The following is a 72089-nucleotide window of genomic DNA, read 5'->3' as shown; positions in this document are numbered from 1 at the left end:
GTTTTGCATTATTGCGTATAGCTTTAGTAATTGGCATGTGGATAGCACGTGGGTGGTTGTTAGTTTTGTTAGTTAGGCTTAGAGGGTAATTCTGGTAGTTAGTTAGTTCCCTCTGTTTCTCTTCCTCATGTGTATATATATACATAGCACTGTAATTCTCTTTCAATTAATACAATACAAAAATTCATCAATTCCAGATTCTTCTTTCTCTGTTTTCCTAATATGGTATCAGAGCAATTTTTGGCTTCCCCAAAAGTTAGGGTTTTCTTCTTTAGAGTCTCGAAGCTTTATCAATGGCCTCCTCTGGTCAAGCTTCTACAAGCATCACCATTGACGAATCGCATCATTTCTTTCTTCATCATGCTGAGATTCCTGGTGTGATATTAGTGCCAGGATTTATATTATATTATAATATAATATACTTTAATAATATGGTGTGGTTTTAAACTTTTATTTTAAAACCATTTTAATGAACTTGTGCCTAGCTTTTCTTTATTTTTTTAAACTGTTGCGTTTTAGACTCTTTTTTTTTTAATATACTCGACTCAATTATCATAGCTTTTAAGTGAAGGAGTTATGGTATGTCTTTGTGTTATAACTCTTTCTCCTCTCTTTTGTGTGTGTTTGTTTCAAAAAAAAAAAAAAAAAAAAAAAAAAAAGAAGATAAATTTGTATATATATATAATTTGGGATTAAAACAAAATATTATTGTTACACTAGATAATTATTTGCTATCATGATGATTGAGAAATTGTTTTAGTAAAAAAAATGTATAAGTATAATTTGGGGTTAAAAAAACCACTTGTTAATACTAGACAATTATTTGCTATCATGTGGCGATGGTGGTGGCGGTGGAAGAGTCAGTGGCGGAGGTAGTGGCAGCGGTAGCAATTGCAGTGGTTATAATTGTTGTTTATTGTAGTAAATATATAATTTTATTGTAGTAGATATATTATTTTATTATGATTTTTATATTATTTTATTGTGTTGAAAATTAAAATAGATCAACTGCTACTAGATGTTTTGTAAAGTGAGTAAGTAAAATAGATAAAGTAACTTTTTGTGATACTAAATAGCTAAATTTTTAGTTCCATTGTTGTGGATGCTCTCAGGCTTGATAACCTCTTTTAATTGCTTCAAGGTAACCGTTGCCTTACTACTTTTATGGCATGTTTGGATAGAAGGGGGAAGGAGGGAGAGTGGAGGAGAGTAGAGTAGAGTTGGCTAAAAATAAGTTAATTTTATGCTAAATTTACTCTACTTTACTCTCCCTCCCTCTCCCTCAATCCAAACGGACTATTAGTTACTTGGCACATCTCAAAGTAATCGCTGGAGGTAGTTGTCCTTCCATGAAAGTATCTTTTATAGGCTTGGGCTTTGGTATGTTACCTTGATAAGGAAGTAGGTGGCTGATTGATGTGTTTGGTTATGAGGGCCACCTAATGAGGAGCATACTACTACAATGACATATTTGATGTTTACTATTTTGAATTGATAAAATTTGTGGTATAAAATATAAGACTATGTGTGTGTGTATATAACGGTAATCTCGAAATGATACATTGAAATAGTTCGATACCGAATATTAGTTCCAACGGACAAATTGGAACAGCCACTGAAACAGTATTTATAACTTTATAAATATAATATAATTTAATATATAGGAAATCTATAAGGTTTGTTACATGTTTTTATTGTTATCATGTTAAAATAACTTTTTGGTATAAACTTAGAGATTCAAAAAATTAAATAAAGTTAATGATTGTTCAAGCATTTGGTTGGTTAAGTAGATACTTAATGTATTATTTATGGGGAAATCATCGAGTAGTTCGGGACTACATGGTCAGCTTGCTGACCTTATAGTCCCAGCCAATAGAAAAGAACGACATCATTAAACATAGCTGAGATCAACTTACTTGCCCCCATCATCTCAACACAACTCCACACTTAACAGCCGTAAGGCCCGCTGTGTTAACCCTCCATGCAAATTCAAATTTTAATTTGAAAATTGGGTAGGTTGGTGAAGGTAAAACTAAAAACTAAAGAAGCTTCTCATTTTCCTCAATCTTTTATCTCTTTCTGTTCATCATCACCACCATTGCAACGTTGGCAACATCTCTGCACTTGCAAGGTACCAACTTTATTTCCCCTTTTAGTGGCACAGAAAGTGTTTGTTGAAATGCTTCATAGAGATCCCTTTTTTCCAAACTTCTTATGGCTTTGTGTTCTGATTATTAGGGGTTGTGGGTTCATGTTAGTGTGGTGCTGACAGACTCATACAAAGTAAGCCTATTCTCCATACCTATTAGTGGTTTATGTTGGGTGCAAGTTGTAATTATGAGTGGATAAGACGAAAATTTTAGTTTGGAAGCAAAAGAGGCATACAGGTAGCTCTGTAGCTCGGTGGAAGACTTTTATAAAGAAGGAATTTGATTTCTAGCATGGCATAAGGATATCACGGCCTGGGTACAGAGTTGCTTTTTTTTCTTTTTTTCTCTTTGTGGTGTACATCATTTTCATTACACAGCACTATTATTTATAGAGGTAGAGAGTTGATGTACACTAAGGGTCCGTTCGGTTAGAGAAGTGAAAAATTGTGGGAGGATAGAAAAGTAGAAGGATGGAAAATATTTAGTTTTGTCTCTTATGTGTTCAGTTGGAGGGATGGAAAAATAGGAAGGTAGAAAACTTTTTTGTTTGGTTGGAGAGAAAAAGGGAATGATGGAAAATGTAATTTATATAAATTGACTATTATGTTCTTGTTACATAATATGTAAGAAATAGACTTATTTGTACTCATTAAATAATATAAATTTACCACATCATATATATATATATATATATATATATATATATATTTTTTTTTTTTTTTTTATTATAATGTAAAAATTAATGTCATACAGAAAAAAAAAAATCAACAAGAAAAAGAAATAGATTAATTAGGATATAATGAGGACAATAGATCAAGTCATGTTAAAAGAGAGAGAGAGAGAGAGAGAAGAAAACGTCATGTTGAAAAAAAAAAAAAAGGGAAGAGAACGGCACGTTGAAAAAAAAAAAAAAAAAAAAAAAGAACCTGGGAGGAAAAAAAGCATAATAAGTTTGAAGGACACTTTTTTCTCCAAATTGAGGGGAAAAAAAAATGGGGGCCCAAAGAAAAAACTTTCTCTCAAGTTTTTTCTCCTTTCTATTCTCTTTCTCCCGTAGAAAAAAAGGTCCCCTGAGCATAAATCTCAAGTCTACCCCCATCACTACTCAATTCATGAGGGGAAAAAAAATCTCTTAGACATTAATAAAGAAAGAATTACTTATTCTTATTTCTCTTTTGAAGTCATCGAGATAAGTTATATACTGTATTAAATAAACAATTAGTTTACAAATTTAAAATGATTGATTTGACGTTTAAAGTTGGGATTAAAAAGAAAAAATGGTTAGGATTGTATTTTGATTGGAGGAATTAATTAAAATGGTCTATAGTAAGGGAAAAAAAAAGATTTGATAAGGGCGCCTAAGAATAGGGTGACGTGGCAGTCAACTTGAGCTCTGTCTCACATACTCCGCGTTCAAACCGCGTCTTTTTTGTCCTAAACTAAATTGAAATTACACAGTGCACAGCACAACACACCTCATATGATATCTCTTCTTCTCTCGTAGAAAAGGAAATTTGTTTTTTTTCGAACCCTGTCATCTGTATGTTTCTCCAATTGAGGTTCTAGATAAGTGTACCTAATCCTCAACACATACATACACTGATACGCATGTGCAGAGGCATGTAGCACATCATACACACACACACATTTATGTAGATGCTTCTGAAAGTCCTTTTTATTTTGACTTGCTCTGCTCTCTTTGTTGCCAAATTTGTTGGCAGAAAGTCTCCCACAGCAGTGAAAGTACTTGAGCAAGTTGCAGTCTTTTTGGCCGTCACAATATTGTTCCTTGCAGTTGCAATTCCCTTGCCACTGCATTTCAAGTACGCCGCTTGTGCAATCTATGCGGTTACAATAATCATTGTTTCCATATGCATAATTCTGTAATTTTTTCGGGGATATTGAATGACCCCTTCAGTACAAATTTTTTTTTTTTTTTTTGAGAAACGAACACAGACAAATATAGACACAAAGAAGAGGGAAAAAGGTACTAACACAAGTCTAAATTTTCTGTCCCATTTTTTCTGCTCCATTTTATACTCCACCAATAAAAACTTGCCACGTGTTTACCTAATTAATTAAATACTATCATTATTGACTTATTAATGCTACCATTATTAAATAATAGTAGTATTTAATTAATTGGGTGAACACGTGGCAAGTTTTTATTGGTAGAGTATAAAGTGAAGTAGGAAAAGCGGGACAGAAGATTTAGAATCGTACTAACACAAAGGCCTTTGTGTCAGTACAATTTGTACGAGGGCAACAATAGTTCATATGTAAATAGCAAGTAAGTTGATTTATGGATTTCACCCAGTTTGTTGTGCTTTTCAAATTGATTTGAAAGAAAAAGATTGGAGGAATGTCTTATAGGTGAGAGTTTGGTCCTCTCGGCACTATTGGCTTTGCTATTAGCGTAGGACTAGGCCACTGCTATATGGACAAAGTTCCCCTGCTAATAATAAGTATTATAACATCAGACAACCCTCATGGTTCTCAACAACATTAAGTCTGATTGCCAGACAAATTGCTACACTTGTAATTGTTACATACCAGCTGAATTCCAGCCATGGCAGTCAAGAAATGTGTTTCAAGGTGCAACAATTATGCGGTACCATAGGTTGACCCAAACAAGAATGTTGAGCTTCTCTGCACCCAAAAAAAAAATCATATGCTTACGACTTTGCAGCATAACAGTAACATATATCAGGTTTCCTTCATAGTTTGCCAAATTCCCATGTGTCTCATAGAGTAATAGCAAATTGGACAGTGTATTGTTGCCAGTGGTCTCGATTCTTAATCTCCTTTTCCAGCCAACTAGTTACCTATGATTGAATTGGATTTAGCTGTTTTTCTAAGTGGTCTTGGCTGCTCTTCATAGTTGCAATGTAATTTAGTTGCCTGATGGGAAACATCTCTGCTTGAATTGAAAATCCATTCTAAGCATAGTACAAGGAATGTGATAGTATAATTTACCAATAAGCATCAACATAGAAGTTGCTTTGGAAACTTAGTACTCCAAAATGGTAAATTTCCCACCTTCATATAGAAATAGTGATTCTAAGCATCCTATTTCTCCATTTATCAGAGAAAGAAAAAGGAAAATTCTAAGTTACAACTCCCATAACAAAATCTTGAGTGGTCTCTAGATTCGCTTTGATGTTACTCATCTTTTGTCTTGTTCTGCAAGTTGTTAAAACCTAACCACTTGTTATCCATTCTATACCCCTGTTCTCTATGATGAGCTAGTTACCAAGGGAAAAAACAAATTTGGAAACATGCTAAGCAAGGTAACATACCATAAAGGCCACGTAGAATTCATATTAAGAGACCAAATATTAACTATTAAAACTCGGGAATAACCATTCACAATGCTAGTTGGCTAAGAGCTCTGTAACTCGATTGACATATCCTAATGTTTTCATTGGAGATATGTAAGGCCTTCTTCAACTATTGAATTATATATAATAATAAAAAATCACAATTTTAATTGCCCACAAAGTATTCCTGTTGACTATTTTTCTCCATAATAGTCAGAGACCCTTTGAAGGAGAATCATTTTTAGGTAAAATCCTCTAACTAGAAATTTACCAAAAAATCATGGTTTCTTAAAACTACGACAGATATAAATCATTTAAAATCATGGGAATTGGGAAGTTTCAAGTTTTACCAAAAGAATATTTAAATTTGGAGTTCCTTTTTATTTCAAACTTTTAATAAGTAGATTTAAGTTTAGAGATCCCTTTGAACGTAGAGATTGTCTAGTCTCATGATTTAAAATTATCCATTTCAGTTCATGTACATTGAGAAATCATAGAAAGTTTTACAGGTAAAATCCTCTAATATTTACCAATGATTTTTCTTTTCCAGCAAAAAATAAAAAGCATACACATATATACATACATGAATTTAATCTTGGCATCTTTATTATTCTAAACAATATCCAACCACATAATAATAATAATAATAATAATAATAATAATAATAATAATAATAATAATAATAATATTATTATTATTATTATTATTATGACAAGGAAGATAACAGTAACAAAGACTTATATCTGATTAATCAAGCACCACTCATAAACTCATGATTCAGCTCTACACAAGCACACAACAAAAACTACGCTAGCTGTTAATCAGATAACAATTAACATATGCAGAAGTATAATAAGTCTTAACTACGGTCGGCCTCTCATTCATTCTTTCCCAAGTTCCTACTACAATACTACTACTACTTTAGATCTTTTTAAGATGCCATGCATTCAAACTTCAAAGTTCAAACCTCAAGGATTGGATGTTTTGTTTGATAGTCAGTCTATATGACTGGAAATGAACAGCTAGTTTAATGAGTCACATCACTGTATCTTTTAATCTAGTAAAATTTTCACCGGAATCGGCTGCCACATCCACTACATAGCTGAAGAATATTATCTGAGACACTGATTTCATAATTTATTAACTTGTATAGTGAATTTTTTTTTTTATCACTATTGATTACAAAGATCTATTACTTTTTGAATTGAGTTAAAAAAATAATCATATCCACGTCATTTCTTCCTTGTAGAAAAACAATCCAACAAAGCTTTTCCATATTAAAAAAAAAACTAAAAAAGCTTTAACACAAATCTTATTCAGCCCAAAGAAAAATACACAAACAACCCACTAGCCTCGGCGTTAATAATTGTGGTTTGGCCAAAAATAATATGTGCGGGTATGACCATAAATTAAATTAACCAAATTGTCTACCAGGAATGGATTTGAGATTAGAAAAAGTTCTCTCTCTCTCTCTCTCCAAATGTTTACCTTTGATCATGCTGCGCGCAAACCACATTATGATGCGTAGGAATTAATTAGTTAAAGTGTCACTATCTAAATAGGTATGATCAAGGATGATTTTTGTATCCTTTTGTCTCCTATAGTCCTATGCTATGTCAAATTTTGTCAAATAATTGTCCATAGAGATTAGAGTGGCTAAATCTTCTCCAAAATAGAAGAAGGAAAGATTGGAGAGGCTCACTCCCATCTCTTATCCCTACTTTGGTGTTTCCTACTTTTATAATATTTCACAACATAGGTTTTTAACATGATAAACTTTACCATAAATCGTACTATGTGCCCGTTTGGTTTTTTTTTTTTTTTCTTTTTAATTTTTTAGTTTTTTTATAATTATTAACTATTGAAGAAAATTGTACCCTAAAATAAAAACTGAAGTTAAAAAAAAAAAAAAAAGAGAGTATATTTTAAAAAGGTGCTGTTTCACCACAAGATGCCATTTGATATGATAATTGATAACATACGTGAGAGTGAAAGGCACAGTGAAAGCATAGAAAATGAGTTTGGATCAGGATGGAGACTACATAATTGATAATATTACATTATTAGTGACCATAATAAGATACTTTTCTTCTGCGTTAATCTCTTTGAACACTGTTTCTGTTTGGCATAGAGAATGTGGTGGGATATATCATATGGGTCCACATTTCCGACCTATGTGTGGCCAAGAAAATATAGAACAAAAAGATTTGAGAACAAAAAAAAGGTTGATTTTCTACACATTCATAAAAATTAAAAAGGAAGTTGATTTTCTACATAAATTACTTTATCAATATATATATATATATATATATATATATATATATATATATATATATATATATATTTAACTTTCTGCATCATGATCAAAAGCCAACAAAATCAATCACTAAAAATATTATCACAAAAATTACCAAATCAAAATATTAAGCACACACAAATTTATGCCTAACTTGAGATTCACACGAAATATTCAAGACACAACAACTCCATGCGTCGTAGCCCTAGAAACTTCTTATTAAACCCACCCCCCATAAAATTATGTTAGGGCGGTGTTAAAAAAGGAACACTGAATAGACCGATCGGAACCAACAAAAAAAAAAGATGGTCAGGTTCATCGATCGTTGCCCATCTCTTCAACCTCTGATTCGCTGGGTCCCTTTCCTTGATCTCTAGGCTTCTTCATCTTTGTGTGCCCCACTCTTCCAAGCATGTAAGATTTGTCTCTTTTTTATTTATTTGTTTTTAAGGTTCTGATTCTCTGATGAAGCAAAGTTGGTATTATTGAATTTGAGTGGTAACAATTCTTTGGCACCAATTTATTTTGACATTCCATTTTAATCAACGCAATGATATGGTGTGATTATTGAAAGTATTGCAGTTTTTTTTTTTTTTTTTTAGAATTGTTAAAATTTTGCTATCATTTATGGGTCATCCTAATAAGTACTTTTAGAGTAATAGTTAATAATTTATTTGAGAAAAATTTTAAAATTTCTCTTATGAGAAATAGAAAAAGTTGTCAAAAAATTTTTTGTTAACCATTGTGCTAATAACATCCGTTACCATTTCCCTTCATTTATATATATATATATATAGTATTTTGATTATCTGATGTAGTTCTCATCAAATAAAAGTTTGCTGCAAAAAAAAGTTTGTATTTTGATTATTGAAATTTCATTGATTTTTTGTTTTATAATTAAATTTTAAAAAAAAAAACTTTTTTCTTTATATAAATTATTATAAATTTTAGTACCTTAATTTTTTTCTCACCGTGCTTACTCTACCATATCTTTTTCTTTTTGTTCCCAGACAGACATCACTCTTCTTTTCACGTTCTTCTCATTATAGACATAGAAGCACAAACCACCATCTCACGACTCCCTAAGTTGAGGCTTGTTGGCCAAGTCTCTTTTTCACAAGCTCGTTACAGAGAGCTTTGAGTTCAAAGTGGGCTCGACTTTGGTGCCAGTTGCACCCAACGAAAATCAGCTTTAGAAGGTACAACAGGTTTTGCCCTTGTCCTTTTTAGACACTCAGATTCCCTCAGGATCATCCTAAACTTTTTAATAATTGTATTTGTTCTGCCAAATTAAATCTCATCTGCAGATGGGTTACTTTTATGGTTTTGTAGTGGACCGTACCTGTGGTTATGTATTCTTCAAAGAATCCAGTTCATGTTTTAATAAACAAAAAAATCCTTGATTATTTCATTCTGATTGATTTATTGATGGAGAGGTTTTGGTAGTAGGGTTTTGGTTGGTGGAGCTTTTGTTGCTCTTGTGTCACGGCTCGTCGTCTCTTTAGAAACAGAGAAAGAAGATTCTTGAACCATCTCAATCTGGAAAGTTGAAAGACAAACAAAAGCTCTCCTCTCAGGCTCTTAAGGTGTTTCTTTTTCGCCGACACTGTGATCGGTGATATGGCACATACAGTTTCCAAGCACATATACCCATCAGCTGAGAATTCAAGATAAACGCAAATTCACATTGTCAAAGATGCATGTAAATATGTAATCCATACAACATACTATGGTGCATAAGCATAAATAACCCATGGAATTTTAGAAATCCTTTCCATCCAAACAAGGAATTTTGAAATTTATAGATTTGAAATCCAAACGCAACAACTACTAAACAAAATTATTCTCATCTGCTAGTGCTAGTTCTTAGATAAAGAAAAGGTGTACACACATTTTTCCATCAGGGCTAGGGGATGGAAGTACCCCTGTTAGACACAAGGGGAGGTAGAGGACTCTTCTGCGGTGTGCCTAGCAATGGAGCAGTGTTGACAGAGGGAGGCAGAGGACTCTTCTGCAGCAATGGAGCAGTGTTGATAGAGAGAGGCAGAGGACTCATCTGTGGTGTGCCTAGCAATGGAGCAGTGTTGTGACTCGTTGTAGTTGAAGGTGGGATGATACGAGTGCTCGGATTGGGTGGAGAAACATGATAAGCATTATGCAGCATAGAGGGATGTGGATGTGGAGGATTCTTTGTTTGTCTCATAGCTGAACTGGGAATGTAGGTGCCTGGATTGGGTGCTGATGGAGGCACCGGAACATGAGGAGCCCAATCCAGCCCACCTAGTAAAGAAGAGACATTAATTTGATCTCCGGCTAAGGCCTTTTGGGTGAGAGGATTGGGCACTGGCACAAATGTTGGAGGGACTTGGTCTTGGTTTTTCTTCATTGGATTTTGGAGGATTTTTCTTGCCTCATAAGAAGGCAAGCTAGCAATCAAAAGTGCCACTGCGGCTATGAGAAGCATTTTTAGAAAAAAAGATGGTAACATATTTAGAAACAAAGGGAAAGAGGGTTCTGAAATTTTTGATGATCAATGTGAGAAAGAAATCTGGTTGTATTTATACAAGAAAATTTTTACAATGGTTAAAAGATGGCAATCTTTTAACCAAACCAATTACACTATTTGTTTGCCATCTTTTAACCAAACCAATTACACTATTTGTTTGCACATTAACACAGAGTTGTAAGTAATTTCGTGGGCAGACACAATGTTAAGCAACTTTTTTGACTTTTGAGTGGTCGAACGCAAGAAGAGTTCATTTTCTCCACCGGCTTTTTTTTTATACAAGATTTTTAAGTCTTGTGGGATGGCATTTTCATGTTATATTTAGTTGAATTCTCCCTTTAATTTAAGCCCTGCCAAACGAGCAACTAGTCTATCAATCGGTCATGTTAATTTAAGCCCTGAAAAGTGAACGTGACTAATGATGGCTCTCTCTCTTATTGTTTTCATTCCAGGATTTTATATATATATATATATAGGAATTTGCTGATTACTTCCTTTAACTTAGGTCAATTGATTACATCACAAAATTTTTCTCTGTGCATTTTTACACTACAAAGCAACTGATACTATCCCAATCCATAAATTTATTAAAAAAAAAAAACTACCCATGTTTTTGGTACTAAAAATTATTTTTAGTCGGATTTATATTTTTGTCCTAGGGAGTTAATCACGGGAATGTAACTTCAGAAACATCTATTATATCTCTAATATCACTGGCAAGAGGGACCGACCTAATTGAATGCCTTTTTCTTTGGAAAACTAAAAAACCTTAAAATTAAGCGCCACAACAATTAGCAATTTAGCTTAGCATTGCCACTTTTCTTCTCCAAAAAAAAAATATATATTAGCATTGCCACTTATTGAGGGAAATTTATGAAGACTGTATATAGATGCCGAAAGGTAATGATTTAATACTACGAAATAAAAAGAAGGAAAACAAAAGGGAAAAGTTTTTAAATTCATTAAAAGAGATAGTTATTAAGACATACACGCTCTCTACATGAATGTTTTTTTTTTTTTTTTTGGTCAAAACCTTGAAAAAGTATGTATGTAAACCCCTTAAATAAAAAAATTTAAAAAAAAAAGTTATTTCGAGAGTTAAGATGACTCTTGAAATCTTTTTTTATTTTTTATTTTTAAAGTAAATAATTCCATTCAAGCCACCAAGGGGCAAACCAAAAAAACCCATGTCATGACTCATGCCTCACATCACAAGTCACAACAAAATCACCAAGCATGACTCTTTGAGATGGAAATCATTCCAATAAGATTACACAAAACTACCCACGGCGCAATAAGTAGGAGAGAGAATGTTGCATATATTGGTGGTGAAAACTAAAACCTAGAAAAAACCAAAATAAACAAAACAAATTTTGCTTTCCCAAACGAACAACTAGTCCATCAAAGGTCATGTTTGGTTCAATATGAATTCCTATTTCAACCTTTTTCTATGCTGAGAATTGAGAATATATATATATATATATATATATATATATGACATTTTAATGAAAACATCTTCAATTCGTTTGCTCTATCTACTGTTCTACTCAGCACCAATTATAGTCACAATCCGATCTACTTTGAAAAAAAAGCAAAGCGTTGGAATCAATATTTCTACTTTGCAAGTGAGTATTTGGACTAATTATAATAATTCTCCTACCCAGTTGTCTCCTGACCTACGCGAGCATGTCAAATTTGCCAAACTTATTTTCTTCTTGTGAATATTATTCCCTTCTGTTTAAAAGTAATTCATCTTTCTAAAAGTAATTCAGCATTCACTTCTTTCTATATCCATCTCTTATTTTTTATGATATCCAAAATAATTAATTACAGCCATATTAACCAAATATATTAATTAATACCAATTATCACTCCTTGGACTTTTGCTTCTCTCGTAATAATAATCACAGTAAAGGAGTAGGGCTTCCATAAAGTGGTCAGTGGTGGTCCCTTTCATGCACTTACACGTAACATCTCACGGTGCTTATGGACAAATTAGTTGGTTTAATAGTTTAATGCTTTGGTGTCTCTATTAATTGAAATTACTTGTCAAAGACTTGGGTTTTTGAAGGTGACTTTTAAGCACTTTTTCATTCCACACAGCCGAGGCTAGAACATTGTTCTTCTTTCATCCAAATTTCTTTGGGTTTCTTTGGATTGAAGAGGAGGGAGAGAAAATAGAGTAGAATTGTTAATTAAAGTAGGGTTTCTTTGGATTCAATTTTATTCTACTTCTCCCCTCTCCCCACTCAATCCAAACAGGTTCTTCATTAATTTTTATAAGTGCTGCAGTGTTAATATAGTAATAACTAATATGGGTCTTCATTCATGTATAATTAAAGTGAGGCTCTTCTTTATATGTTTAGTTGAGGAAATAGAAGGAAATAAGGGAAATAAAATTTGTTTGATTTTGTCATTCATGTAACTGTGGGGGTAAAAATGCTTAAATACACATTTGGGTCTTGTGCCTGGTTTGTTGGTATAAGTCTGTTCAATCAGAGTTTTTGAGGCCCACAAGCCAGTTTGCGCTACAAGAGGCAGAGGAGTTGTCCGAGGAGGAGTATCTCCTCGGACGGGCCCAATAAAGACCATGGGACGTGCTAAAGGATTTAGAGACAGGGTTTCGAAAGATCTATTGTGTAAAGACGTGATCCACGCAGTGGTTAGAAGGAAAAACGTGTGAAAAATATCAGAAGAGAAAATAGCTGCTACCACCACATTAAGGCCCTACACCTACCTCCCTAGCCGCATTAATGGAGGAAAGACCTCTGAACAGTAACATTCACCCTTCCAGCTATTATTTGAAGACTTCAAGAAGGTGGTGGATGGGACAAGTATCTATGGGGAAAATCTATGTTACACGTGGAAGAAAAATGGAAGAAAAAAATGAATATAAGAAGATGAGAGAGATAAAAAGAGGGGGGACCTTTTTTTGAAACTAAAAATTGTAATCTTTTGCTTAAAGAAAGAAAGGCAATATGAGTGGTCCTCGGCTTACGACCGATGAGGGTTTTTTGTCATATTTATCTATTATTCGCATAGATCGCAACATTCTAGCCTGTTTATTAACTCTCCAATATCTCTAACCTAGGTTTGAAACTCACACTCTACAAATTTCATTGTATAAGACTCTTTGGGCCTGAATCCATCTAGGGATTAGACCGGGTACAAATTGTGCACTTACAATTGGCGCCGTCTGTGGGAATCTAGTACTGAAGGAATTGGAACATCATGGCAGGCTTAGGTTCGCATCATGCAGAGTCTCAGGGGTCCCAGCGCGAAGACCAGTTTGAGCGTCTTGAGCGTCGGAGGGATCAAGAGGGAAGTGTGCATATAGTACATCCTGATGCAAGCCATTCACGTGGCGGAAGCAAGGCTACCCATGAGGATGATGCCAAGGCCATGCGGAAGGAGATAGACCACCTTAAGAAAAAGTTACACCGTGTCAGACGTAGGCGAGCTTCACCTCTTTCCAGCCCTTCCTCTGGGGGCTCCCAGGGGAGCAGTTATAGTCCAAGGTCCAAGACTCCCCCTAGCAAAACCTTCTCTTACGAGAAGGATGGGCTTCCAGGTCGTAAGCATAAGAAGTCTCCCTCAAGGGGTTTGGGAAACGATGCTATGAGCCGAGCATTACACCAGCTCTCCAAATCACCCTTCTCACGCAAGATCGAGAAGGGAAGGCTCCCACGGCGGTTCACCCAGCCCGCCTTCACCATCTATAATGGCAAGACAGACCCAGTCGAACACGTGAGCCATTTTAATCAGCGGATGGCGGTACATTCTCAGAACGAACCTTGATGTGCAAAGTCTTTCCCTCTAGCCTGGGACCTGTTGCTATGAGATGGTTTAACGGGCTAAAAGTGGGGTCTGTCGATTCTTTCATGGAACTCACTAGGGCATTCGCGTCTCGATTCATTACATGCAGCAGAGTCTCTCGGCCTTTGGACTCATTGTTATCCATGGCCATGAGGGAGGGTGAGACTTTGAAATCGTATTCTGACAGATACTGGGAGATGTTTAATAAAATCGATGGTGATTTTGACGATGTGGCGATTAACACTTTTAAAGTGGGCCTCCCAACTGATTATGACTTAAGAAAATCTCTGACTAAAAAGCCTGTGCAGAATGTACGTCGGCTCATGGATCGCATTGACGAGTATAAAAGGATTGAGGAAGACCAACAACAAGGTAAGGGTAAGGTGAAGGTTATCCCTCAAGAGAGGAGGGATTTCAGGTTGGAGAGGTACCATAACAATAAGCCAAGGAGAGATTTCTCAAGGCAACTTGCTTCAGCCAATCCTCATGTAGTTACTACCGTATTTCGAGAACCGGTGCACTAATTGCTGGAGAAAGTCCGCAAGAAACCCTATTTCAAGTGGCCTAGTAAGATGGCGGGGGACCCTGGGAAACGGAATCAGAACCTTTTTTGCCAGTATCATCAGGATGTAGGTCATACTACCGAGATTTGTCAGACACTTTGGAACCATTTAGAGCAGCTTGTTAGTGAGGAAAAATTTAAGCAACACCTGTATCAGCCCAACGGACAAGGAAATCATTTGGGTTCAAATAATCAGAAGAACAACCCATCTCGGCCGCCCTTAGGAATGATTAATGTCATCTTCGCTGCACCTGGCAGAACTGGTTCCTATCCTACAAGGGTGATGGGGGTGTCACATTCCCAGGCCAAGGAGTCTGGTTCGAGGCCGAAGAAGATCAAAGGGAGTACGCCCATTTTGGGATTCTTTGATGAGGATAAGGTTGGGACCATTCAACCACATGATGATGCCTTGGTAGTCACATTGAGGATAGGGAATTATGACGTCAGGAGAGTGATGGTCGATCAAGGTAGTGGTGCGGATATTATGTACCCTGACTTATTCAAGGGGCTTAAGTTAGAGCTGGAAGATCTCACTCCCGATGATTCGCCGTTAATAAGCTTTGAAGGGAAGCTTGTCATACCAAAGGAACAAATTCGTTTGCCCGTACAGTCGAGCCCAGAAACAGTTGATGTAGATTTCATTGTGGTTGACGCATATTCTCTATACACGGCCATCGTCGCAAGGCCTTGGCTGCATGCTTTGGGTGCTGTCTCCTCGACTTTACATGTTAAAGTGAAATTTTTCTCGGGTGGATTGATTGAAGAAATTCTTGGGAGCCAATCAGTAGCAAGACAATGCATATCAGCCGCAGTGCTACATCAAGCCGAATCAGAATCCTCGACCTCGGCTGTGGAAGACTTATAGCAATTAACAACTCTGGATGTGCCCGTTGCGGTGACAGCAGAGAAGGCCACGTGTGAAGAGTCGAAAATATTTCCCATAAATGATTACCCTGAAAGGTTCTTTCAAGTTGGTATACGGCTACCACATCAAGAGAAGATGGAATTAGTGATGTTTTTGAAAAACAATATCGATGTTTTTGCATAGGATCCCTATGAGGCTCCGGGGGTTGACCCAAGTTTCATTTGCCATCATTTGAATGTCAATTCTGCCGTTATTCCCAGGAGGCAACCACCTCGGCGTTCTTCGAAAGAACATGCCGAGGCCGTCAAGGAAGAGGTGCTCAAGCTCAAAAGGGCTGGGGCTATTAAAGAAGTTTTCTACCCAGAATGGTTGGCGCACACTGTCGTAGTAAAAAAGAAGAACGGAAAGTGGAGAGTATGTGTGGACTTCACTGACCTGAACAAAGCTTGCCCAAAAGACTCGTTTCCGATGCCTCGCATCAATCAGCTAGTGGATGCTATGGTTGGGCACCCTCGAATGAGTTTTTTGGATGCCTTCCAAGGTTATCACCAAATACCTTTGGCGTTGGGTGATCAGGAGAAGACTGCCTTCATTACTCCTACGAAGAATTATCATTATAAAGTGATGTCATTCGGTTTGAAAAATGCAGGGGCTACTTACCAAAGGATGATGACTAGGATGTTCGAATCGCAGCTTAGGAAGACCATTGAGGTATATGTGGATGATATGGTAGTGAAGAGTAAGACAGTACCTATGCATGTAAAAGATTTGGACGACACCTTTCAAACACTTAGGAAGTACAAGCTGTGCCTTAACGCCTCAAAGTATTCTTTTGGGGTGGTCTCCGAAAAGTTCCTAGGCTACATGGTGACTCATAGAGGAATAGAGGTAAATCTGGCACAGGTTAGAGCCATTCAGGGCTTGTAACCACCTCGGAATCCGAAGGAAGTTCAGAAATTGACCGGGATGACTGCTGCTCTCAGCAGGTTTATCTCTCGGTCCGTTGATAGGTGTAGACCTTTTTTTCAATTGCTGAATAAGCGGAAGGGATTCCAATGGTCCGAAGAGTGCGCTTTAGCTTATCAACAACTTAAGGAATATATTTCCCAACCACCTATCATGTCTCGGCCGAAGGTCGATGAAATCTTGTTTGCATACCTAACTATAGCTATCCATGCAATCAGCTTAGTTCTGATAAGGGACGACGGTGGAGTACAAAGACCGGTTTATTATGTTAGCAAATCTTTGAATGAAGCTGAGGTGCGTTATTTGCCTTTGGAGAAGGCGATTCTGGCCGTAGTCCATGCTACACGAAAGCTTCCTCACTACTTCAAATCCCACACTGTCGTGGTTTTGACTCAACTTCCTCTCAAGTCAGTATTGCGATGTGCTGACTACTCGGGGAGGGTAGCCAAGTGGGGAACTATTCTGGGAGCCTTCGATATCAAATATATAACGCACACCTCTATGAAGGTCCAAGTCCTCGCTGATTTGGTGGCAGAGTTTGCTAAACCATCGTTAGAAGAAACTGCAAAGGAATTGCACATGGATGAAAAATCAGTTGGTATGATCACATGCAAAGGGCCTCCAATTTGGAAAGTATATGTTGATGGGGCAGCAAATTAGAGAGGATTAGGCATTGGACTTGTTTTGGTATCCCCTAAGGGAATTACCTTTGAGAAATCCTTGAGATTAGCGTTCTCGGCCACTAACAACGAGGCTGAGTACGAAGCTGTCTTAATCGGTATGGATATGGTCCAGAGAATGGGGGGAAAGTCAGTTCATATGTCCTCAGATTCTCAGTTAGTCGTCGGCCAAGTGCTGGGAACTATAGAGGCTAGGGATCCGAGAATGCAAGAATACCTGACTAAGGTCAAATGTTTACAATCCAAGTTTGATTCTTTCATCCTTACGCATGTTTCTAGAAGTGGAAACACGCATGCAAACTCATTGGTCACTTTGGCGACGTCCTCAGTTCAATGCCTGCCTAGGATTACCCCCGTCGAAGACTTGCTGAAACCGACTTTAACCACCGCAAGTGCCGTCAGTATCCATCTGATAAGGTTCAGACCTAGCTGGATGGACCCCGTAGTTTCTTTTCTAAAAAGCGATGTTCTGCCCGAGGAGAAGTCTGAAGCAGATAAAATTCGTCGAAAGACACCTTGATTCTGGTTGTCTGAGGATCAGAAGCTGTATAAACACTCTTTTTCCGGACCATACCTGCTATGTGTACACCCTGAAGCGACAAAGGCACTTTTGGAAGAATTGCACGAGGGAATTTATGGAAGTCACATTGGAGGGAGATCCTTAGCCCATAGAACTCTGACTCAGGGATATTGGTGGCCCAATATGCAGAGAGAAGCTCAAGACTACGCAAGAAAATGTGACCAATGCCAAAGGTTTGCTCCCAATATTCATCAGCCTAGTGGTGTCCTTAATCCTTTGTCTAGTCCTTGGCCATTCGCTCAATGGGGACTTGATATAGTTGGGCCTTTTTCGAGGGCTATGGGAAACAAAAGGTGGCTACTCATGGGAATTGATTACTTCACTAAGTGGGTTGAAGCCGAGCCTTTATCAAATATTAGGGATGTGGACACCAAGAAATTTATCTAGAAGAACATTATCACTAGATTTGGGGTACCTCACACACTTATTTCAGATAATGACGTGCAATTTGATAGTAAAGCTTTCAGAAAATATTGTAATGACTTGGGTATCACAAATAGATACTCCACTCCAGCTTATCCTCAGGGAAATGGTCAGGCCGAGGCCGTTAACAAAGTTATAGTCAATGGACTTAAGAAGAAGCTGGATGACACAAAGGATAGATGGGTAGAGGAATTGCCACACGTTTTGTGGACATATCGGACTACGCCGCGAAGATCCACTGGAGAAACACTCTTTTCCATGACTTACGGAGCTGAGACGATGATACCTTTGGAATCTAGGTTTCCCACATTAAGGACGAGTTCTTTTAGCTCGGGAAATAACGATGTCCTCCTGGAGAAAAGCCTGGATCTGGTTGAGGAACAGCGAGAGGCCGCCATGGTCCAACTGGCTTATTATCAGCAAAAGCTCAAACGAAGATATGATGCTCATGTGAAGCTAAGGCCACTAGCACCTGGGGATTTGGTGTTGAGGAAAGTCATGGGTACTTCCAAAAATCCAGCGTGGGGAAAGCTAGCACCAACTTGGGAAGGACCATACCGAATCATTTCTATAGCGGGCATAGAGTCATATCGCTTAGCTGATCTAGATGAAAAAATTGTACAACGCCCTTGGAATGTAAATAACCTACGAAGGTATTATTATTAATGAAAAACACTTTTGTCGTTCGTTGTTCAAATTATCATTATGTAACAGTTCGATTTACTTATTTCAATTCGCTATTTTCAAATATCAAACAAAAATTTGGTCATGCATGGTCCTCGGACCACATACCTTGTGGAAATTGATATCTTATTGATTGTTAAACAAAACCTTAGTTATGCCGAGTCCTCGGACCTTTTACTTTGGGAAAATTAACATTTCAATTCGCTATTTTTGAATATCAAACAGAAACTTGGTCATGCATGGTCCTCAGACCACATACCTTGTGAAAATTGATATCTTATTGATTGTTAAACAGAACCTTAGTTATGTCGGGTCCTTGGACCTTCTACTTTGGGGAAATTAACATTTCAATTCGCTATTTCTAAATAACAAACAGAAACTTGGTCATGCATGGTCCTCAGACCACATACCTCGTGAAAATTGATATCCCATTGACTGTTAAACAAAACCTTAGTTACGTCGGGTCCTCGGACCCTCTACTTCGGAAAAATTAATAGAAATCGTGCCTCATGAGTGTTGATGTGTTGATGAGCCATAGTAAGTTTGATGGATAGCTTTATGCCCCAAACTAAATGCTAAGTTCAGTTTTAGATTGTGTATTGTTGTATTACATATATTATGGTTCTGAGGCATAATTTACATATATATACTAAGTGTATGTACTTTTATTTGAAGTTACTGTTAATTGAAATGTTGTAAAGACTTTACTATGTATTAGGGGGTGGAGTTAATTGTTCCACTCATGTAATTTTTTGTTAAGGAGAAGCGAATTAGTATTTTTGTACTGAAGGTTGGAAGTCAGTTGAAGATCAAACCTTTCAAATTTCTCATTAATTTTGTCAAGATATACACTATAAATGAAAGCCCTAATACAAAAATTATTACATGAGAAAAGGGGAGGGAGTCCTAACTGTCCTAGGTCTTAAACCTTGGTGGGAGGTCCTATTTGGATGCGCTGGAAGGCCCTTTTGCGTTGCTTTCCTCCTCTGTTTGTTTTAGCTCCGCTTCGAATGAGGTCTGGACTTGTTTCCCTTTGTCCCTTGCCACTGGTGGAGGAGCATTGGGCTCGACATCCTTGCTCGGAGGCTTCCCAACTTTGTCGCCTTGTTCTTTCTCTTTGTCAGAACAGCAAGTTCCTTAGGAGTTGGAGTGGGTTCTTGAATGATGAGTGGATGCATTAAAGGCACTATCTCGAGGGTAAGTGTGACAGGAGGAAGTTCTTCTAGCACTTAGATGTCCCGAGGAAGCCAAATGTTCTTAGGTTTCCTCAAATCGAAAGTCGTGGGAATCCCTGCCACGTTCAGGGATTTTGCCCACACTTGTTGGCAGTACTCCCTGCATAGCTCTGCGAACTCCTCTGTCAGTTGATTTTCTGTCGCCTCAACCCCTTCTTTGTAAGCAGCCTTCTTGGCAGCCTCCACGCTTTCCTTGAGGGTATGAGCCTCTTTCCTTACTCAAGCAAGCTCCTTCTTTAGGTCAGAGTTTTCTTGTTGGGCTTTGGACAACTCCTCATCCTTTTGATGTAGAAGTTTGTGTTGCCCCTCCACTTGAGTTTTCATCGTTTTAAGGCTGGCCTCGGTGCCATCTCTCTCCCTCTTCTCCTCTGTCAACTGCTTGGTTAGGTTCTCGTTCTCCGCAAGGGTTTGGCCTAAGGCCTTCTCAGTCTCCAGTCTGACCTCAAGTTCAACTGTAGCCTTTTTTCGAGAGTCTTCCACTCACTTTTCTGTAGCAAAGACTTCTTGTATGGCCTGCATTAAAGTATTGAACAAATGCATTATTGTTCAAACAAATCCAAGGTACGTATGAACAATTTTTCGCTAAAACGTAATGAAAGCAGTAAGGTGAGGGTAAATACGAGACACTCACCAAAGCCAAGTCCCTTTTGAGAGAGAGAAAAATATGTGGTTGAGTCATCTTGTCTAGGGCATCCATGTCCTTTGGTAGGAGAAGAGGCCGTTCCAAAGCCTCAGTCAGGTGATGAGCGTGTCCTTGCTGGAATACCCTAATGCTGGATTGGTAGGAGATTGGGGCCCCATCTAGCTTCAATTCGGGAGACCAGTTGGCCTGTGTACGGCATACCTCGACCAGGTCACGGTTCTCCCCACTCTCCACTAAAGAGGCGCGAGTTTTACCTTGGCCTACTTTCTGTTGTTGTTGTTGTTGCTTGAGTTTCTTCTGCCTTTCCCTCTCTGTCTCCTCAGCCTCACTCTTCCTCTTCTTCTTAGGATCAAGTATGTGAACCTTGGGGTCAGTAGGAGGAGGGGGTGGTGGCAAGATGGGAGGGGGTTGCGATCCAACCGTTCCCTTCTTGGGAGCCTTAGTGCCCCTCCTGTTCATCAACTTTCTAAGGGTAGACATGTCGTCTTCCTCGGAGCTGGAGTCAGGCTGTGCTATCACTAAACCTTTTATACCGGAAGTTTCTGCGGGCACCTGTTCTTCGTCCGAGAGGATGACGAGATGATCTTCTCGAGGTTTCTCAGCTTCTTCAAGACGAAACTGATCAATCTCCTCGTCGAACGATTGTTGCGAGGACGCAAGTTCTTCTCGGATGGCTGTTGTTTGGGAATGTGCCGAGAAAGAAATTGCTACGATGGAGCGAGAGTATAGGATGATGGAGGGGTCGTCTGGGAGTTCGTGGTCAAAAAGGAAGCCTCGTCGTGAAATATCTATCCTTTTGCGCCACTGGTCTCCTGCGGTGATCGCATTGTCAATCTCTTGGAAATCGTTTGATAAAGAATCGTATCCTAATATCAGGTGGGCTGCTCTCACTTGTAGGTCTTCGCTAACTAGCACTTCGAATCGAAGAACGCGATTGAGGTCCGCGACGCTGCAAAGACTTAGACACAGCCGTATGTGTTGTTTATCTGTGAAAAACATCCAAGAAGATGAGCATGGTTAGATCAGCAATGAATATCAAAGGAAGGTGTAGTAATACGCAATGTAACCAAAAACGGTAAAGTTAATGGGACTAAGTCACAGGTTAAGGAATCTAGCTCCTATGGAGTCACACCTAGGCCTCCCCATTCGACTGGGCAGTGAGGACCGTCAAACCAGTTTCCCAAGGCGATAAGATAGTCGTCTTTCATGCCTTTGTTGGATTTGGGAAGACAAGATATAAGCCTAACAATGCTAGATCTGGATTTAAGGTAATATCCTACGCCTTTAAGTTTATAGCACTCGTACATGTAAACGACATCGTGCCATGTGAGGTTCAGGCCCATTTGTTCATTTAAAGCGTCGACACAACCTAGGACTCTAAACACATTTGGTGTGCACTGATCTGGGCATAACCTATGGTTACATAAGTATTCGCTGGTTACGTCTCTCATGGGAAGGGTCATCCCACCTTCTAGGAATGCGATGATGGGGATGATGACTTCTCCCTCTCTTCTAGCGTTACCTATGGCTTCTACTGGGCAATATCTCAAGCCTACGTCTTGGAAAATATGATATTTGGCCCGAAAACCCTCCATACCGGCGTCGGTATCTACTAAACACTTAAATCTACCCATTTGGTGGGAGTGAGAATGAAAGTTTAGAGAAGGGGAGGGGTCTAGTTGGTGGCCGAGGACAGAAGCCGAGGAGAAATGAGTAAAGGAAGTTAAGAACTTACGGGAAATAGTTAGGCGATTCTTCACGAGCTTCTTGAGAGGAAAGAGAGTGAGTAACTCTTGGACTTGATTGATTTCTGAAAGGATGGATGGAGATTCGGTTTCCTAGGCATTTTGGCATGTAGGAGGCGGCCTCGAAACAGAATTATCCCGCCCAAATTCTTAGAGCGAACTTGGACCGTTGGATGCGTATCTCACCGTTGAACGTGGGGAAAAAGACGTAACTTGCAGTCATTAATGCGAGTGTTCTGGGTTTCGAAGCGTCAAGGGCGGTTTTAAAGGAACGAAAGGACCCCTACACGTGTGGCGGTATGCAAAGTGTGTGGAGGGGGCGTTGTTGGTTCAAAACTCCATTTCTCTCCTCGGATTGGGGGGGGGGGGGGGAAATGAAGTTTTGAGGGGCTATTGTGGGGGTAAAAATGCTTAAATGCACATTTGGGTCTTGGGCCTGGTTTGTTGGTATAAGTCTGTTTAATTAGAGTCTTCGAGGTTCACAGGCTAGTTCGCGCTACAAGAGGCAGAGGAGTTGTCCGAGGAGGAGTATCTCCTCGGATAGGCCCAGTAAAAGCCATGGGACGTGCTAAAGGATTTAGAGACAGGGTTTCGGAAGATCTATTGTGTAAAGACATGATCCACGCAGTGGTTAGAAGGAAGAACGTGTGAGAAATATCAGAAGAGAAAAAAACTGCTACCACCACATTAAAGGCCCTGCACCTACCTCCTTGGCCGCATTAATGGAGGAAAGACCTCTGAACAGTAACATTCAGCCTTCCAGTTATTATTTAAAGACTTCAAGTATCTATGGGTAAAATCTGTGTTACACGTGGAAGAAAAAGGGAAGAAGACGAGAGAAGTAAGAAGAGGGGGGACCTTTTTTTGAAACTAAAAATTGTAATATTTTGCTTAAAGAAAGAAAGGCAATACGAGTGGTCCTTGGCTTACGTCCGAGAAGGGTTTTTTGTCATATTTATCTATTATTCGCATAGATCGCAACATTCTAGCCTGTTTATTAACTCTCCAATATCCCTAACCTAGGTTTGAAATCCACACTCTACAAATTTCATTGTATAAGACTCTTTGGGCCTGAGTCCATCTAGGGATTGGACCGAGTACAAATTGTGCACTTACAATAACCATTGAAATGCATTTAAAAATAAAATTTCCTTGTCTACTTTAGCCATGAATACTTAAAGATGATGTGTTGTTTCTTCTGTGGGTTTGTATCAATTTATTTAATATATATTTTATTTTTGACTATGTAATTTACTTCTTCATTTTTTGCTTTCATAATTACATCAATGATCATTTCTGTTGTATGGCAGTATACCTTCATGAAAAAGGTGCATGACGCAGAATCTTATCCAGGCTAAGTGTATACTATTAAACTATCAAATTGAATTCATTTGAGGAAATACTAAGCAATTTTTTTTTTTAATAAATTATGTTGATTTTTGTTTTTTGTTTTTGAGTATGTTGATAATTCGACCAACTCTTATTTGATCTTCTTATATGTGGAGCAAGGCTTATCATTTCAAGTTATTTTCATATTTAAGGCAAGACACAGTATTTTGTAATATTTTGTACATAAGAAAGGTGGAATGAACAAAAATAAAATTAATATACATGAGAAATTGTGCCACATGATAGAATTAGAATTTAAGATCGATCACGTGGTTACTGTCAAATAAAATAATTGTGATGATTAAAAGACAAAATAGGATAGTAGCGACCCATATTGTTTGGTATTTGTTGTTCTTGGTCTCGTATTTTTGAGCAAGCTATGTTATTATAAAGAAATGAAGCTCTTGGTCTCGTGTTCTAAAAGACTCATTTGATCTTTGAACTATTATATGAAATGTTTTTGTAAATTATATGACTAGATCTTTGATTCTATAAATGAGGGTCTTCTGCCATGAGCTACCTTTATAAATTGATCTTGAAGACTATAGGAAAAAATAAATAAATAAAGCTTCATGTAATCATGCTGTTACTTATTAACCATCTCAATGAATTCTGGTCATATGGATTTTTTATTTTATTTTTATGTATGCAGATGCATTAGTTGGTTAACTTGGTTTGTCTTAAAAAGTGTTGAGTATATGATTAAACTAAGTTTTGGACCCTTGGTACAGAATATACAATCTGCATTCAAATAATATTTGTTGTTTGCGCCCTATGGTTAATTTTTGAATTTTTTTTTTTTTTTTAGGGTCAAGTTATAGCACTCTAGTCAAGAACCTTATAATTCAACTGATTGCTACTTTCTAGTGTATCCATGATATTTATAGTTCAAATCTTCATTCTCCTATTGTAACTCTTGAATTAAAAAAAAAAAATTGTAATACTCCACTACTACCTCATTATGGAAACCAAAAAAAAATTCCCCCTTTCTGTTTATCACTTTTTGATGGGTATATCCAATTAAGAGAAAATTAGGGTTTCTTTAGAACTTCATAATTTTTTAGGGAAATTGTTGGGAATATATGTTATATTAACTACTTAGTTGGTCTTATCAAAGAAAAAAAAAACTACTAATTTGGAGGCTCCTCAAGGTGTTATCTCTCCAACAGAAATAGAAAATAACTTCATAATTTACATTGACTAATGAGTAGACATGCAAGAAAATAGTAGCTCAATATCGGGATCCCGAAGCAATACCTTACTCTCTCTTTTTTTTCTTTTTTAATACAAAAAAGAAATTCTACTCTAACCTAATATAAGTATATATGTATGTGTGAAACTCCTTCATGGATACTTGAACTTTGGCCCTTAACCCCCATACCTCACAAGCACTTATACTTATGGAGTGACGATCACGCCAAAGGTACACAATGGCAGCAATACCTTATTTAGATGAAGACAAAAAATTACACAACATGCAAGCCATATTTTGTTAACTTAGAAATATACAAAATTACAAATTGGTGAACAAATCATGGTAAATAGATGATGAAATATTTATTCCTTAGGAGCTATATGAATTGCAATATCATTATTTTGTGTTTTTAACTTACACCAATAATTTAATGCAAATAATTAATATCCATGCTAATCTTAATCTTGCAGAATCTCTATCGTCCTGATCTTGGAATCCATTATTCCGTAATACATTTCACAAAATTATTATGGCTTTAATAATGCATAAAACCTTCTTCTTCTTCTTCTTCTTCTTCTTCTTCTTCTTTTAATACAAGATAAAATTTCTTCTCTAGCCTAATCTAAGGCCTCGTTTGGGAGGAGGGAATGGAAAGGAATTGAAATGAATGAAAAGAATAATTTTAGAATATTATTCCCTTCCCTTGTTTGGGAGTTTTAATGAAGAGAATGGAAAGTTCATTCCTTTATTTGGGAGTTTAAGTAGGAGAGAATGGAATGGATAGGAGTGAACACTTATTCCTCTCTATTCTCTTAAAACTTAAAATTTTCATTCCCCCCGAAATTGGAAGGAATGGAAGGGAATGGAATTAGATTTAATGAATTTTTACTAAAACTCCCAAAATATTCCTATATATTCAACCATTTATTTTAAAATAGGGGTTTAATAGTAATATTGTCACAAAATGATTCATTCCATTCCCTCCATGTTACTCCCAAACAAGATTACTTACATTCCATTCATTTTCATTCATTTCCATTTCTTTATTTTAAAACATCCAATCAAGGTTACTTAATTCCATTTCATTCCATTCTTTTCCATTCTTTTCCCTTACTTAAATACATTCCATTCCATTCCATTCATTTCCATTCCCTTATGATCATACAATTCCATTCCATTCACTTCCCTTATGAACTCCCAAACGGAGCCTAAGTGTATATATATGTGAAACTCCCTTCTGGAGATTTTAACCCCGACCCTTGCTCCCACACCCCACAAGCACTTATATTTATGTAGTGACTACCGCACCAAGGGTGCGCGGCAATATAATGCATAAAACCTAAGACCTTGACCCTAAATACAAGGCCATTAGTTTCCTAATTATCTTCCTCCGTAATGGAAGTTAATAATTAGAGAGTCATTATATTTTGGGTAAACTCCATATTTGGTCCATATCTTTTACACCATATTACAATTTGGTCATTAACCTTTCAATTGTGTCAATTTGGTGCCTAACATTTCAGCGTCATGTCAATGTAATCCCTATTGTTATATTTTGGATGAAAATTACTGACATAACAAACAATCAAAATAAAATTTTAGTTTATTGTCATATCCACGGAAGCTAATTTTTTATTTTGACTATTAGACACGTCGTCAATTTTTATCTAAAAGATAATAACAACGAATAAATTGATACGATATTAAAAAGTTAGGGACCAATTTAACACAATTAAAAAGTTATTGATCAAATTGAAATATAATGTATAGAATAGAGACTAAATATGTAGTTTATCCTTATATATTTTTTATTTTGTGGCATCAATTGCAATGTTGGATTTAAATCTTTCATCTCCAAATAGTAAAACATCCTTTTAGTCTTTTACTCATATCACAATTGTGTCTGTTTAATTTCCCATTTTGAAACTGTACTTTTTACTAAGTATAGTTTTTTAAATCTTTTTTTTTTTCTTGATATCTTAAAAAAAATAATTTTTAAAACTATACTTAATAAAAAGTAGATTTTGCAATTGTTGGTATATTTCTCTTTTCTCCGTAAATTTTGGTTAAGAAAGAGTCTTTTTAAAGAATATAAAAAGACAATGGTTGCATACTTGCACGACAATGTCTGTTTGTAGATTTTGCTATTGTTGTTATATTTCTTTTTTCTCCGTAAATTTTGGTTAAGAAAGTCTTTTTAAAGAATATAAAAAGATTTTCTTTCTTTCCACGATTCTCTCACAACACAAGTCAAAACACATCGCAATCGTAAATTATGATTTATGAGCCATGGGCTGTAAGTACTTAGTAGTAGTGGTGGGTCGATATCCACCACATATGCACTAATTATATTTGTGTCAATAAAGCGCTGCCTGTAGACTTTTTTTTAATGGATTCCTCAATAAGGAAATATAAACCAGACCCCATCGAGTAGTAGACCAAAGGTGCCGAAATGTACAAGCAAAATCTTTTTTTTTTTTTTTTTTTGAGAAACAGAAAAATCTAATTTAATATATATAGTATATACGAATTTAGACGCCACATTAATGGCTTAGAAAAATTAAGCTCAATTGTTAATGTAATTAACCAATTGACATATGCATAATAAATAAGCAAAATAATAATCCCAAACAACAATAAAGCACCCGCAAGAACACCGAAGTGTTTAAGGAGAGAAAAATCTGAAAACTAGGCTGAAAAAACTCTTTGGAACCTCTAGCATCAAATGATTCACCAAACAAGATTAGTTGCAGAATATCACTTACAAAATTCTCCAAACTAAGTAATGACTATTTATTGTGCCTTCAACTCTTGCTAGCAACTAATTTCTTGTATCATTTTTTCGTGATAGCTCTGAATCTGCAAGTTGAGCTGCCAACCGCATGATCAAGTATCCTTGATCACTCCAAGACCTTTTGGAGATTTGGGAGTGTTCACCAATGATTTCCAACATCAGCAAACGCTCAAGAACAAAGAAGGCTTTGATGTGTGTAGTGGTTTAGTCTCCTCTCATGGTAATTGGTAATTGGACAATTGGAGAGGGGAGAAGGCAGAGAGATAAGAAGCATATTAGCTCTAGAGTTGTAAGGTTCTCTCTAGCCCTTTAATGTGTGAATTGGATGTTGAATTTCTTGGGAAATGAGAAAAATACAATGAGGCTAAAGTCTAGAATAGCAAAGAAATTCATAACAAAATTCTCTAAAGTTCTGGCAGATTCATATGACCAAATGAGAGGTGAGTGAGGGGTGAAGTTTCAGTCAAATTGAATTTCTAACTTTTGATTTCATCTCTCTTTTTGATTGACACATTTAGTTTCGAACGACCGAATTTATGCATATACTGACTTCAATTTTCTGCACCTGACCTCAAATTCCTGAAAAATGGTTTTTTATGATTACATCAGTAATAATCCAGCAAAGGGAAGATTATTCAGAGCGGGCTCAATGGACAATGGGGATGGAATAGCTGTTGGGTGGTTAGCAGCTGCTAAATCAAGTTTGCGTTTAAGACTTCTTTACCAATAGTTGAGACCCAAACAAGTGATGTTTCAGCTTATATTTCTGCTAATGTAATCTCAATTACAAATTGCCAAATTTTCTTATCCGCCAATTTATTCCATTACAAGTTTAAATTCACAACAGTACATGAATACAATGTAAAAAGGTTAAAATATATTTTTGATCCCTATTCTATACACTATATTTCAATTTGATTCCTAACATTTCAATTGTGTCAATTTGGTCCATAACCTTTTAGTATCATGTCAATTTAGTTTATGCCGTTATCTTTTAGATAAAAATTGATGATGTGTTTAATGACCAAAATAAAAATTAGATTCCGTTGATGTGACAATAAACTAAAACTTTATTTTGGTCATTTGCCATATGAGCAATTTTCATCCAAGATATAACGGCATAGATTAAATTGGCACGATACTAAAAGATTAGGGACCAAATTGATACAATTGAAAAGTTATGGACCAAATTAAAATATGGTGTAAAGGATAAAGACCAAATATGTAATTTACTATGTAAAAATTGAAATTGAAATTACATTCAACTTGTCATGGAATTTTGGCCAATAAACTAAATATTCTAACAATATAAATAATTGATATGCATGTAGGATTTTTTTTTTTATGGAATAAGTAGGGATTTAATATATAAATAAGCCATGAAAAGGAAAGAAAATTCCTCAAGAGAACACCTGTTATATACATTGGATTGCAAAAGGCAAATTATATGACTACCATTATTACTTTAGATAAATAAGCCTTAGTTTTTTTTTTTTTTTATAATTTAAAAGATTGCTTTTATATGTGTAGGTTACGAGTGTGCAACCCTTTTAGTCTTCCTCAAAGACATCGTGCAATATGCACAGTCTTCTATTCCACTTCCACCTCTCAAATGCCGCACACATACTCTCAATATTTACCTGGAGTCATTTTAAGATATCTAGCTATACTTTAAAGAAATTTGGCAAATTATAACTTACCTACTTGTAGTTTAACCGAAATTTAAGTTGCCTATTTGTAATTTGAAATTTGACATTTTACCCACATGAAATTTGCTCAATTAGAGTTCTGTAATGTACCTCTAATAAAGACAGAACTAAATATGTAATTTTGCTATACTTTTATGTCTCTCTCCTCCAAAAATACAAAAATACAAACAAAAAAAAAAACATAAAAATACAATATCAAAATGAATCCAGTGGAACACTTGCATCATGGGATTCCAAACCACAAGTAGACAACTTAAATTTCAGTCAAACCTCAAGTGAGTAAAGTATTGAATTTCAAACATAGGTATGCAACTTAAATTTCGGTTAAACCACAGGTAGGTAAGTTGTAATTTGCCAAAAGAAATATTGTGGATGAAGAGTATTTTGGTAGAAAACACTTGTTTAGACCATCAAAAAGAAAACACTTATTTAATTTCAGAAATGATCTTTTCAAAAGAAGTTATTTTCGGAAGCAAACATCTTACCCAAATGATTTCTATTGTATTTTACGTTTTTGAAAGTTATTAATCGTTTCTTTGAGTTTTGTTATCTTGGACCTTAACTCATATCTGATTAAGAATTGGCAATGAAAAACTGAGGTGAATTCTTTCTCTTCCTTCTCCTGCTATCCAACCCCCAACTGGGTTTGGGAGGACACTCGTTCCATCATCCTTCTACACTGCCATTTCTTCATCATGAATTCAATATAGACCATCCTAAATACAACTAGCTATCAAAGAAATAATAAGTTTAGATTCTAGAAAGGAAATGAGATTACATACGATGGGCTGTTGTGCCCCAAATTTTGGTCATTTTTTAGGTTTAGGGAGTATTTTTAGATTTCGGAGGTATCTTGGTCGTTTTTAATGTTTATGGGTATTTTGGTCAATTTTTAGATTTTGGAGTTATTTCGGTCATTTTTTAGATTTCGGAGGTATTTTGGTCTTTTTTTAGATTTTAGGGATATTTTGGTCATTTTCAGGTTTAGAGAATACTTTAGTCATTTTTTAGATTTAGGAGGTATTTTAGTAATTTTTAGTGGTTTTGGGATACTTTAGAGTTGGGAGATTTGTAGAAATGATACGTGAATCAAAATTGGGTCTAATTGGATACCCAGTTAAAACTCAATAAACTTTAATGTCGATTGAATTTAATTGGGTTAATACCCATTTAACCCAATTAATAATTGGGTGGATTTGGGTCTTATTTAAGTGGGTGGACAAATGGGTTTGGGTTGATTTTGCCATCCTACTATTGGCTTTGCTATTAGCTTAGGAGTAGGACTAAGGCCACTGCTATATTGACAAACTTCCCCTACTAATAATAAGTATTATAACATCAGACAACCTCATGATTCTCAAATACCTTAAGTCTGATTGCCAGACAAATTGCTATACTTGTATTTGTTACATACCAGCTGAAGATACCTTGAAGGGGATATAAGTATATTACTACACTAGTTAGAGCAATTTCCAGCCATGGCAGCCAAAAAAATGTGTTCCAAGGTGCAACAATTATGTGGTACCATAGGTTGATCCAAACAAGAATGTTGAGCTTCTCTGCATCCAAAAAAAAAAATCATATGCTTACGACTTTGCAACATATCAGTAGCATATATCAGGTTTCCTTCATAGTTTGCCTAATTCACATGTATCCATGTGGCCCATAGAAATAGGACAGTGAATTGTAGCCAGTGGTCTCGATTCTTAATCTCCTTTTCCAGCCAACTAGTTACCCATGATTGGATTGAATTTGGCTGTTTTCTCGGTGGTCTTGGCTGCTCTTCTTAGTTGCAATGTTATTTAATTGCCTGATGGGAAACATTTCTGCTTGAATTGAGAATCCATTCTAAGCATAGTATAAGGAATTTGATCGTATGACTTACCAATAAACATCAACATAGAAGTTGCTTTGGAAACTTGTACTCCATAATGGTAAATTTCCCCACTTGCATCTAGAAATAATGATATTAATGGGTGTTTGGATTTCATGTTTCCATAATTCAAAACTCTGTTTCCATCACCCATAACTCAAAAATGGTAGGACGCATGACTGAGAGGCTTGTTTGGATTTTGTTTCCAATTATTGTTTCCATCACTCAATTCTCTAATTTTTGAGTGATGAATTAAGTGATGAGTTATGGAAACTGAAAACACATTTTAGGTGTTTTCAGTTTTCATAACTCTGTTTTCAATGGCATTTTCGTAATTAAAACTACATACTGGGTCCCACGGTCAGAGTCAATCGCAACTTTTGACCTTTTTTTTTCTTCATTGGGTTCGGTGAGTTTGGTTTCTTCATCTTCTTTTTTTTCTTTTTCCTTTCACACCTGGTGGCTTCTTTTTCTTCTTCTTTTTTTCTTTTCCCTTTCACGCTAGGTCTTGGTCTTCTTCATTAAAATTTTTTTTTTTTCTTCTTCTTCTTCTTTCACTAGGTTCGGGTTTCTACTTTTTTTTTTTTTTCACTGGGTTCGGTGAGTTTGGGTACTAGGGGTTGAAGGGAAAAAAAATAAAGTAAAAACTGCACCAAGTTACAGGTATAGGGCCCACAAACAATTGAAAATTTTGAATGATGACAAGTTGAGTGATGGTGTCAAACAGACTTCGTGTAGGGAGTTTGGGTATTTTAAGCGATGAGTGATAAGTGACAAAAATTGAGTGAGAAGTAATGAGTGAAGAAAAAAAATATCCAAGCAGGACAAGCACCTTACTTCTCCATTCATTAGAGAAAGAAACAGGAATTTTCAAAGTTACAACGCCCATGACAAGTCTCTGAGTGGTTTCCAGATTCTCTTTGATGTCACTTATCTTATACCTTGTTCTACAAGTTGTTCAAACCTAACTACTTGTTATATATTCTATACCCCCGTTCTCTATGATGAGCTAGCTACCAATGGAAAAAACAAATTTGGAAACCTGCTAAGCAATGTAACATACCATGAAGGCCATGTAGAATTCATATTAAGACCAAATATTAACAGTTTAAGACTCAAGAATAACTATTTATACTAGTTAGCCAAGAGCTTTGTAACTCAATTGGCATCTTGTGTTTCCATTGGAAATATGTAAGGTGATCCCTTCTTCAACTATTGAATTATAAAAAATATTCATAATTTTAATTGCCGCCAAAGTATTCCTGTTGACTATTTCCTCCATAGTAATTAGAGACCCATTGAGAGAGATTCATTTTTAAGTAAACTCCTCTAACTAGAAACTTAATTAAAAAAATCATGGTTTCTTATAACTGCGACAGACATGAATCATTTAATCACGGGAATAGGGAAGTTTCAAGTTTTACCAAATGACTATTTATATTTGGAGGTCCTTTTTATTTGAAGTTTTTTAATAAGTAAATTTAAGTTGAGATATCCCTTTGGACGTAGAGATAGTCTAGTCTCATAATTTATATTTATCCATTTCATTTCATGTACATTGAGAAATCCTGAAAAGTTTTATAGGTAAAATCCTCTAATATTTACCGATGATTTTTCTTTTCTAGCATTAAAAATAAAAACATCCACAGATATACATAGATGAAATTTATTCTTGGTATCTTTATTATTCTAAACAATATCCAACCACATAAAAATAAATAAATAATAATAATAATATGACAAGGAAGATAACAGTAACAAACACTTATAACTGATTAATCAAGCACCACTTATAAACTTATGATTCAGCTCCACACATGCACACAACAAACTTCAAATCTACGTACTCAATGAACTTCAAGAGCTTTTATTATGCATGTCCTGCAAAGAAAGAAAGCAAAGGAGGTAATATTAGATGATGGAATTTTATTTTTAATAAATAAAATAAGTAAAATTCAGCACCCACTCCTCCAAAAAAAAAAAAAAAAAACTGCGCTGTTAATCAGCTAACAATTAACATATGCAGAGTATATTAAGTCTTAATTCTGGCAACATGATGGTCATAAATATACTTGGAATTTGAATATAATGCATATGTCTAATACTTTCTTCTGCAAATCTAAGGCTCTTCTCATAGAAATAATACATGTGTGTGTATGAGAGAAAGCAAGAGAGAAAATTCAGATATGAATTAATAGGTCATGGCTTATTAATTGAAACCTTGTGAAGTGAAAAGAGTAGATAATGAAAAGAATCAAACTTTTGATTGAATAAAAACAAAGAAGATTAAAGATAAACCACTTAACTGAGATGGTTCAACAGTCTAGTCCACCATGGTCGGAAAGTCAAAACACAATAACATTTCAACAAACATCTACCCTATATAAAAATCATAACAGGGACCATATAGATTATTATAGAGAACATTTTTTTTTCTTTTTCCATACCAATGAATTAACAGTGACTCTAGTCCATTCTAAATGAAATATAAATCTTCAAACCTTGGGGCTCATGAAGATTCCAAGAGTTTCTGGATGTCTTTCTGCAAGAAAAATTTGAAACAACAATCAGCTGCAATTACAGTGTTTGGCAGAAATAGAAATTGCAGAGTGGAATACATTGTTCTAACCTCTACTTGAAGAGGGGATGTAGTTGGTGCATATCGCTCCACAACCTTTCCTTCTTTGTTTACCAGAAACTTTGTGAAGTTCCATTTTACGGCATCTCCAAATATCCCTCCTTTCTGTGATTTAAGGAACTTGTAAATAGGTGCTGCATTCTTCCCATTCACCTCAACCTATAACAGTAAACAGTTACATGAGACATTTAACACAAATTCATGTGCATTTCTCAAATCCAGGAAAAAAACCCCCTTCCTTTTGGCAGAATACTTGCCACAACGAATATATGAATTACCGGATTATTATCAAAACCAAATCAGTTACATCCTGGCTAATGAAATCTCAAAAGTAGATCCCAACCCCAGCAAGGCATGCTTGCTAGATTTATATCTTACGCAGAAGATCAACTTTTGTGTTATTACATACTAGTGCATATCCTAATTCCATTTTGATCAAATTTTTTGTTAATTAATTTGCACAATAGAACTGCATATACAGATTGCTTAAAAACATCATCCATGTTTTACTCTTTCATTTGTGAGGAATTACCTTATCAAAGATTGGGAATTCAGCTTTGAACATTGTGCATGCAACTTCCTGAATCGCTTCATTGTTTCCTGGTTCTTGTCCTAAAAATTGGTTGCAAGGAAATGCCAAGATCTCAAACCCTGCCAAAAGAAAATTACATAGATAATCAATACCACAGAGATGATAATGAAAAAAAAAAATGTGTTAATAAATATTGTACATTGCTATGTAAGAATGAAAGACAGACCTTGGTTTTTGTACTTTTCATACAGAACATTCAATTCCTTGTAATTTGTTTGTGTCAAACCACTGCAACAATAACCGCACTTTTATGAATGGAAAACAGTAAGATATACAACAATAAAGGTAACAAATATGATGGCTTACAACCTTAAAGTAAATCAAAGATCCAAATCAAATAAGCTCAAAATTTTTCTTTAATACTAAGGATCATCCACATGATCTAAATAGTTTAAGAAAAAGACAGATTAGAGCTACCTCACATAGCTTCCCTTGATGAAATAGCCCCTGAACTTAGATGCAATATTCTTTTACATGCCCCGCGCGCGCGCGCGCGCACACACACACACACAAAAACTTGAATACTACTTTGAATTCAAACTACCCCATTTAAGGAAGTTGTGGCTACCAATTGCTCTCAAATTTTAATATTCCATCTAACAAGATAGAAACTTTTTAATTTCCATTCCTTTTCTGCTGTTCATAAAATCTCAGTAACGAATCATTAAATTGAGTAAAATATTTTTCTTTTCTTTTTTTATTTTTTTGAATAGCCACATGTCATATTTATTACCCCTGTAATTAGGTGAAGACCAGGTCGATGAAGAGGATAACTTAGGAGTGTTTTGAATCATTAGTACATTTTTGTTTAGCCTTGACTCCTGATATCCTTCATATACTGTTGTCAATTGATTGTCTTGGATAAGGGATTCAATAGGGTCCAAGTACAAATCCAACCATATGCATATGTCTAACTCTAATAATTGGAAATTTATCTATATTACATCAAACCTTACCCGGTGCAATCTCAGTCAAACTCTAATAATAACATAAGCATATATCCAAATTTTAAATAACACATGTCTAAGTCAGTATGATAATCAAATCTTAAGAAGGTCTTGTTTTAATTGCAGATCTAAAACATGGCAAGCCTAGTTGTGTGCCCCACTAAAATAAGAGGATCAAGCTGCTGCATAGAAAGAATTCAATACAGACCATTATAAATACAACCAGCTATCAAAGAAATTTAAAAAAAATAAAAAATAAAAAAATAAAAAAAAAACTGAAAATTTTTCATAATTGAACTGCATGAGGTGATTACAAATTTATGAATTTTTTTTTTATTTTTGGTAATCAAAGTCTTAATCCCATGACTACCCTTCACCTTGCTTTTACGAGAGAAGGCGCCAATGAGCTCATTGGCACAAATTCATGAGGACAAGAAAAATGATTCAATGCTCCATGGCCAAGGATTGAACAAAACAAAAATATGAGTGTTTATTACCAAACTGGAATTTTAAAACTTTAATAATTCATAGAATATTAAATTGTACCACTGTTAATCACCAAACCATCGGTCCTAACTCTTTTTTTCCAGTCAGAGAGATCACTGAAATTGGATCATCTCTCTCTCTCTCTCTCTCACACACACACACACACAACAACATGAACTAGGAAATTTATCATGCCTAAGGAATCCAAAGGAAAACAGATTAGATTAGAATACCATTTTGAAGCAACGTTGACAATCAGGAGCACCTTCCCATTGTATTCACTCAGGCTTACATCATTTCCACGGATATCCTGCCATCAAGTTCAACTAATATCAAAGAAAAGAAAAAAGAAAAAGAAGAAAAAGGCCAATTCCAAACAACTCTTTCTTAAGAACAATTAAACAGCACTCAAATTTATAATTTTCTATCTAAGTTTATAAACCATGATAAAAATAATAAATATATCCATCCAAACAAAAAAGATGGCTTATATACCACAACACAGTTGACCAATTCAAAAGTAAAGCACAAACCCCAGTTCTCCAATAGGACCAAAAAGAAAACATACATGACCCACCAAACACTAATACACAGTCCAATTGAATTGTTTGGTGTTTTCATTTTTTGGTGCCCAAAACACCATAAAGTATCAAACTTTAACTTTTCTTTCTCTTTGAATCAGTTTTCTCAGCCACCAAACACAGAGCTTAACAAAGAACTGAAAAAAATAATAATAAAAAATAAATAAATAAAACAAGAAAATAAGAAAAACCCAGTACCTTGACGGTAAAATCATATATAGATTTGGAAGTGTTTTCAGCCATGTTGTGAGAAAGAAGAGAAGATGGGTTTGTGTACAGGTACAAGAAGAAGAAACTAATAACAAGGAAGATAAAAGAGACAAAGTTAGTAAATTTCAATAATTTCATGCTAGTCCAAAAGTCAAGGCAATCCGTACAATTATTATGTATCAATGTCATAAACAACTTCCCTAATAAAAAAAAAAATTGATATGATAATTAGAACCTAATAATAAGGATATTGATGCAGTGTTGACATTTTTGAAGTGTTATTGTTGACAGGTGAGGCAGGTGGGTGGATTTTATGTTAGGAAGGACCAACTTAAAAAAAAAACAAAAACAAAGAAAAAAAAACTTCCAAGTTTGGTAACTTTTTATTTTTTTAGTAAAGTGAGTTTAGTACTTTAGTAGTTAAAAATACTTTTAATTTATGGTCAACGAGGAAATAGGCAAGGATAAGGGATGGCAAACTTAGAAATAGGCAAAAAAATAGGGATGACAAACTTAAATATGAATAAGGATCTCAACTCAAAATTATTATTACTACCAAAAAAAAAAAAGATTTTAATTAGTTTCATAGAAAATAAAGGTTGGGAATGTTAAAACTTGTATTAGGATATTAGGTTCAAATTATACTTTGTCTCCTTAATTAACAAGTACAAATATGGATATCACTCAAAATATATATACTATATATAAAAGGATTCTTCTTTTTGAATTGAACTTTTATATGGTTTAAAAATACTCTTATTAATGAACGGTAACTTCTTTTAGAAATAGAGTCATAAATGTCAAATAACAGTTTTTATTTTGAATTTAAAAAGAGAACTTCTAAAATTTAGGATTTTTTTTCACTTCACGTTCACCTTTTTATTCTCTAAAATTTAGCTTTTTATTTATTCTTTTTTCATCCCAATAAAAGTAAAACACCCCCAATTTATAAGAATAAAAAATAAAGAAAAAAAAAGAAAATTTCAAAAATTTAGCCTTCTTTCCCCTCACTTTCATCTTATTTTTCCTTTAACTCTAAAGCTTATCCTTTTTATTTGTTTGAAAAATAAATATATAAATTTCCAAATTATAATAAATGCAAATTATTACTTTTACCTAAGAAAATAGAAAAGTCTTAGAGGCTAGTGTGTGTGTGTATATATATATATATATATATTTTAGTTTGTTTTTCTTTTTTCTTTTTTGAAAAAACACAAATATATAGTTGCTTTGAAGAAGTGGGTTAATAAGAAAGTGATCATATTTTGTAGGAAATTTTTTAGATAAGAGTTAGAGATGTATTTGTACAGTGTTATTCCCAAGTTTTGCCCTTACTTAAACGTAGGTTGTAGGGGTGTGTGTGTATATATATATATATATGTATGACATACATGTATATATTTTATGAGCAATAATTACCATCTTTTTATCACATATAACAAAGTATCTAGTTACATTCAAGTTGATTCCCAATCGAAAAAGTAAAAAATTTATCAAATAAATTTAGGAAAAAGTTATAAGATGTTCTAAGAGGAAAGATTTTATGGGGGGAAATAACAATTGATTTTTGGATAAAATTTGGCAACAAATTTGGTTGTATCTTAAAGGTTACAATTTCACTTTATAGATTTTTATTGGATATGAATCTTAATAAATCCACCATTGGATTACATTTTTTTTTCATATATCCTCTATACTTGCAAAATTTCCAGAAGGTTAAAGATCAATAATTACGTTATCAATCAAATGTTTAAATTTCAAATTTTTATAATCTAAAATTAAGCATAAAAAAAAATTTATGGATCGAATATTAAATATCATCCTACTGGCATAAGTGACACGTGTGTTAAAAACATTTATTAAAAAAAAAAACATGCAACTGTGTTAATTTTCTTAATTTTTGGACAAATTTTTATATTTTTCATAAAAGTAGCATCAAAATTTTCAAAAAGTTGTTTATTAACAAATACCCTAAAGACATTCGTTAACCAGACCCATGAAAAAATAGAAAGAAAATAACGGAAATATTATATTACTTTTTATTGTTTAGTCACAAAGAAAAAGCAGAGAAAACATAATTTTTTAAGGAAATTTTTTTTTATTAGTTTCTTTTATTTATTGTTCTTAACTTTATTTCAATATCTCACATTTTATTTTTTGTTTATCAATACAGGAAATTGTCAACAAATGTCCTTAGAGTATGAGTTAACAATCCATTTAAAGGAAAATTTTTATGAGGGGAAAAAAAAAACAATTAATGTTATGATGGCTTTTTTCATTTCCTATAAAAATGGTGTCAAAATTTTTCTAAAATGAATTGTTAAGCATTGACCTAAAGACTAAAGACACTCGTTAACATGACTCATCAATATTAGGACAATAGTTAGCATAACCCATCAATATATATATATATATATATATATCTAAAATTTTTATATGTAATATATATTGTAGAATTTAAAGTTATAGCGTTTGATCTATAATTAATACTCTTAATTATCATTTGATATATACTCTTAAAGTTATACTCTTAATACTCTTAAAGTTATACTCTTAATTTGATATACTCTTAATACTCTTAAAGTTATAGCGTTTGATATATATTGTAGAATTTTATATGTAATTTTTTATGTAACTGTAAATGAGGTTTAAATATTATATCCCTTACTTGACAAAAAAAAAATTATCATTCAACGAGAATGGAAAATTCAAAGGATCCTAGAATTTTAATTTCTGTTGGTATTAAGATGGCTCCCACCCCCACCGCCCTTTACAAAGGCCCATACTTTGTAGACTGTACCTACCTAGTCTAGTTATTATATAATATATGTTTTTAATGAAATATGGATCTAGATCCGTAGCAATTGATGTGGCGGTATTCTCATCATATTTTAAAGAAAAAAATGGGGTTGCTTTTAAAGAATGCGGTTTTCAATACTGCCTCAATATTAAAAATAAATAATAAATAAATAAAAATTTACCAGTTAAGAATATAGAAAATAAATAATATAACGGTGAGATTTTTAACTATTAATTCAATAAAAAGTTATTAAATAATGTAATATTATATGTCTCGACTTTAGCAAAAGTCAAATAAAAAAATGATAAAGTTTAGTTACAAAATCGGTTGTAGCCTTAGGCTACAAACACACTCAATATCTTTTTATTGGAAGTGAATTTTGACAAATCCACCATTGGATTACATTTTCTTCTTAAAACCTCCATGTTTGCAAAATTTCAAGAAAATTAAAAATCAATAGCTATGTCATCAATACATTTTTAAATTGCAAGTTTTTGTAATTTAAAATTATGCATAAAATATAAGTTTATAGATTATATAGTAACTAATATCCAGTTGACATAAAATTTGACATATGTATTAAAAGCATAAAGAACATGCAATTCAATAGTTAGATTTTCAAAATATACCGTAATATTTATTTTACTGAGTTACTTTGTAGTCTAAGTCTAAGTCTATAATCAATTTTGTAGCTAAAATTTATCCTAAAAAAATTGTAAAAATTAATGTTTTTCGTGATTGACTCAATTGGCAATGAAGATGATTTAGTTGACCATGAAAATCTTAAATTTTTTTAAGTGGTTAAGATCTAAAAATAAAAAGCATAAAAGGAGTTGTTATTATTTTTATAAACATAGGAAAAAAAAAAGGGGGGGAAAAAAAGATTAGACTGGAGATCTAATATCTAAAAGACTAAAACATACAGATTAGAAAAGATTACAATCCAATTAACTGATCTAATTCACTATCTCTATATTTTTATATACAATCGTGTACAAAGAAAGCAAAAATAACTAACTCCCTATTTTGGAGGGAAAGTTTTTTGCAACTAAAGCTACCTAATCATTACACGTGTACATCAACTAGTAACTTCCAGACCATGTGGCATCATCCCTTGAATTGAATGAATAATCTGATCATGATAAGGTGTTGATTCAATCAAGTCTTCTAATTCTTCATTGCTCATGATTGCATCTCTGGTCTTCCACTGATGCACTGTGGCCTGCATTCACTTGCATCTTTTCCTGCTCCTGTGGTGCATGCTGGGCTGCACCCTTCTGCTGCGATGCACGCCGGGCTGCACTGACCTGCAGCTTCCCCTGATGATGGGTGCTAGTTTCCTGCTTGGAAGCTTGCTGCTGCAGAAAGCATATTTCTTGCTTAGAATTCTTTTCAACATTGGACAAAGACAAGACTTTTTTTTCTTTTTTTCCCGGTAGTGCCATCCTCCCCAATGGCTGTACGAGCTATGAAACACAAAAATAACAATTTAGCATTGACAAAATCTAAGTTGTCAAAATAGAGATTATTGTTAATTACTTTAACCATGGTTTCATTTTTGTGGTGAAGACAATGACCACAGTAAATTAGGTAATGAATTTGGTAGCTGGCCCATGTAATCTCCAATTGTTTATGGAGTAAATCCAAAAGGTCACTATAATTTTTGAAGATCGCACCAATGTACAAAAGAGCATGCTAGTGAAAAAAATTGAATTGACAATACTCTTACTAGGTTGAATTTAACGAATAAAATTGATTAACTGTCAGTCAACATCCTTTTAAAGTAGACTCCACAAATTAACTATTTTCATCTTCTTTCATAAAGCATGGCACCTCACCAAAAACAAATAAAAAAATAACAAGGCCTACACGTTACTTTGGTTCTTTAAGGGTGGCTTAAATTTGGAAAATTTAGATATATCTACATGGATGCAATGAACAAGCACGCAGCTACTCAATACCCTTCTTGCTGATGGTTTATTCAGAACTTTTGATTTCTGTCTCATTAGGTTTGCAGTCATTGTCAATCTTCCGTAGCAATTCATGAGCCATCTTCAATTTTCCACTCTTTTTAGACTGGTGGATAAGAACCCTTTTCAAGTAATGATTTTAGCTTCTCATAAGCAGCCTTTAGTTCACCTGCTTTACAGAGCTTCTGCAAGATCTGAGAGTCCAATTTCCACTCCAATTTGAATAACAAATCCAACTTTGCATTATCCCTCACAAGTTTATCCACTAAACTATATGTGTGAAAATGTGGAGATAAGCCCAATCCTAATATCTCAATCAATAAGCCATAAGCATCTTCCCAATTCCTAGCTTCACCATAAGCAAGGATCAATGCCGAATAGGTAAAATTATCTGGAAGGCATCTCTTCTTATTCATAATCTCAAAAAACCTTTTAGCATCATCTAAATTCCCTAATTTCCATAGCATTGAAATAACAGAATTGTAAATAACCAACTTTGGCTCCATGCCCTGGGAGAGCATCCTCCCAAACAAATGGCTGGCTTCCTCTACCAATCGGTGTTCACACAATGCCTGTATGACAATAGAGTAACCTTCTTCCACACAACTCAGCTTCCTTCCCTCAACAAGTTTCAACAACTTAACAGATTCTTCCATTTTACCCAATCCACAAAGCTCTGGAATCAGCTGCTTTATAACAAATGTACTAGTTAATAAACCCATCTCATGAGCTGCCCAAAACACTGCAACTGCAGGCTGTACAGCACCACTGTTGGCACCCACATTTGGAACTAAAATTGTAAAGGGTCTATGAACATCTTTCACGCTAACTTTCTCAACAGCTCCCTCTTTTGCACTCAATGAATACAACTCCCCAATAAGAAAGTTCACCGCAGACCGAGTAGGAACTAAACCAGCCCTACCCATTTCACCAAAAACATCAGGTGCAGTCTCAAACGTACCAAATTTACATAAACCAACAAGAATATTACTATACGAAGACTTATCTGGCAATTCGATTTTCCTAAAACTCATTAGAATAAAATCAATTAGTTCCTCAGATCTTTACTTCTTGCAAAGCACATAGAGCACTTAACCATTATTATGCTAGTAATGATAATTTTTAAATAAATTAAAGTTCACAAGCAAAAACCCAAACACTAAACCAAAACTAACATCTGCCATTAATTCCTTATTGTTATTAATAAGGTGAAGTTCTCCGCCATAGGCTTTTCACCATTGCTCACACGGTATCTGTTAAATAATTTTGTAACTAAACTTCCACACTATGTATAGCCAAAATACCACAGGTTGTTTAAGAGTATTATTATATGGAATCTCTCCTTTTTTCATTCTCTTCTCATTTGGTTAAGTGATAAAATACAGCACAAAGGGACAAAACCCAAGTACACAAGTATAAACTCAGAATCTCAACAATATGTAAAGAAGAGTGTTATTAAATGAAGGAACACTCTAAATGAAGAGCTTCCTAAAGAATATTACTGAAGACTTAAATGATGAATAAAATCAACTAAAGAATTACAAGAAACCTTGTACCACAATCAAACAGAAGGCATAAGAAAGAGGCCTTAAAAGTGGCAGAATTAAATAAAAGAAGGAAATGAGGTGCTCACCAATCAAATAAAAGTGAAGAAATTCCATGGAAAGCAAAAATGGAACTCCCAAATCATGAAACTCAGACTTGGGTCCCTCGAATCCATGGAAAGCAAAAAAATGGAACTCCCAAATCCCTCGTCTACTCTCCCAATCACTCTCCTCTTCCTCTTCCTCTTCCTCTTCCTCTTCTCTTCATTTCTTTCTCCATAAACCGCAAAGACGAGCTCCACGCGTCATCTCCTGAAGCCACTCTCCAATCCCTCGGTATTACCTCCGGTGACCTTATCTTCTTCACCCATAACCCCACTGCCTTCTCTTCCCAATCCCAATCCCAATCCCTAATTCCCAACTCCTCCTCCTCCTCCTCCGTACAGCAACAACCTCCAAACCCTAATTCCCCAAATCTAAACATGACTGAAAAGTTTATATATATATATATATATATATGTATGTATGTATGGGGCAAAGTTTATATATAATAAAATAATAGTACGCCGGCTAACTCCAATAAAAAAAAAGCACGCCGCCGTTCTAAAATTTATATATAATAAAATAATAATTAATTGATTAAAACTAACCCTAGTGACCGTTGGAACTTTTAGAATATAAAAGCCTGTACTTCATTCCTTACTTTTTCTTTTTCATCATAATAGGCTTTTATTTCTTCTTCCTTCTTCTTCTTCTGTTCTCTGAGCCGCAATTCAGTACAATTGCTCGCTCTTGCTCTTCCTCTTCCTCTGCAATTGAACCCATTTATTCTTTCTTTTCTCGAAAGAATTCATTCATTCGTTTTTAGCCATGGCCATGGCCATGGAGGAGAAGGACATCATGGGGGGGTTGCCACCGGGTTTCATCTTTCGCCCTCATCAAAGGGACTTGGTCGAGTACTACCTTCTCAGGAAGGTCACCGGTAATCCCTTGCCTTCAAATAATCCTGTGAAGGACATTGATGTGTACGGTGACCCCAAGGTCTGGACCACACTCTTTCACAGTTCTGCAATTCAAACCCTCTATTGTTACACTAAGCTTACTAAGAAGAAGAAGGAGAAAGGGAAAAGGGTTGTGAGAGCAACAGAATTTGGCACTTGGAGGGCTCAAAAAGATGTCAAGGTGTATGATCACAGTGACAGTGATGAGGATGATGAAGAGATGCGTGATGGGTTCAATCATAAAGAACAGAGACATATTGGTTCTAAGAGAACCTTCACCTTTGTTGCAAAGAAAGGACTTTTCCCTAATACAAGATGGACAATGCACGAGTATAGACTCGATGGAATCTACGCAAACACAACCAATAATGTAAGTTTTTTTTTTTTTTTTTAATGTTCTGTTTTTAATGGATTGTCTCCACCGTATTGTTCTGTTTCTTGATTTTCTTTTTCCTTTTTTTTATTATTATTGCTACAATAAAAGTTTTATTTTTTTTTCTTTCAACACGTTCTGTTTCTTTTTTTTTTTTGGTCTTTCAACATGCTCTGTTTTTTTTTTTTTTGGTCTTTCAACATGCTCTGTTTCTTGATTTTTTTATTAATTATATAAGTACTTTTTTTTAAAGATTAAATTGGAGTATATAGGACAGCTTAGTTAATTATCTTGTGTCATTTTATCAATCCGTCTACCTCTAAATGACATTTTTTTTTTCCCTTTAATTTCAGGATGATTTTGTGCTCTGCCAGATTAATAAATTCAAAAAACAGAGAGGGTTTGCAAGAGACAATTTACACCAGGAAGAGGACATTGCTACGTCTGAGAATCTGGAGATTCCATCATTGATTTCAGAAGAGACGAACACTCCTCAGACAGAGGTTACTATTGAGACACCACATTTGGATTTCAGTGATATTGATTGGACTGAAGTTATAAGCATGGATAGTGCATCACATAACATGTCACCGTTGAATATGGAGCAAGAGGAAGATCTTGAAGCTTGGTGTAATTCGTTATTTGCATAGGAGTTTACTTTGATTTTAAACCTGGTACAAATTGAGAGAATGTTATTCTTATAGTTGCTAATACTGTTTAGATAAGTAAACCAACCAACTCGGTTGAGACAGATCATAGTGTAAAAGAAATGTGGCATATCTGACTTTGTTTTTAAAGCTGCTATATATATTGATTAGAGTTTCATCTTCATTCTCTTTTTGTATATCCTTTTATGTTTGGTATTTTTCTTCTCTTATTATACAGCTTCTATATGAGCATTAAATTAAACAGTTTAATGTAGTTGATATTTGAGTTTGTACGCAAACTTGAAGAAGAAAGAAATTAGAGAGTTGAAGAAAGTGGGAATTTATTTATTTATTAATATAATATAAAAACAAAATTCAACAACGTTCACTTTTGAAGTTTACAGCTAGCGTTGAAGTGGAAGTTGAAGGCGGTGTGGTGTGGAGGGCAACCTAGTAATTTTGAAGGAAAAAAACTTTTGAGAATTGGGAGTGCTTGAAAATGAGATAATATGCGTCCAAGTACGAATCTGATATAGGGCACGTGTAATATTTACTGAGGTTTTTTTCTTAAAGAAATAAATAATCTAATTATATAAAATAAAAAATAAAATAATAATAATAATAATAATAAACAAACATCACGTGCGGGGTAGTGCCACCAACTGGGGTGGGTCCAGACCAAAACTGAACAGAAGTCCCCAACAGAACAGAACAGAACAGAAGGGTCATTATCAGATAACCGAGATGATGTCATATACCTGTGATGTGAAGACCGTTTTCAAGGTTCCAACCGAGCTTCATGATTGGCAACAAAGGGTGCGTTATCATGGTTATTTTCGTTGTACAGGCAACGAGTATTTGGTTATTTCCGTATATTCTTTTTAATTTCCGGACTTTTTTTAATTAGCGTTTTTTTAGGAAAAAAAAATTAAATACGAAATTAGGGTCAAAACTATTGCCTCTTATGTTGAGTAGTATTAATGGATCACTTATATTAAAATTAAGAAAATTAAATTTACACTTAGAGCAAAATTAGAGTAAAATTAGAAGCCAATTTTGATATTGATTGTGTGACTTTAATATAACTAGTATGTAATTTCGTGCATATGCACATATACAATTTAAAACAATTTCAACCACCGACCCTTGGTGCGGTCTGCGATGGTCACTCTACAAGTATAAATACTTGTTGGGTGTGGGGGGCAATAGTCGGGTTCAAGCCTCCAGAAGAGAGCTTTACACATATAAACTTAAATTGAGTTAGAGTAGAAATTTTATTTTGTATAAAATAAAAAATAAAAAAAATCTCAATTACATAATTCAAATGATACATTTTTTTTAAAAAGAGGTTCAAATTATACATGACATTTTCTTCAAAAAAAAATTATACATGGTAATATGGTATTAGTTTACACATTTTTTAAACTATACATTTCTATAATATATAAAGATTCCTCATATTTTACATATATGATTTAGAATTTAACTAAATTTAAACTCTTTGGTTTTTACACCTAATAATTTCATTTGCCACAAAAATTAAAAAATTAAATGGACACGTGGTGCAAAATTAGACTCCAATTAAAATCCAATTAGACTCTTTGATTTTTACACTCAATAATTCACATAGATCAAAAATTAAGAATTAGATGATACATATGGTGCAAAATTAAAAATTCAATTAAAATCTAATTTGATTTTCTCTAAGCTATGACTTTATATATATACACACAAACACACACACACATACTAGCCTAAACCTTTGCCATGCGCGAGCACTTATTTTTGTTATTATATTTTTAATAGACAAAAGAGAGAGTTTCACACATATATACACTTAGATTAAACTAAAGTAGAATTTCTATCTTGTAAAAAAAAACTAAAAAAACACCTCAATTCACCCCAAAGAGGCTAGAAAGACTACAACGCTTCCTGCTTCAATGTGATGAAAATGAAATGAAAAATTTTCTCTTAACTCACCAAATCATTCAGTTAAGTGTTTTTACTTTTTACATGTATGTTAAAATCACTCTCACACAAGGGCACTTTTGATCCTAGTAGACAAATCATTTATTTTTATCATTTACATGAGGTGTGAAATTTGATTGGCTTATGGTTGAACCCAAATGCAATGTATAGTATAACCTTTTGAATGAAATATGACTCATTGACCATAAGATCCATGAGATAGCCATCATGAGCTTTTTAGTGTGCCATTAGCTTCTGGTAGCTCTTGACACTCATTTGCAAACTAGAGCACCTAAAAAAGATTAGCAGCTAAAAGAGCATGATTTTAAACTTAATAGAATGAATTTAAATATTTAAGTACTCAAAAGAGTGAATTTTGGTGGGATTTTGGTGAGATTAATTGCTATGAATTTTGAGTTTGTACGCAGACTTGAAGAAGAAAGAAATTAGAGAGTTGAAGAAAGTGGGACTTTATTTATTAATATCATATACTATATATAATAGCAGAAGCTGAGAGAAAGTTGATTCCGACAATTAAGGAGGTGCTGTCATGTAGGAAAAGTGGCTATCTAAAATTCAGACACACACAAATTAAAAAGCGATAAATTATGTTGTTTGGTAATGCTGCAACACTGTTTAAAAGCCTCTTGGTATAAAAGGAAACCTAACCGGTTATAATACAATTAAAACCTATAAAGGGCTTGCAATAGTCCCAAAAAAAAAAAACTTGCGATACAGAGAATGAAGAAGGAAAGAGATCGAGAGATCAAAACCTACAAAATATTAAATTAAAAAAAAAAAAACCAGCCATATAGAGAAAGGCGATGAGTACATGGAGAAAGAAGCCAAGAAAGAGAGAGGTGATGAAATCAAAAAGTTTCAAAAAACAATTTTGTAGACCCAAAACCTTGGCAGAACAGTAAACAGAGAAGGCACAGGGTGGGGACTGGGGAGAGAAAAATCTTCCAACATCAGAGAGACAGACCGTGTACCCATAACCGGTAAAGTTATTTTTTTTTTTTTCCCCTTTTCTTTTTCAAATCTAGGAATTGAATATAATTTAGGTTTGTATATATAATAAAAGCAAAGATTTCATGCGAGAGTGCACGAGATCTTGCCAAGTGGCACTCTAATTTTGCATTTAGCATTTTTTTTACCTCTTTCATTAAGTTTTTTTTACTGTTATCTAAAAGTTCACATTAGCTTATTTTACTGTTTTCTCATTAATGTCTCAATAATTGACTAAGCTTACACTACACATTTCTCTATTTTTCTTTCTTCATGTATTTTAGCATACATATTGTTTTAGTATTTTTTTAAAAAAATAATAATAATGATTAAGGACTAATAGTAATAACTAATTAGACAAAGTCCTGAAGAGAGATAGAGAGATACAAAAATGTTGCAAATTGTTAAATAAAATGCACTGTTTCACTATATATTACCAAATAAAAGACCTAAGACTGACAAAACATTTGAAAGAGAAAGAAAAATGAATATGAGAGGTCACCACCTCTATTATATAGTTCTCCCACTACCATTAAGATGTCAAAACCCCTACGGGTAATTTTTTTTTTTTTTTTTTAAATTAGGGGCTTAAATATGATTTAGGTTTGGGTAATTTTTTTGGATAGCTTTTGTTTTGGGTATATAAGTAGAGAGAATATTTGTTGTGCAATATAGAGTCATATTCTACCATAGTTTAATTTTAAATCATCTATAAGATATATGCATACACACTTGCTCATATCATGTTGTAATGTCACATTATTGATGAGTAAAAAACAGTGAGAGAGTTGGGCACTTTAATTTCATGGTATGAAATATGTGAATACAACAAAAATTAGTTGATTTCATGGTCCCGTTATTCTTTTGCATTTATCTTTAGTTTCATAATTTGTTATAAAATTAATCTTACCTTGAGAATGCCAAATTTGCTGTGAAACTACTAAACTAATTTTTAATGTTCCAAAATATATATGTTTCTTTACTCTAATTTAGTTTACTTTTTCTTATACTATATGTAAAACATTATACAAAAACGTTTTACATAAAATATCAAAAAACTCATGTTGGAGAGTATGAGATTGTGCCATGTGGCACATTCCTTGAACTTCTCTTTATTTAGTTTTCTACTTCAACAAAATTTGAATTTATATTAAAATATTAGTTCATTGAATTAGCCAATAAAGTAAATGCATATATTAATTATTTATTGTTGTGCATTAATTATTTATTTTAAATGAATGTCATATTATTATTTTTATAAACTCTATATAGAAAATAATTTTTAGTTGGAATAATAATAATAATAATAATAAATTTAGAATATGACATTCTTACTCATGTTTAGTTATTTTAACAACAATTGTCACAATAATTGTGGGGGTAAAAGGCCCAAGAGGTGCTTTCGATCCATAGGCTTTGTCCGAAGATCATTACCTGTCCAAGGACGGATTGGTAACGATGAGGATGTCAAATTTGGAGACCTAAGGGTAAATTGTGGCAGAAGAGGCTAATGGAAGCGATCTAAGGAAGGGTATCTCCTCGGCCAGTCGAGATGGGGGTCAGACGGTAAGTCATGTTGACTAGAATGATCCTATAAGAGGTTTTGAAAATGAAGATATGTTTCATGGGAGCACGGAGAGCAAGAATAGTTGGGAAATATCTTAGAGAAAGTTGCTACCACCATATTGAAGGCTCTGTACCTTAATCTCTGGCCGCATTAATGAGGAAGTAATATTTGAACAGTGAATTTCAGCTTTACAGTTATTACCCAAAGACTTTCGGAAGGGTTGATGAGACAAATATCAACATTAGCAATCTGGACCTACACGTGGGAAGCAAAAATAAGAGGCGAGGGGGAGTACAAGAAGGAGAAAGAGGTCCCAGGGATGAAAGAAAAAGAAAAAAATACTGTAAATTAGATATGTGTAATTAATCTTTAAGGAATGAGAAATACAAGCATCGGGTCCTCGGCTTGAGTCCGAGAATAAGTTTCATCATATAATCTCGTTCATCCTTGTTGTTTTGTAGTCTGGGGCCATTGTTGTTACTATTTAAGCTCATTAGAAACAAGAGATCTGACCCATACTCTATAAATTTATTGTATTAGGCTCTTTGGGCTTATACCCTCATTCTTGTTGGGCCTAGGTAAAAATTGCGACCTTACAATAGCCATAAATAAAATAAAATATTTATGAATCCACTAAAATTAATCTTAATCATTTAAATTTCCTAACTCCTTTGTGTGTATGTGGGCGCATGCAAGTGTGTGTATGTGTGTGTGAAACTAACACTGTAATATGTATTCTATGTAATTAGAAAGCTTACTAATATAACAAATATGTTTACTTTGTTATATTAATTATTTTAAGCATAATGAAATTTTAATATCATTTTTTAAAAAAAAGATTTATATGAGATACAATTGGTTTTTTTTATATGTGAGAAACAATTAATTTGAAATATGACATTTTTACTCAAATTTAGTTGTTTTTGCAACAATTGCAACCATGACATTATAAACATAGCATTATAATTTATGTAAAAAATGTGTTATATCAAATTAAGATGTCATGACATTATAAAATTATTTTGTGTGTGTGTGTGAGTGTTATAAGCACATGCATTATTTTATGTTAATATAACATAAAATTGTCTCTCTTTGTTTCCAAGGGGTCTTAGAAAGTGGAGGCCACAAACTTGATTTTTTTTTTTCCTCGCAAGATACAAACCTCTTCAATCTTATTCTTTAGGTTGTGGTAGGGAATTTAGTTTCTTTTCTTTCTTTACTTTCTTTTTCTTTCCCTCTAATCTTCCCCCACTTCATCACTTCCCTCACTTTATCATTATCTTTGCTTTGACCATCATTTCTTTCTTTGTTTCTTGATTATTATTTATACTACTATTTAAAGGATTTTCCCTGTTTGGATTCCTACTTTTTTTTTATGCCCCAAATATCCTCAAGTTCATTTGTTTAGAAAGCTTAAATATTAAAATTACACATGTTATAAAATTATTGATCTCAACTTCCTCTCAAAGAAAGTCTCAACCCTCAACATGCGTTGTTTTATTTCTTTTTTATTCTTTCTTTTTTATTGTTTGAAAAAAGGTCATGTTTAAATATTGTGATTCAAAAAAGAAAACCCAAATTATTAGTTTTAGTTTTTTATTTTTATTTTTTGAGAGATAGTTTCAAGTTTCAACTTATAAGACTAGCTCATGATAATTGTTTTTTATTATCAAATCAAAACATTCAATTTTTTTTATAAAATGTGTATTTTTTTTTTAAATCAAGACATAGTTTTAAGCTAGTCTAACGAATATGTGTGTGTGTATATATATATATATATTGAAAAATAGTTATTATTATTAAATTAATTGAAATCATGTTTTAAAGACATGATCTTAATATGGGCAAAGTCTTTGTTGATGCTTGCACATCCATCTGGTGGGCTAAAAGATTACTAAAACCAAATTTGTAGTTATATGGTATCTAGGAACATTAAAGAAAATGTAGCAATCCGAAGATTGGCTTGGTGGCTGTATATTTGGCAATGTTAACAATCATATTTTTACATTATGGCAACTGGAACTCTAAACTCTGATCAGCCAAGAGACCTTGAGCTGCCTTTAACGGGGCGGTTCTACCTTCATCATTGACTTAAGATTTCTATTTTATCCTTTAAACTTGATTTCATATAGCTGAGAGTGTTGACATCATAGATTGGAAGAGCAGTAAATCTGTTGCTAATCCTAAAAGTTATGTTTAGCTATAACAGGAAGGTTGTTCATTGTGCTGTATGTTAAATTGTGCATATATGTATATAGGACAGATAATAGTCTACTTTTATGGACGAGAGTTAACATCTGAAGCAAATTTTGCTGCAGGGCATACTTAAACTATATGATATCCTTGTTTCTACTTCAATTTGTGATTGCTGTACTATTCTAGTTTCCATCTGGATTTGACTGTGGTATCAAATATACAAGTAAAAGACGAAAAGATAATATAAGAAAAAATTTTTGATTAATTAACAAAATAGCATTTTAAGAGTGTTAGCCAATAAGGAAAATATGTTCTAAATCCTCTTCTTCTTTTTTATTAATGTTTCTTTATAGAATAGTTGTCTTAAAGTCAAGATACTTAGTCCTCCTGCATATATTCTCAAAAGGAATGATACTTTGACAGATCTCCTTGAAATCATATTGAAATTCAAAAGTTGTACTAGAGTAAGACCATGTATAACTGACATTGTGAATGTTGGTATTAGCTTACTTAACCAAACCAAGAGATATTATAGACAATTATAAATTGAAGTTGGTATTATGTCTGAACATAAGACTTCCTGGATGGCAGCAGATTCAAACTGCAAAGGAAGATTTATGGAGCATGAGAAGACAGAGGAAGAAATTTGATTTGTAATGGTTCTTTCTTGATTACAAGGGATTAGGTATAGAGGCTTTTTTTTCTTGAACTTGAATGCAGTGTGCTAGCATCCTTAATTCCATTATTCTGTCCCAATTAACTCCCTAATTGTGCTGTCTCAAGCAGCTCCCTACCAATTATATTGACCAAAGTCTAAAATTGTTCAAATCTATGATCCTATTTAACACAATAATTTTATTTACGCAGATTGAACTAATAAATTAACAAAAACTAGAGCAATAAAAAATAAAATTATTGGCAAGTCAGAAGTTATGAATAATCTCAAAACGGTTTTGGTATTGGAATTAAAAGTGCAAGATCATTGTAACCAGGTCTGAACTTTTTTTTTTTAAATGTTAAATCATCATATCTTTAATTCACATTTTGTATGTATTCTATTTTGTATTGATGGATTGTTTGGTATATGGTGGAGTGGGAGAAGATAGTGTGAAGGATAAGCAGTGGATTGACTTCAAGGATGGGTACAAGACAAAGGATTTGAACTACATGGAGACTGAATCACAGTCTGTATTTTACTGAATTCATTAATCAAAGAGTTTACTTATTTGATCCTTGGCTCATTGAATGTTTCTCCTGTGGTATTGAGGTTGAGGCTTGCACTATTCATCCCCATTGATCAAGTGGTCTCCAAAAATAATGATTTTGACCTTTTCAGGTTCTGAAAGAACATTTTGGTTGATGTTGGAATAAATTTGATAAAGCACACTAATAAAAATAATTCCATATATAAAATTCTTGAACAAAACCACTATTTCTGGAATGGACAGTGAGAACAACATTGTCAATAGTACTCTGCCAAATTAACGGTAGCTGGCTCAAGCATTCTAGCAATATCTTGTCAAAACAAGTATGATCCGTGATTTTTAAAGTTATTTCTTTTAGCAATTGATTGAAAATTTAAAATTGCATGGCTTACTATACCTAAGAAAAAATATGGTTTAATTTATGAGAATTTCATAGTGAAGCTTCAATTGCCAAAATCGTAGTTGTTACTCTCAAACTAATTTCAGCATTATTGAATGGGGGCTTTAGAGATTTTTCTCGGTTGAAGCTGGTATTTAGTATAAGTTCAAAGAACATTATAAATCTCAATAATGCTGCACAAATTTCACAACTTATTGCAGTGGTAGATTTTGATTAGTGCAGCATCTCTTTCACATGAGACTACCATTATTATAGACCAATCACAATCAATAACCTCAACAATGTAAAATTTTTTGTAGACACTATATACCCAAGCCCCCTAAAAATCGGTATAAAGTTTAATGCAGCCTGTGGCTTGAAAATATGCAGACTGTGATATTGATATCTAAATTGTACCCGTGTCATTAGAAGGGACCAAATGTATGTCGTACCTAATTCCACAATGATGACATATTTTTTTTTTTTTTTTTTCAAAGAACATTTTCTTCTACAATGATAGGATATAACATTCGCTTTCTGTGAGTTTAACCTGAACTGGAAGCAGCTTTCTCACAAGCCTCTGCTTCATAGACATTTGCCGCAGCATCATCAAAACTGGGAGCTATTGGAACAAGTCCAAGCACCTTGAACATGAGTTAATCAGCATTGAAATCATTGTTAGGAGTAGTCAAGAGCTTCTCCCCAGTGAAGATCGAATTTGCACCAGCAAGAAAGCACAATGCTTGCACAGGCATGGAGAACCAAACTCTTCCAGCTGACAGCCTGACCATTGCCTTGGGCATGACTATGCATGCTGTGGCAATCATTCGAAACATCTCTCATATTTCAACTGGCTGAACCAAAAAGGAAGAGGGTCTATTGTTAAACTAATCTCTGAGCATGCGCTCAAGGAATTGTCAATTAAACTACACGGCTTTTGGCAAATATAAATATAATTAAACAATTTAAAAAGGGTTTATTTTCTTTTGTTTCCAGTGCTAGTGGTGGGTACTTTAATGACAATGACTATCGAAGTTTTTTTTTTTTTTTTTTACAAGATAGAATTTCAACTTTAACCTAATCTAAATGTATATGTGTGTAAAGCTCCCTCCTGGAGACTTGTACCCTAGCCCTTGCCCCCAACACTCCATAAGTATAAATGCTTGTGGAGTGACCACAGCACCAAGGGTGCGCGGTGGTCGACTATAGAAGATTTACTACTACTCTCATTTGATAATTATTTCATCATTAAATGATTCAAATGTAACCCAAGTAGAAAGAAGCATGGGTGATGGATGCAGCCAAAGGCAGGTATTGATACAACGATCAGCCTCTTCAAATTAATTTTGCCTGTTTTCATATGGTTGCCTTTTTAACTTTATTTTATTCTTTACTTGCTTCCCTTCCTATTATAATAAAGCCTTAATCCCTACAGTTGCAAACTTGCAATATTCTAAATATTAAGTACAGAAGTTTTAACTTCAATAAAAGTATAGAGTTGATATGTCCAATAACATATTATGAGCATGCACAAGAATTGGCAGATTGACAACCTACATTATAGACTCTAAGATAAACAGAATAAGAACTATTTACCTTCTGATCTTGAAGAGGTGTGCCTTTCACTGCAAGCAGTGCATTGCTGGGAACACTCTCAGGGTGACTGGGGAGTGTTGCCAATATATGTAAAAGACCAACTAGGTCCTCTTCTGCTTCTCCAAGCCCTATTATTCCTCCTATTAACAGAAATTAAAGAGTGAATCATCATTCCTACATAATATAGCAACTCATAGTGACATACATTTTTCCTTTTTTATTTTTTCAAGCAGATTTAAGATTGTGATTTGTGAACAAAGAGAAGAAAGTCAAAGGCTAGGGAGTCACCCTAATGACAAACAAGGTTGTTACAATCACCCATCAAATGTATTATTTTTTCAAATTATTAATTACCTTTAAAAATGCAACTTAAAGGCTAGGTCGAGCCAATTTTGAGAATATGTTCAGAGTAGGAACCTCTAAAACAACAATAGAAAGAAAAATATTTTTCCCTAAGCAAAATAACTAACGTTTCTATTTGTGATACAGAAAGAGACTATTATATGACATTATTCATCAATACAACCATAAAATTAAAATGAAAAAACCACTGTCCTTTGGCGCCACTTTTGAATTAACAAATTTTAAGTTATTAAGAATTTTTTAGTGAGGTAACCTCCTTAGTTCTAGAAATCTTATGGTTAAAGTTCACCAGAAAACCTCTGTCCATCTTAGAGAAGCCTAAGATTTTGGTGACAGTTTTGACACTTACCTGTTTGGATGGAGGGGGGAAGGAGGGGGAGTGGAGTAGAGTAGAGTAGAGTACGCTAGGCTGAAAATAGGCTAATTTTGGGCTAAATATACTCTACTCTACTCCCCCTCCCTCCCCCTCAATCCAAACGGACCATTAGCTAACACAGTCAAGAAAGTTATAGTTCTACCTATATTGAACTCCATTTTCAAGAATTCTGTGAACTGACTTGGAAAATACATAAAGAAAATTGAATGATGCCTTTGGAGGATTGGTTACCAATCAAATATAATTTCACATGCCTCTTGTAAACTGACACACCGTGATAAGACTTGAAACTGGCATGAAATATAGACCACATAAAATGAAGTACTAATGATTTTACAAGCTAACTCACTGGGTCAAGAATGTCCTAAACATCCTAGCATGTAGGGGAAGAAATTTCAAGCTTAGAAAAATAACTTCAAGTGAGACATGAGTCTAGCAGACAATTTTTTAGCTATATATGGGAACAAATTAGATTCTTTCCACTTTCCACTTTCAAAAGAGTGCTCTATCCTGATAAAAATGAACCAGCATAAACGTTTGGCCACTTTTGTCATTTTATGAAATTCTATTTACATTTTGAATAAGAAGAAGAAATTAACCACATTTATTTGGCTTGATTACAATATACTCCTACAATTAATGTGTCTGACCATAATATATTCAAGAGAGTAACTAAATTACCTGAACAGACATTAAGCCCTGCATCATGAACAGACTCAAGGGTTTCTAGGCGCTCATCATTAGTCCTTGTTGTGATGACATTTGGATAATACCCCCTTGATGACATTTCTGGTTATTCACCGTTAAATGTTTTTTATGTGCTTTCAATTTTCATTGTTCATTTATATACTAGTAGAGGCAGATTCTAAATTTGGCAGTGTCCTTAGCCCTTAAGCAGGGTATCTGGGAGATGCAGCCTAAAGATACACCAATCTACTTCAATTGTAGCCTTGTTTAACTTGTGTTCTGTTTCTATTTCAATCGTAGTAATCCTGTTTCAATTTGTACTTTACTGTGGTATCAAAGATATTAGTAAAAGAAGATAAATTGATGGAGTAACAAAAAATAGAATATAAGTGCTCAGAAAGAGATGGGGTTATCACTGTGCAAGCTTATACAAGGAACAAGTCAAAGTTTTTCGGTTCTGTTGTTTTAGTCCTTTTCATTTTGAGTGAACTATGTATTCAAAATTCATAGATTTGAACAAATGAGCAAGTAGTAGTAGTGCTAGTGCTAATAGATTTGAACAAATAGAGTGAATTGCTCTTGCAATTTCAGAAAGGTAAAACTAAAGTAGTGTTCCTCAAGTGCACTATAATATGTTCCCCAATTAAATTCAAGCACATGGCTGCATAACCAATAAAATACAAACTATATTATGTTTTTCAAGCACAATCAAATTTATTGCAGTAATGTGTTTGAATTTAATTGGAGAACCTAATGTACAAAAGAACTGTACTAAGTTTAACCCTTTTTAGAAGGGCAGAGAAACACTGTCAGATGCCATCACAAATAACCCTCCTTTAGGCTCGTTTCTGCAACCACTTTAGTCTGAAACTACTCTTCCCAACAATATGACATTATTCACACGCCAGAAAGCAAAAGAAACAGTGTTTACAAGTGAGATGGTAAATACAGTATTGATATTTCAAGTTCCCTGACTTATAAAAAGGGACACATTAGGATTGAGGGATGCATGCCTGGTGTGGCCCAAGATATAATTACATATGTTAGCATTAATGTACACCTGTCCTTAGCAATCTCTCAAACACTGTCTTCAACTTTACTGTCTTTTAATCAGCCCAAAACTTTGTGATATAATGTTAATACAGACAAAAACAAGAATTTAGATTAATATAATTATGCCCAGAGAAGGGCATATACTGCTCAGCTTTGTTTGATATGACCATTCAGTACCAATCCAGACCACAACTACACCAAAGTGGAAGGGCCACTAGAGAAGCTAGAAGTAGTATATACTCTATAGTATAGAATAAGAGAAGTCAGTCAAACCAAAGTGTCGTGACAACAGAAAATTACTCTTATCAATGGAATCTTAAGTAGGGGACTGAGCTTGCCCGCCCACCAATCAAAGAGGCTGAAAGTAAATGTAAACTCACCCTATAAGCTCTTTGAGCTTTCTCCACCGGTGGGAGGAGAAAAGAAGAGGAACAACTTGTCATAGAAGCGTCGCTTCTAGGACGAAGACAAGACTGTTTTTTCTGGTAGTGCCATCCTCCCCGGTGGCTGTACAAGCTACGAAACACACCCAAAAAAACACACACACAATTTAGCATTGAAAAAATCTAAATTGTCATATTGTTAATTACTTTAACCATGGTTTCATTTTTGTGGAGAAGACAATGACCATGGTAAATTAGGTAATGAATTTGGTAGTTGGCCCATGTAATCTCCATTCTCCAATTGTTTATGGAGTAAATCCAAAGGTCAACACTATAACTTTTGAAGATTGCACCATATATACAAAAGAGCATGCTAGTGAAAAAAAAGTGAATTGACAATACTCTTACTAGGTTGAACTTGATGAATAAAATTGATTAACTGTCAGCCAACATCCTTTTAAAGCAAACTCCACAAATTAACTGTCTTCATCTTCTTTCATAAAGTATGGCGCCTCACAGCACAACCCCCCCCCCCCCATCCCCCCACCAAAAAAATAAATAAATAACAAAGCCTATAGAGGTTACCTTGGTTCTTTAAGGGTGGCTTAAATTTGGAAAATTCAGATATATCTACATGGATGCAATGAACAAGCACACAGGTACTCAAATATTCTGGTTATGAGATGTGTTATAGAAACAATACAACAATGAGGGAATAGAAACAATACACATCTTGCTAATGGTTTATACAGAACTTCTGATTTCTGTCTCATCAGGTTTGCAGTCATTGTCAATCTTCTCTAGCAATTCACGAGCCATCTTCAATTTTCCACTCTTTTTAAATGCATGTTCAAAAGCATCCTTGATATAGACTGGTGGATAAAAACCCTTTTCAAGTAATGATTTTAGCTTCTCATAAGCAGCCCCTAGTTCACCTGCTTTACAGAGCTTCTGCAAGATCTGAGAGTCCAATTTCCGCTCCAATTTGAATAACAAATCCAACTTTGCATTATCCCTCAAAAGTTTATCCACTAAACTATATGTGTGAAAATGTGGAGATAAGCCCAGTCCTAACATCTCAATCAATAAGCCATAAGCATCTTCCCAATTCCTAGCTTCACCATAAGCAAGGATCAATGCCGAATAGGTAAAATTATCTGGAAGGCATCTCTTCTTATTCATAATCTCAAAAACCCTTTTAGCATCACCCAAATTCCCTAATTTGCATAGCATTGAAATAACAGAATTGTAAATAACCAACTTTGGCTTCATGCCCTGGGAGAGCATCCTCCCAAACAAATGGCTGGCTTCCTCTACCAATCGGTGTTCACACAATGCCTGTATGACAATATAGTAACCTTCTTCCACACAACTCAGCTTCCATCCCTCAACAAGTTTCAACAGCTTAACAGCTTCTTCCATTTTACCCAATCTACAAAGCTCTGAAATCAGCTGCTTTATAACAAATGTACTAGGTAATAAACCCATCTCATGAACTGCCCAAAACACTGCAACTGCAGGCTGTACAGCACCACTATTAGCACCCACATTTGGAACTAAAATTGTAAAGGGTCTATGAGCATCTTTCACTCTAACTTTCTCAACAGCTCCCTCTTTTGCACTCAATGAACACAACTCCCCAATAAGAAAGTTCACCGCAGACCGAGTAGGAACTAAACCAGCCCTACCCATTTCACCAAATACATCAAGTGCAGCCTCAAACCTACCAAATTTACATAAACCAACAAGAATATTACTGTACGAATACGTATCCGGCAATTCGATTCTCCTAAAAATCATTAGTGCAAAATCAATTAGTTCCTCAGACCTTTCCTTCTTGCAAAGCACATAGAGCATATTATTGTACACAAGATTATCCGGTTTACACCCAAATTGTGATTCCATTTCCTGAAACAAGCAAAGGGCTTCTCTAACTCTACCTTGCCTACCCAAAAACCTAATACAAATCGAAAATGTTCGACACGAAACTCGACCTTTATGTAAGAACACAGTTACCAAAAGACACTTGATATCATCAAATAGCTTCCTCCTACCTAAGAAATCAGCCATGTACTCAACAACACAGTCATCAAACTGAAAACCCATTTGCATTCCAGCCCAAGCAAAGAATTCCAAGGTCTTAATCCTACCCAACTGCCTATAGTTCATCAGAATTTGAAGCACAAGATTAGAGTTCAATTTTTCTTCAAAACCCTTTAACAAATCATCAATATTTGTTGTGGTTTGATGGGGTTGGCTTGAAATTAGTAAAGAACAGATTGAGTTGACATCAGAAGAACTTACAGTGCGTGAGGTTGTTGTTGTTGTTGGTGGTGGTGGTGGTGGTGGTGGCACAATGAGTGAAGCAGGTCTTCTGGGAGTGGAGAAATTAGGCTTGGGAATTGAAGAAAATGGAGAGGAATCGAGAAAGGGTGTGAGGGTTTTGAAGAGGTTTGAAGAAAGAGTGAGAGCTCCATGTTTAGTTCTAAAGATCATTCCTTGAATTTGGTTGAACTTGTGATAATGAACGTCCTATGCATCATTCTTCTGAATCCAACGCTCTTCAAGGGGTTTATCAAAAAAACATAAAACCTCTCTTCGAAGGTTTTTTTTTTTTTTTTTTTTTTAATGGATATCGCTCCCAAAAAAAAAAAAAAAAAAGATCAGCATGTGTCCAAATTGTCCTCTTTTATTAAAATAAAATATTTACCAAATTATTACTGTATTAATTTCTTTTTGTTTTCTCTTTTTGGTACTGAGGTAAAGAAAGAAAAAATATTTGGCACTACCTATTACTAAAATTATTCGATAAAATGTGTGTGTGTGTTTTTTAACAATAAAATTACAAGCACAGCATTTTCACACCAGAACTTAGATAAAATGTGTGTTTTTTTTTAAAAAAAAAAACAATAAAATTACAAGCAAAACATTTTCATAACAATATTTAGATGTCATACAGTTAATAGCAAGTAAAAAAAATTATAATAGTAATAAGCTAATATGAGAACCAATAACAACTTTTGACCTAAAATTTGTTGTAAATTTGCTATGAAAATGTTGATTTGTAGTATTACTCTTTTTTACCATTAAGACATAATTTTAAGCTAGTCTAATTTTCTTTTTAGAAATAAATTTCCATTTAGAAATCATGTTTTAAATAGTTAGAGTTAATTCAAAATCTTATGTTGAAAATACAATTTTTTAAGTGTAATAAAAGCTAGAAGGCTTTAATCTTGCCAAGACCTCCATACTCTACCGCTCAAAATCTCTTAATATATATGGTTGGTGATTATTGAGTGAGACAGTATGTGGCAATGAGAAATGCCAATTTAAGAAAGGAGAGCAACAAAAGGATTAGGGGGGGATGATGGTGATTTTTTATCAAGATAAAAAATGATTCAATAATAAATTGGGGTTCAATCACACTCACAATTATGCACCCAATTTACATTCTTCACAAAACACGTGTGGCATCATATGTTGAATAACCCATTACCTAAATCGGTATGTTTCAAAGAGGTTTACTATTTTCATTTAATGATCAATATAATATATTTAGATTGTACCGTTTAAGACGACACAAAACTATCAAGATCTCTAATACACCATATTGTCATTGCCTCACTTAGTAGTTAGTATCAATAACACAAGCTCACAATGCCACCAAAAAAACCTAATAGCTGCCACTATGAAGCCTTAATCACCATGCCTACAAACTTCTTAAGACCTAAAATTTCTAAACCAATAGCAACACTGTAACCAAGCCAATGCAAACCTATTTGGTCTAAACACAAAACTCCGAATTCAATCTTCAAGACCCTCACCCCATAATCAAGCCCTCTAAATCATTGCTACTCATAGTTATTCCATAATCCAACCCACCACCCATTCATTTTAAAACCCATTAAACAAAATTCCCACAATCAACTCCCATTAAACCCCACCTCCATGCCCATCACCAAGTAAGCCACAAAGCTCACCTCTAACTCTATATTCCCCAATAGAAGAGACAATATAATTCATCAATTAATTTATAAGAAAATACTTTCAAACAGAAATTTAGTAAATGGTGTAAAATTTTGACAAAACACCAAATATAATTGAAATCTAACCCTACATATAAAAAGAATCCAACTGACGATTGGTCACTTATCACCAACATGCTTGATTGCGCACCTTATTTGGTGCCTTAACGTGACCTGTTACTGTTATATCTTATAAGTCTTTCAACAACTAATAATAAACTCATGTAATCTTGGGCCTAAAACTAGGTACAAGAAGCCCATAACTGCTAGCACATGCTAATGTGATGCAATTTTAAATTTACAATAAAACCAGTGGAATTGAGTTTGACATTTGATAGAAGAGGTTACATGACTTTAAATAGTCTCTTTCAAAGTCTTTATTTTGCAACCACCCTGAGGCCGAGGGCACAACTTAGACACGTATTAGTGATAGGAAGTTTTTGAGACCCGTCATACATGATTTGGAATTTATAGGTTCAAATAATACCAAGTCCCATTATTGCTTGGACAATTCCTCATTATACAAGAGTAAGATTTAAGTGGATGGAAAATAATGACACGCTGCTAACCCTTATTTTTTAATAATCAAAAAAGTCTGTATTTTGTAGTTCAGCTTTTTTTTTTTTGAAGCATTTTTGGTAAAACATAACAGTATGAAAAACTTTTTGGCCTCGGATTTTTAACAAGAAAAATTCATAAAATTGATCATGTTATTACATACTGATTTCTTGAAGAAAAAAAAATTTGACAGTATTCTTATAAAAAAAAAAATTGACAGTATTATTCCCATTTCAAAAAAAAATCATTAAATTGTCAATGCTAGTGCTGATTTTATATTATTTAAAAAAATGGTGTCAATTTATTTTCTTTTCTTTTAAAAAAATTAAAAAGATATAAATCGGCATTGACAAGATCACCTTTTGCACTATTATGTGTTTTCCCCACATTTTCTTTTGCAGGAGGGGAAAAGAGCCCAAAATTACTCAAAAAATCAAATGACATTATTCTATTAAAACCCTCAAAAGAACCAAAAAATGCTGGAAAGTGAAACCGATTTTGTTCATGAACTGCAAAAGAAATTATATATATTTTATGTACAGACTACAGAGTAAGATGTTCACAAACTGTTAAAAAGGAAACGCCCTCTTGGGAAAAAGTGCAGTCACTTAAAACATGTGTTGGAACCATCCAAATGATCAGCATTATGCTGTTTTCTTCAGCCTATACATGTGATACATATGTGTTCTTGGAAGCTGGGACTCTCCAATGAATGAAGCTGATGTATATCCCAAAGTGTCTCAGGAGGAAGACTGGTGTTTGTTTTGGAGCCCTTTGCTCATCTAATCTTCTCACATGGACTTTCTGTTTTTACCCACCTAACTTCTAATTTGTTTTAGATGGTTTTTCTGGGTTAATCTAAAATCCAGAGCATTCTTAATGGTAAACAACTTTTCCACTATAACTCTTCTGTCAACTTCTAATTTGTTTTAGATGATTTTTTCTGGGTTAATAAAAAATCCAGAACATTCTTTTTCTTTTCTTTTTTGAGAAATCCATCCCTAATAGTAAACAACTCTCCAATAATTATCCCTTTTGATTAAAGAAAGAAAAAGTGACAAAAAGTTTAGACCTTTGTGTAATTTAAATGGGAAAAGAAGGTCCCATATTTTTCTAGTTATCGCGTGCCAGCTTCAACTTTTAGTTTTTTTATAATTAATTCAAGAGTCAGAAGCATTTCACATCTATCCGCTTATTTTACTAAAACTAAAAATATTGTTAATAAAAGTAAAAGCTAACTGAAATAGTACAATGAGACCTACAAATAGTACCAAAAAGTGCAATGAAGCCCTAAAAAATGACAAAAAAATAAACTGAATAGTAAAATAAACTAGCTTTATAATTTTAGCTAAATGCACACAAACTATAAATGATTCTATTTGTGAACCTACTATTTGTAAAAATTTTGGAGAAAAAGAGAAAAACACTTAAAGCTATGTTTGGTTTGGGGGGAAAATGAGAGAAGGGAATAGAAAGGACTTCTTATCCTTTGGTTGGTTAAAAGAAAATAAAGAGGATAAATGAAATACGAAGAGATAAGATTTCTACAAGTCCCACCAATTTTTTTAATTTTAAATTTTCATCCAAATCCGTAACCCTTCCAAAGTTTTGACTTTTTATGTGAAATTATATTTATATTCTTATTTATCTATAAATTAAAAGGATGAAAGTGTAAAATACATTTAATTTCTTTCATTTCTCTTCTCTGTACATCCGAGCACATTTTCTTTTCCTCTATTTTTTCCATTCTCTTCCCTTATACTTTTCTCTTCTTTTCTCTTCCTTTCTCTTCTATTCCATCTAATCAAACATAGGCTTAAGAAGATTACTATGATTGAAACGTGTATGTCCTGGGGCATTGGAGAACTTTCGTTTGTCTACGGATTACTACTTGCGTGTACTTTTTTTCAACATTTGAAATTCAGTTGCGTGTGTTGAGAACATTCGTATGTTACAACTTACAAGACGTGTGAATCAATTGTATATGAAGATTATACCAAAGACTAGCACTCCATTTATTATTAGTCAACTAGTCAAGAATTAATAGATAGATGTAAAATATTCAACAATTATAATAAACTCTCATTCAGAATAGACAAAGATAGTTTGAACGGTTGATTCAACTTTTCCAAAGGTTGAGGCATCATTCTCTCAGTATTAATGATTTATGAAGCTTGTGAATATGTCTTCCTGATTAGTCTAGTTATATTTATATGCCTGATTGCTCAAATTGATGCTGGATGACAGATCTTGAACATTTTTACCTTTTATATATGATAATATTACGACTGGACATTCAGTTCTCAAAAAGAGCATCGTTTATTAGATACTTGGTATCTAAGACAAAAATTGATTACTACATTATACACATCAAATGTTCCTAAATCTCTTTAAGCATAATAGCCTCGGCCTTTAGGTGTAGGTTACTTGTTAGCTCAATCAGTAAAGTTTGATAAAAAATGTTTCTGCTTTCAAATTTTGTTTCAATTGGACATCTAAAGAACCCTCCAAACAATTTTGCTAGTGGCTCAAGCCTATTTCAGCAGCCATTGAAAGAGCTTTGCTATTATTGCACTTCTACGGCAGTCTATACCTCATAAATGCTCTCTTTGAACAGCATACCCTTCGTACTATAATAATGAAGAAACATGTAGTATCTATCAAAAACACATAACAAGAACATGCACAGTTCTCTGGATTTCATTGCTACATTAAGGTGTTTAACAACCTGGGCAGATCCCAATTAAGTAAATTGAATGAAACAAGCTTTAACTATCAACACCAATGCAACAATAATTCAACTTAGTCCTTATAGGTAAGTGTCAGGGCACATTTTCCCAATGCAGCTAGGGGAAATCACATGATCAATGAAGATTTACAAGTTAGATTCTAAACTTAGCACTAATGTAACAATACTTCAACTTAGCACCCCTTTTCTCCCTCTTTCCATTTGCTCCAGCAGTACCAGCTGAACACGCATTCATCTATCCATAGGGTGGATAAACATAAGTTAGCAAAGTTAATCATTGTTAGCATCATAGAGCCATACATTATAGAGTCAGGATAGCGAGCACCGAGAGAATCACACATTGTTAAACTCAGTTAGGTTAGTTACCTCAGCAATCGCAGAGGTCTGCGAGTGGCTGATGAAGCTCTAATGAAGGTTCTCACCGCTGCATAAAACCAACAACTAAGATTGGAATTCTTAGACATACATGCCACTAACCAGTAACAAAATGGACAAGCTGAAGATGGATAAATTTATTCATATCATTAATTATTTTTCGAGTGCCGGATACAATAATCATAAAAAATATCCTAGTCTTGGAAGAATTAAGTCAGACTCAGTGGATTTTGGTTAATTCAAACCTGAAACCTTCTCCTTCATCCTCCTCCACTTCTTTCTTCAAAAAAAATGACCCATCATTGACGGGTCTTAGCAGGTCCTTCTCCAGCTAAAAGATTGCAGGAAAATTCATTCCTGTATAAAGATTGTCCTGGAGAGATAAGTGAAGCAAAAGCTCCACATGAAGTTCCAGGTCATCGGCTTCCAGTTGCTAAAGAGAATGTCCATCCATTTTCCCCTTTTGATAAATCCATTAAATCTTGATCTCTTATAGTTCTAGCTGCATAATCTAACAGTACATGCCACAGCCTGCGCCCAATATTTTAGCCTTGCCTTAACATCTTCTGGAGGGTCACCTGGACAAGGAAAAGAGCCAGAAAGTTTGAATCACATGTTTGATGCTGGTATGACTTGAAGTTGCAAAGGTCTATAACAAGGCAAGCATTTAACTGTATAGCAAAAAAAAAAGGTCTGGAACATAGAGATCTACACTTTAACCAAGTATTTCATCAAATTCAAATTCATTGAAGAAGAAACTTCATCAATGGAACACCCTAAGCAGACCACTTTCACAATCTCAGCAATGGAACCTAGTTGGTTAATTCATCTGGAGAAACCTCAGTTCATGGTTTCATATACATTACATCTTATGAAAGAAAAGAAAAACTACATCACGAAAATTAGTTAAAATTACAAGAGACCCAGTTCATGATTTTAACTATAGGACACTTTATCCAAATTTCGTCAAAAACGAAAACAACTCATTTCACCATTTCATCTTGAGAACAGAGTCAACAGACCAGTCCACAATCTAAACCCAAACTACTTAAAAAATCAAAGCACATAACTCATCACTTCATCATTATAACACCATGTAACCAAAATTTCTTTCAAAAATCAAACAAACCCAGATCATTATTCTAATAAAAAGGCACCCCAAGCAGATCAAATATCAGAGCCAAAAGCAACAATACCTTCCATTAACAAAGAAAAGTCCAAACTTTCCCAAGAAAACAAAAAAAAATAGCAAGAACCCAAAAAACTCACCAGGACTAGAGATCTTCCAGTTGGCAATGGGACTAGAAATCGAAGAGCAAGAGTCGGTGTCAGGCGCTTGAGCACTCTCTGTTGGTGACTTCTGCTGCTCATCCATGAACTTCTGGCTCATTGAATAGCAAAGCTCAAGCGCAGGCAAGGTGTTACAGAGCTCAGGAATCTCATCATAGCTGAACCCAAAGCCAAGATCCAAGCACCCTTTGAGCTCATCAAGATCCTCATCTGTCAAACTCTTGGTTCTTGACAAGTCGTCATCATCAGCTGGCTCCACATACCATTCAAGCAAGACCTGGTTTTTCTTCTTCTTCTTCAAACTACTGCCATTGTTATTGTTCATGTTAAGGTTGTTCTTGTTAGCAAAATTCAACTTTGCCCACTCTTCGTCTTGGTTAAGAAAGCCAGTAGTTTGGGGTTGGCTTTCCAGTTCAAAAGTAGAACCATTTTCTGGGATTGAGGTGGTGGAAGAAGAAGAAACCCAGGATTCAGATTCACATGGAAAGCCTCCCATCTCTCTATCTCTCATTCTCTGTAAGGTGTATGGAAAGTGAGGGGGAAGCCTCCTTTTTAAAGCTGGCTTTGCATCCAGAGTGAAACCAGTTGGTAGTTTCATTCTCTTTTTTTCCTTTTATTTATTTATTTATTTTTAAAAGATAATTTTTGTGTGAAAGTGATGTCCATATTCAAATATAAAAAATCTTTTTTTAATTTAAAAAAAATACAAAAGTTCTGTTTTTACTTGTTAATTTAATTGCGTGAAGACTTTGTCATAGCATGCGTTTGACTAGAAATTATTAGGCTTTTACCCTTCTTTTTCTTTTTCTTTTTTTTTCTTTTTTTTTGGCTAGGTCTCACGATACTCTTTACAATCCAGTCAAACTTTAAAAGATGCGCATAAGCGGATTAGCCGTGAGTCTCACGGCACTATTTATAGTTTAAAAATTTGTTTGTTACAATATTTTTAACAATAAATTTTCAGTTTTTTGCAAAATAAGTAGTATCCCAAATAGTACATAGGATGTATTTGCTTTGCGCGTCCACGTTTTACACCTATGGTGTTTTCAACCTTTTTTTTTTATAACCAGCGCCTATTGCACTATTCATGAGATATGAACAGTGCAATTAAGCATATGGACAGTACTTTCAAGCATGAACAATAATTTTTTTTATATTGTTTTTCAGTTTTCAACAAAATAAACGGTATCCAAACGCACACATAGGATAAAAAAGATAGTACTATTCTATGAGAATATTCATGGCATATAATTGTAAAAATATAATAATGGGTAAACACCAAATAATATGGGAAAAAAAAGATAGAAGTCACTAAGAAAAAGTGGAGGTTGTATTGTAGTAAGCCAATTTATAAGTTTGGTTATTTAAAGTAGTAAGACAAAAATTTAATAAATGAGCTGCAAATAAGCTGGCAAAATGCACATAGAATATACCTAACATCATACTTGATCCACTATTTTTTAATAAAATTTAAAATTTATTTGATTTTCTACCTTAAAAGAAAGGAGAAAAAATACATCTCTAATATTTTTACAATATTTTCACAATAAATTTTAAGTGGCATTTTCATACTGATTATTAGAAATGGACAAAAAAGTAATTTAAATAATGAATTCAAATTAAAACCAATAACAACTTATCATCTAAAATTTTTTGTGAAAGTATTATAAAAATTTTGTAAACATGTCACTTGTTGAAATAAAGAAACTAAAAACCAATAAAGAGAGATAAAAATTAGAAGTTTCCAAGAGAAAATAGAAATTGTAATAAGCCCATTTTAGTAAATAAGCCAACAAATTTGAAACAACAAGACCGTGAATTCAGCAAATTAATTGGAATCAAATAAAAAAAAGTGGTTAAACGTATATAGTCAAAAATATTAGTGACATCACAATTTTCCAATTTTAAAAAATGAAATGTATTTGAATTTTATAAAATGATTTTTATACCATTATACATTCTAGTTAATTTGATAGAAAAGATTAATAAGAACTTATTTCGTTGTTGTTATTTTGGTTTAATGCAACTTATGAAGGATGAATTCTTAGTTAATTTATAGTTAAACCATTTGGAGTCTGTTTTATATAGTTTATAACTTGATTTAATTTACAAAACAATTTATATAGAGTTTTTTTTTAAATTAAAAAAAATTATTTTTTTAGGTATAAATACTTTTTTTGAAACAAAAAATCAATAAATTTTTTTTATTATTTTAAAATATTGTACGAAACTAAATAAAGAAAAAATTTCTATTCCACCCAAAACTAAATAAGAAAAAACAAAAAACAAATTTTCAACTCATTTTTAAATTGTTATTAAATAATTTATTTAAAAAAATAATTAATATCAAAACAAGCAAAGTGTTAGATTGATTACTACTAGACAGTGCAATTAAAACTCTATTTTGTAATTACATTTATTAATGGTTTTCGTTATTGTATCATTTTTTTTTTTTTTTCTTTTGAGAAGCGTATCATGTAACATATGAATGTATGTATGAGAATTCATGTGTATGGGGCTTTGGATACATGAGTGTGAGTGAGAATGTTATATATGTATGTATGTGTGAACATGATGATGTGGACGGGGCCAGCTGTACTGGGTGGAGGTGATGATGACCAAAATAGTAATGGGACACTAGCTACTATGAAATGGGACAACAGCTATATGTGGGACCCAATATTGGTTGTAGGGGTCCACCATGTTTTTGATAGATTTTGTTTGTATTAGGAGCTAGGAAGTTCTGCATGTGAGAGAATTTATTATTTTCTTTTAGAGCAAAAAAAAAACTATAATTGTCATTTATAATTGTTATGTGTAAGCAAAGGGACCTTTTAGAAGTGTTTGGACAGGGCTGAGATCAAAGTATAATATTTAGGATATTGCACTTGATGCAATTCACTTACTTTTTCTCATAAATATTTTTATATTTTTTATTTTTAAACTTTTTTTTAATATATTTTATTTAATGATTGAAATTGAAAGTTATTTTTTTAACTTTCAATCTCAACCATTGATTACAATTGCATTAAGTGTAATACCCTAAGTATTACACTCAATTTCAATCCCTTTGGACAATATAAAATCTGCCTATAACTCGTATAGTTACAAATTTGGCATTAGGTCGAGTCAATCAAGTTGGGTGCAACTTGTCCTGGTTTAGGTCAAATCGGATTCAGTTAAAAATACTTATTGAATTAAAACGTGTTAATATTTCTATAACCCTTATTCCGTCTTTGACAAGTTAGGTCAGCTCGGAATTATCGATGTCTTTTTTCACATTAAATTTTTTTTTAACATGCTTTCTAGCGTCGTTTTTCATATATATTTCAAAACAAAAGCTGAATATACATCAATCTTTAAGTTTATTTTCTAATGTAATTGATTTTAATAGTTTAATAGTCTATTAATTTTAATTAAAAATAAAAATAAAAAGCATAGGTGTGTCATGCATATGAAACTTGAAATAAAGTTGAACACCTTTTTTTTTTTTTAAGTTAGAATCACATATAAATTAAGTGTACTTTTTAAAGATAAAATAAAAAGTAGAATGATTTTAAATTTTGCAAAAACCCTATATATTTTTTTGTCATCACAAATATCTCTTTGTTTATAATAGCAAAAGGCAAAAAGAAAAACTAATCATGCACGATGATCAACCTAATTTAGCCAAAAGACTCGATGTGTAATGTAATCACTAAACTCTCAAATATCATGCCTGACATTAATGTCATAAAATATCTCTTTGGTACCCATCTTTTTCAACAGCAAAAAATGGCCCAAGGTTACGTTGATGTTTAGGCACTATATTTTCCTTGTTCATGCATAATTTACTTCAAATAGATGAAGTCCGCTTGGAGAGGACACATTTGGTATGGACAACATTGATTTCCTAACCTCGTTAACGTGTCATTAACATTAACATTAGTTTGGTAAACTCGCATAAGGTATTGGAGTGGTGGGTTTATTGATCTAGAATGTGACGTAAACTCAAGTGTGTAAGGTTTACTCTACCGCACTATTAATCTATGAGATTTATAGTGAGTGAAGTAATCACATCAAAGGTTGAGACACCATATTTTTTTTATAATAAAAAAATAAATTGGTAAAATTTTATATTATAAGAACACAATTTGGTTGTGGTTTCGACCTTAAAGGCTAAACAAAATCTAAGAATAATATAATGAGAAATACTTTCTCTATGGAGTACGGAGTGGAAAACTCTCTAATAGGAAATATATCAAGAGTTTTGCAAATTAGTAGCATTATTTAGTTTTTTTATATTACTGTTTTACCACCCAAAAAAAAAACTAGGAGTTTTCCCAATTCATGCATATAATGTCGACTTCAAATATGTCCCAGTTCATGCGTATAATTATGAACATTATGCTAGCCTCAATAATACACATACATATATAACTACCATCATGGACTACATTATTTCTTTCGAAATAGGAGTTTTCCTCAAGTAGAGTTTCTTATTGCTGATTTGACAAAGCATGATTTAAGATGTGGTCTTTGTCGCATCAAATAATGCTACGTACGCAATAGGCAAGTAGTAGTGAAGAAAGGATATTAGGACTCCATAGAAACTATAGCTTGGGTTTCACATAATTCATAAAATATCTCATTGAATGGATTAAAAATAAAAAGAAACTCATCAATATATCTTAAGTTTCAATCTTATCATATTTATCTAAAAACTAGTTTAACTTAGTGATTAGCAAGTTGTCACATTTCTTAAGGAGCTTGAACCTTCGACCTAATTTATTGAACTTTTTTTTCTTTTTAACGAAAGACTAGTTTAAAACTTTAAATTGCATGCTATGCTTAGTTTTTTGCTTATTTATGGTAACTTATTTGCATAATATTTATTAATAGAGACAAAATTTAGATACAATATCTTAAGTGTTGTTTATTTCTTAAAATTCATCCATATGACTATTTAACTAAAAAATACACTTCTATCTATAAGAAAAAAAATTCACATAGCAGAATTTTAAAAGGAGAACCTAAAGGACAGTACTACTATACCTAAGTCTTACTCTTTCCACCTATAATGGTGAAATTGATTTTTTCTTTTTTGGCTGA

At 33.9% G+C, this 72089-nt stretch overlaps 5 protein-coding genes and 1 pseudogene across 7 annotated transcripts; 1 reads left to right on the top strand and 5 right to left on the bottom strand.

Moving 5' to 3' along the window:
* Positions 1 to 33087: 33087 nt before the first annotated feature.
* On the bottom strand, positions 33088 to 36970 carry LOC142630411 (putative glutathione peroxidase 2). Its single transcript, XM_075804401.1, has 7 exons — positions 36874 to 36970; positions 36328 to 36404; positions 34828 to 34889; positions 34602 to 34720; positions 34061 to 34228; positions 33933 to 33973; positions 33088 to 33312 (listed from the first exon to the last, which is right to left on the bottom strand). Exons 1-6 carry the CDS (start codon positions 36916 to 36918, stop codon positions 33941 to 33943), a joined length of 504 nt encoding a protein of 167 aa, XP_075660516.1. The 5' UTR covers positions 36919 to 36970; the 3' UTR covers positions 33088 to 33312; positions 33933 to 33940.
* Positions 36971 to 40570: 3600 nt separating this feature from the next.
* On the bottom strand, positions 40571 to 43274 carry LOC142631348 (small ribosomal subunit protein mL103 (rPPR7)-like). The gene is made up of 2 exons (XM_075805491.1): positions 41562 to 43274; positions 40571 to 41043 (listed from the first exon to the last, which is right to left on the bottom strand). Exon 1 carries the CDS (start codon positions 42687 to 42689, stop codon positions 41757 to 41759), a length of 933 nt encoding a protein of 310 aa, XP_075661606.1. The 5' UTR covers positions 42690 to 43274; the 3' UTR covers positions 40571 to 41043; positions 41562 to 41756.
* Positions 40571 to 60587, bottom strand: LOC142631347 (small ribosomal subunit protein mL104 (rPPR9)-like). Of its 2 annotated transcripts, none has more exons than XM_075805489.1 (2): positions 58587 to 60587; positions 40571 to 41151 (listed from the first exon to the last, which is right to left on the bottom strand). In XM_075805489.1, exon 1 carries the CDS (start codon positions 60495 to 60497, stop codon positions 58746 to 58748), a length of 1752 nt encoding a protein of 583 aa, XP_075661604.1. In that variant the 5' UTR covers positions 60498 to 60587; the 3' UTR covers positions 40571 to 41151; positions 58587 to 58745. The 2 variants fall into 2 exon arrangements, with proteins under 2 accessions (XP_075661604.1, XP_075661605.1); XM_075805490.1 differs by having other exon boundaries at positions 40571 to 41040.
* LOC142631349 (NAC domain-containing protein 1-like) lies at positions 44076 to 45223 on the top strand. Its single transcript, XM_075805492.1, has 2 exons — positions 44076 to 44570; positions 44927 to 45223. Exons 1-2 carry the CDS (start codon positions 44076 to 44078, stop codon positions 45221 to 45223), a joined length of 792 nt encoding a protein of 263 aa, XP_075661607.1.
* LOC142631350 (biotin synthase, mitochondrial-like) lies at positions 53899 to 60427 on the bottom strand (annotated as a pseudogene).
* A 4668-nt stretch (positions 60588 to 65255) lies between the features above and the next one.
* LOC142631386 (uncharacterized) lies at positions 65256 to 67611 on the bottom strand. Of its 2 annotated transcripts, XM_075805531.1 has the most exons (4): positions 66978 to 67611; positions 65954 to 66286; positions 65700 to 65757; positions 65256 to 65568 (listed from the first exon to the last, which is right to left on the bottom strand). In XM_075805531.1, the coding sequence occupies exons 1-2, from the start codon at positions 67594 to 67596 to the stop codon at positions 66207 to 66209; spliced, it is 699 nt and encodes a 232-aa protein (XP_075661646.1). In that variant the 5' UTR covers positions 67597 to 67611; the 3' UTR covers positions 65256 to 65568; positions 65700 to 65757; positions 65954 to 66206. The 2 variants fall into 2 exon arrangements, with proteins under 2 accessions (XP_075661646.1, XP_075661645.1); XM_075805530.1 differs by having other exon boundaries at positions 65700 to 66286.
* Between the last annotated feature and the right edge of the window lie 4478 nt (positions 67612 to 72089).

The sequence above is a fragment of the Castanea sativa genome, chromosome 4 (assembly GCF_040712315.1).
Source record: "Castanea sativa cultivar Marrone di Chiusa Pesio chromosome 4, ASM4071231v1".
NCBI lineage: Eukaryota > Viridiplantae > Streptophyta > Magnoliopsida > Fagales > Fagaceae > Castanea > Castanea sativa.
The sequence above is the reverse complement of the archived record's forward strand: the minus strand, read 5'-3'. Positions and strand labels throughout refer to the sequence as shown.

Excerpts from the sequence above, each read along its gene's own strand:
- LOC142630411 (XM_075804401.1), bottom strand. The coding sequence starts at position 36,918 with ATGGCTGAAAACACTTCCAAATCTATATATGATTTTACCGTCAAG. Across the intron at positions 34,721-34,827 it reads TGAAAAGTACAAAAACCAAG|GGTTTGAGATCTTGGCATTT; the intron begins GTCTGTCTTTCA and ends TTCTTTTGGCAG. Across the intron at positions 34,229-34,601 it reads AATTCCCAATCTTTGATAAG|GTTGAGGTGAATGGGAAGAA; the intron begins GTAATTCCTCAC and ends TTACTGTTATAG.
- LOC142631348 (XM_075805491.1), bottom strand. The coding sequence starts at position 42,689 with ATGAGTTTTAGGAAAATCGAATTGCCAGATAAGTCTTCGTATAGTAAT.
- LOC142631349 (XM_075805492.1), top strand. The coding sequence starts at position 44,076 with ATGGCCATGGAGGAGAAGGACATCATGGGGGGGTTGCCACCGGGTTTC. Across the intron at positions 44,571-44,926 it reads ACGCAAACACAACCAATAAT|GATGATTTTGTGCTCTGCCA; the intron begins GTAAGTTTTTTT and ends CTTTAATTTCAG.
- LOC142631347 (XM_075805489.1), bottom strand. The coding sequence starts at position 60,497 with ATGATCTTTAGAACTAAACATGGAGCTCTCACTCTTTCTTCAAACCTC.
- LOC142631386 (XM_075805530.1), bottom strand. The coding sequence starts at position 67,596 with ATGAAACTACCAACTGGTTTCACTCTGGATGCAAAGCCAGCTTTAAAA. Across the intron at positions 66,287-66,977 it reads CTGGAAGATCTCTAGTCCTG|GTGACCCTCCAGAAGATGTT; the intron begins GTGAGTTTTTTG and ends TTCCTTGTCCAG.